This window comes from Pleurodeles waltl, chromosome 10 (assembly GCF_031143425.1).
Source record: "Pleurodeles waltl isolate 20211129_DDA chromosome 10, aPleWal1.hap1.20221129, whole genome shotgun sequence".
NCBI classification, from domain to species: Eukaryota; Metazoa; Chordata; class Amphibia; order Caudata; family Salamandridae; genus Pleurodeles; species Pleurodeles waltl.
This window is the reverse complement of record NC_090449.1, coordinates 542543887-542615975: the sequence shown is the minus strand read 5'-3', so window position 1 is coordinate 542615975 and position 72089 is coordinate 542543887. Positions and strand designations below refer to the sequence as shown.

General features: G+C 46.1%; 1 long non-coding RNA gene across 1 annotated transcript; it reads right to left on the bottom strand.

Annotated features, from left to right (window-relative positions):
- Positions 1 to 27030: 27030 nt before the first annotated feature.
- LOC138260791 (uncharacterized) lies at positions 27031 to 48336 on the bottom strand. Its single transcript, XR_011198991.1, has 3 exons — positions 48027 to 48336; positions 28860 to 29248; positions 27031 to 28132 (listed from the first exon to the last, which is right to left on the bottom strand). It is a non-coding gene; the product is annotated as an uncharacterized lncRNA (long non-coding RNA).
- Positions 48337 to 72089: the final 23753 nt, after the last annotated feature.

Genomic DNA, 72089 nt, shown 5'->3' with positions numbered 1-72089 from the left:
GTTGGGAGGACAGCCCCAGCTGGACCTCCTCGATCTTCCGGGCCCAACGCCCCAGGTCCTACCACCTCTTGTGACAGTGAGCACTCTGCTGGCTGTGGACCCCGAGAGTCCACACCTTCCAGGCGATGGCTCACCATATCTCCTTCTTCTGAAGGATGTTTACCTGTATGGATGCAAGAGACAAATCAAGCGATTACAATCACAGGTTTTTGCCCACATGATTGTGTCACGCAGGTCAGAAACAGCAAGCAAAAAATGGTCAATTTGTCAACACACCACAAGTGTAAAACACAAAAGCGAATAAGTACAGGGACATGACTACACACTTTTGAATCCATCTGTAGACTAACCCACTATCCTGCTCATGGCCTACGGTGACTAAGTAAGCCGACTCACATCAGGTAGCCCATGCTCTAGCAACATGTACAGTGATCTGAGCTGCAATGAAACACTACACACCGCACTGGCTTCTGAAAGGTAAAGTCCTTAGGTCTGACTGGACCAACACATTCATACTCTGTGAGATTGACTCACTGCATACAGTCCCTAGAGGCAACTTCCATAGTACAGACTTCACTCTTATACTTGAGTGACAATGAATGGGCTGGCATGGTAGGTACAGAAAGTGTCTTTTCTGTGCATGTATAGGCATGTGGAATACCAAATGCATAGTTGTGTCACAACAAGGGGGTTGTTGTGGCATGTGCCTGTACCACAGAATACTCCTCTGGACATATGAGGCTACACAACAGAGATGGCATCCAACATACAAACGTATGCATTGTCCAATTTCTGCTATGTAACCAAGCTAGTGAGTCACATGTTATAGCCCCCCTGTAATCTACCCACTGTCTGCACTGTGGGTCAATTTGTGCAATAAGCCTGTACAGGACAAATATGACTTCTGAGAAGGTGTCGACAGAGGTGTGGCAGTAAGGGACCTGCCATGAGTTAAAGACACACATTGACAATGATGCAAAATGCAGTTTTGGATTAGTTCTGGAATGTACCACTGTACTCATTCCTAATCTAGTCAATGGGCTGAGGCATACTCATACTGGCCACATGACAGAACCACGTTCAGTGAGTGGGACAGGGCCACATTTGCATAGCAACAGTGACTCTCCCACAGCCTTGTCTATGTCCCATACAGGGAGATACATTTGACAGGCCCTGGTCTCTGCAGGCTGGGCATACAGATCTTACATGTCACTCACTTTTTCACCACTTCCATGCATGACAGTGCATCATGTGGTCAACATCACTGTGGCTTGTGTGGTAACCTGAAGGGCAGAGTGAGTAAAGATATGCCTTCCAGAAAACAGTTTTGTACGGCCAAATGTGGGTTGGAAGACCTTTGGCACTATACACATTGTTTAGAAGATCCTCAAATGACTCAGAGAAGATGCATACACAGCTCATGCTGTCACACATATACACGTTGTCTAACATTTACGACCATCATAAACAAAGAAATATCTGTGGATGGCAGTTAAGTCTCCTGGCAAACACATGTGCATCCCACACATGGAGGATCTAGGACCCCAAAAAACATCACAAAACCAAAGGTAATGAACACAGCATATAGTACTGGTGACCAATATCTGCACCATGTACATCCTATTGATGCCACACAGACTGCAACAATAGGCACACAAGAAGTCCAACTGGCACACAGGGGCACATTATAGTCTGTGAGGTGAGAAAGGATGGTGTTGTAGAGTCAATGGTGCACGAGTTTCTGACCTGCTCCTCTGGTGAGCCATAGAGCTGTCCATACAGGGAAGGACCTCATTCACAAGCCTCTCCAGCTCCTTTGGAGAGAAGGCAGGAGCCCTATCACCTGCTGGGCATGGTATAGTTGCTCTCAAAGGCAGCACCCAGCAGCTTCAATAGTGGAGGTGTTGCTGGCAGCAGTGCCAGGAGTCAAGTGACTGATTTTGCACACCATGGCGGTCACATCTGCCACGCATGTGATCAGCACCACTGATGGACTCTGCCATTGTGCTGCGACTGTCACAGGCAATACCTTTAGCCTATGGCTGTGTCTACCATGGTTGAAACTGCCTACCATGCAGACGACTTATGCAGGTGGTCAGGTGGATCTTAACGTCCAGTAGAGTAGGTCAGGCATCTGCCATTTGGCAGTCTGAAATACTGTATGTGGCTTCATAAACTGTGTCACACCTACAATATATGTATTGGATCATCACAAACATCTTATTCTGTCTTGTTATGTATGTCCTACTAGTGTGTTGTAGAGCACAGATGGCATATGACAATGGTGCACGGTCCGCCAACTGTATTTTTAGTAGTTGGAAAATACAGTCACATTTCGAGTGGCGATCGTATAGCAGATAGTTGTGTTTCACCCAAATATATGTTTTGAACATGTGTTGGCAACCATGGGACTTACATTGGACCTTGGTGTATTTGCCAGCATGGATGTGTAATGTCTATAGTATCTATCTAGTCAGAAATGCTCTGTCACATGATATTGTTGGCATGCTTCATGTATGTTGCTATGGACACACTGACTAATGTTACAAATCATGTCTTGTCACACATAGGTACCCTGGGAGAGGAATGGTATGACATCCTCCTGTCTACTGTCCACTGTCAGATCTTCAGACCATGGAGGAACACCCCATCATCCAGTTATAAGGCCTGGATAGGCAAACAATAGTAGGCCTATGCCATCAGTTGGAGCAGAATCTGGTGCCAGCTGACAGTAATCCAACCTGCATATCACCCATTGCACAAGTCATGTCAGTATTGCACTTCCTGACCACAGGATCCTTCCAACATACAATGGACCTATCTGCTTGTATGTCCCAATCTATGGTCAGTCTGGTGTTGATGAATTTTGGAACACATTGACAGCTGTATCAGGTTCCCCATACGTGAAGATTTAGCCAATGTGAAGGCACACTTTTATGGCTTTGCCCACCTCCCTCATGTGGTAGGGGCCATTGATAGCACACATATTGGCTTGGTGCAACTGCAGGCCACTGAACAAGTCCATCACAACAGAAAGAACTTCTATCACATCAACGTGCAAGTTTGTCTATTTGGCAGATCTCTACATATCAAATGTGAGTGCCCATTATCCTGGATCAGCCCATTATTCCTTCATAATGCAGAACAGCACCATGCCCCAGCTGATGACACATCTTCGCTCAGAGAGGGCCTCGTTGGTTGGTAAGTCAGGTCTGTCCTGATTGTGTGTGAGCAATGTCAGGTGCTACGATCATGAAGTGAGTGACTCATTGTTGCACTGATGTCCCATTCCTTAACCAGAGACTGAGAATATCCAAGCCATCCTTAATTGTTGACGCCGCAGAGGAATCCAACTATGCCAGGGTAAGTCGGCTTCAATGAGGCCCATGGACGAACAAGGTGGGCAGTGGAACGGGCTTTTGGGCTTCTGAAGGACAGATTTCAGTGTCTTGACGGGACTGGAGGAGCCCTCCTCTACTTTCCTCAGAAAGTGTGTCATATCACTGTGGCATGCTTCATGCTCCAGTGGAATATCCCATACATCCCAGAGGAGGGCAAGCTTGCAGTACCACCGGGTGAGAATCCTGAAATGCCAACTGAGGATGACAGTGATGAAGAGGAAGGAGCTGACTCGTGAGAAGATCTCATCCACAGCTTCTTCTCATGAGTGTAAGTATGTCATATGATGTCATGACTGTGAATCTACAATGAACTGCAATTGTGAGAATGTGTGGAGTTGAGTGATTTGGATACAACTAGGGCACTGATAGTCTGCATTTTGGCACACCCCCCTTGATGATGTTGCTTTGTTTGTGTCAGTTTCCTTGCAATGTACTTTGTTTTCCAGATGCTTGCTATGTTCCATCATCAAGTACTTTATTTGAGCAAATTTGCCATAAAAGCAAAATATGAAACATCAAATAAAACATCAAAATATAACATTTAAGGATAAATATACAGTTAAAAACAAAGTAAAGTGCATGATTGATAAAGTGCAAGGCATAACATCATGCCATCCTCATTCAAAGCCAATAAGAAAGCTCCCTATCTATAGTTCCTGAGTAGTTCCCAGCTCTTACATAGCTGGCGAACTGGGAAGATTTTAGTTTGCATATAACTTCTGTCCGGTTCTGCACATTGCCTGTACATAGCTTGACAGAGAAAGTACTGTGCTCTGCTTGGGGTCAGTTTTTAAAATTCACAGAGGCACAGCAAATTCCCTCACCCCTAAGTTGCGGCAAACAGTTCAAAACCATTTCTATCTTCCCAAATGATATGCAGGGCAAAAAAGAGGATATGCCATTCACTCTCCGTGTTTGGCCTGCACACAGGGCATAGACTCCTTCATACACAGTTGAGCGCCCCCACTTAACTGTAAAATATGCTAATGGAAGTGTGCCATACCTGAATTGCAATTACAGCTTCCTCGCTTGAAGAGGTTATATCTTGCTTAAGAAGCACTCAAACTTAAATTCATCTTTGAGTTAAACAAGTGTGTTAGTGAGGATGCCACATGGGGCATGCAAAAGTGACTGCTGCCCATAGGTTTGCTTGCACTTCACTTTCAAGAGCATTTTACTAATTGAAGAGGCTTCCCAGGGATTAGTCCAAAGGTTATGACAGCCCATCTTTGCCAGGGTATCCTTTACAAATCTAACCCAGGGAATACTTCCTGATCCCGAAGTGCCCAAGACGTCCTTCATCCCCTCCTGATAGGTCGTAAGCTCTTCTGCTGACCAAATGTGCTTCCAAAATAATATAGGTCTGGCAACTACCACCTCTGAGATTTGTCTGACGTCAAGGTCCAACCGAAGTGAGTCAGAGTGGTGCTAGTGGGAAGCCCCGTCAGCTGCAGCAGGAAGCAATTTTCCACAGCTTGCAAATTCCCTATATCCTTGTGTCCCCACACATAAGCTCCATAAAGAGAGAAACCAAATGTCTGCTGTTTGTCAACCTGGAGGACCGGGAACAGTGGATTAAAACAAGACGTATTCCATGCTCTAATCAAAGCCCCTGTAGTCTGCATCAATCTAAGCTTTGGTTTGTATATTATGGCAAGACCAGTCGAGTTGTTCCATTAATGGCAGACCTAAGTACTCACATATTTGAACTTGCTCCAGGGGGATCCCTATCAGCTTTGGCTTTGATCTCCTACTGGAACAAAATGTAAAACCATATATTTAGTTTTGGCCACATTTATTTTGAGTCCCCTCTGGACACAGAAACTAACAAAACAGTCTAAGATCTTCTGGAGCCCCATCAGTGATTTTGATAACAGTAGAGTGTCATCTACAAACGTCAGGGCCGGAGCCTTGATATTTTCCAGGCATGGTGCATCCCTATCACAATCAGTCAGTAAAGATTTTAAGTCATTAAAATATAATGCAAAAATAGTTGGAGCCAGGGCACAACCCTGCCTTACTCATCTACAGACAGGGAAAGTTTCCGTCATCTCATCCTGATTTCCACAACAGATTTGAGCATAGTTTTGGGTATAAAGCCTTATGATGACAGCCAGAAGATCTCCGGGGACCCCCATGTCTGCCAAAACATGCAAAGCATTTCCCTGGGTACCAGATCGAATGCTGAACATAAGTCAACAAAAACAATGTAAAGTCGGCCACCTCCTAGTGTCAAAATTTTCCAGTAGATGAGCTGAAATCGGGATGCCTGTCTACCATACTAATGCATTCCCTGAACCCTGCTGGGAGGGGGGATAATATCATTTTGTCCCCAATCCAGGTTAGCAACCGCTCCAGGATAACTCTAATAAAGAACTTTTGGGAGTAGTCAATGAGACTTATCGGCCTGTAGTTACATGGGTTAATTAATGAACCTTTCTTATAGATTGAGACTATCTCAGCCCCTGCCCAAGTTGGTGGTAATGGAACCCCAAGTAGCATGGTATTCAATAAAATTACAAAATAAGGGGCCTAGATCTCAACCTCCCCCTTATGCAGGTCTCCTGAAAATCTTATCAGGGCCAGGCGCTTTATTAGAAAAAATCTTCGCAGAGCCCGCCTTACCTCTGGTGGTGTGATTAGCATGATTTCCATTTGTGGGTCTTCTCTGCTTGCCCGGACTGAATCTACTTGCACCCTGGAGAGTGCCTCAGTACCTTCAGTAGTATTGGGAATATAAAATATGGAGAAGTAAGCGACCCAAGCAACAGCAGGGTGGCTTATCTCTGCCGGGCAATAACCTTTCTTTGATCCCGTCACACAGAGGTTCCAGAAGGCTTGTTGCTCACACTCCCTAGCTGCTTCGAGTAAGCCTTCCCTTAGCCTTCTATCCCAATCTTTCTTATGATCACTGATGCACCTCTGATATGGCACTCTCTTGTCTTTTATTTCCCCCTTAAATTGAGATTGTATAGCTGCCATGAGTGCTGCCCTAGCAGTCTTACAGGCAATATTCTAGAGGATTTTGTTATAGCCAAGCAAAAATAGCCTCTGAGCTGTGCAAATAAATTATAGTGGATAATGCATACTCATTCTAGCTGGTCACCCTAAATCTCATCCCACTTCAGGGATTGTAGCTGCTCAATACTATGTCCAACATGCCTATATATTCTCTGGAGCTGTTCCTTAGATATAGCCATAGTGGCCCATGCAACAGAATGTTTTTTACTAGAAGTTAGCAGCCTATGATCAAAGGGTTCATCCGTGCTACTCCTCTTGGCCACTGGGAGTTCTATAACAAGGGCCAATGCATTACGGTCACTATCCCCTCAATCAAGTACCATGATGTCTCTTGTATACTGTCAAAGCCTTATGTCTGCCAAGATGTAGTCAATGAGGCTAGTTCCTGGTGTCCTACCATTTTTTGCCTGCAAGCCCTGGTTCAATGTTAGGGAATTAATTTGCAATGCCAGGGTGGACCACTTCTTGATAGGTGGTAACCCCAGCTGGGGTATCAACCACAGCATCCTCGTCTTGAGTTAGGGGAAATGGGCAAGCATCCAGGGGTTGAAACTGACAAATTAATTCTCCACCCACAAGCTTCACTACTGTCCCGGGGTATTGGTCATATGCGCAGTCAGTAACTCAATAATTGGAGAGTAATTTTTAGACCCCCTCAGACCTTAAATAAACATTATAGATGTAAACACATATTGCAGGGAAGGTTAGCAAAACACAAAGAATATCCATAGGGGGGAGCGTTATTTCTTTGACCATGAAGCTCAATATGTTGCTTACTCAGGTGACTAATCCCCTTGAGGGCCTGCCCACAGTGAGTGCCAACTGAATAAAGTTGTTATAACCAGATTGGTGTACATGCCCAGTACACCAAGGCCCAGATTTATAGTTTTAGGTGCAAAACTGCACTGGCGCAGTTTTGCGTCAAAAACTTTACTGCCGGCTTGCGTCATTCTCAGACCCATGCCGGGCATCATTTATTGAATGGTGCAGGCCGGCGTGAGGCCCGGCTAGCGTCTTGAAAAATGACGCTAGCCGGGTGGGGGTGGTGGTAGGGAAGGAGAAGATTTTACCCCAAAAAATGATGCTAGCCTGGTTAGGCAAAAAAATGCCTCTATCCAGACTAGCACCATTTCCTGGCACACAACCATCAAAAACATGACTCCTGTCTTAGGAAAGACAGGAGTCATGCCCACCATCCCAATGACCAGCACAGGGGACACACTGAACATTGAAAGGGGGGCTACGAGTCACAGACTACTTTGGGCCCCAGGAGGTGGCCATTTCAGCTGCACCCACTCACCTGCCAGCAAGCGTTATGAAGCGCCAGGGGGACACCGCAGCGCGGGACGTGCAGAACATTGAAAGGGAGACTACGAGTCCCAGGCTGCTTTGGGCCTCAAAAGGTGGCCATTTCCAGCTCCAGCTGCCCCCACTCACCTGCCAGCAAGCGCTATAAAGGGCCAGGGGGACACCGCAGCGTGGGATGCACTGAACATTGCAAGCTTAGCACCATTATTTAGCCCTGCCTCCCACCTGTGCGTTATTTAGCACTGGGGGATAAATATGGCGCTATGGGGATAGCACCATTTATTGGATGGGACCGTCTACCTTGCATCTCCTTGATGCAAGGTAGGTTCACACATCCAAAAACTGGGGCAAACTCCAATATTTTGATGCTAGACATGTCTAGTGTCAAAATATAAATATGGAGCTAAGTTTGCGCTGAATTTGCGTAAAACATATGACGCAAATTCAGAAGAAAAAGAGTATAACTATGCCCCCAAGTTTCCTGGAAAAGACAAATTGAGTATGTATCTATGAATTTGCCCCATTCTAGTATTTCAATGTTGTTAATTTACCCTGCCATATTCCATGATACTAGTTTCACCTTGTTGATAGAAGATTCATTGTTAGGGTCAGCACAGGGACCCATCAAAAGTGGCACTGCATCTACGTAGCATGCGTAGTTCAGGGATAGGGGCAGCAAACAACTAGGGGGACAAACCCCCCTAGAGGTATTCAATAATAGATCATTACTAGCATGCTGCTCACCCACTGCCTGAATCAGAGTAATGTTTGGATCAAAATGACAGGATCTAGATTGTTGCAACCCTTCATTATTATTTAGCTCTACAGACACTAGTGGCCTAGGGGATGAAATACCCTGCAAGGAGGGTCCCTTCTGCTCACCTAGCCTATAAAGATCCCATCTAGAGGAATTATCATCCAGTTTGCTCCTGCAAGTGACCTTATTTGGTGTACCCCCATCCCCAAGCCAATATTACACCCCTTACAGCAGTAGACTTTGAGATTTTAAGTAAATCCACCCCGTCCAATGCTTCAAAGCGATTGGATGTGGGGATTCCAAAAATGCCTAGTGACTAGGCTGTTTATTAGAGCTCCATGGTGCCCCTATCCAAAAGCTGACTCCTTCTATGAAACAACAATGCCTGCCTCTGGACATTGCCAGGCTTGTAAAAGTATCCCAGGGGAAGCAACTCAATAGAGGTTTCTGAGCTCTGTCCCCCAGCGTGTCAAAGAGTGAGCTCTGCACCAACATAGGAGATCTAAAGTTGATCACAATGCAGTCTCCCTGCCAATCCACAGGTCCCTACCCCAACCAGCTCACCTTACATGTTAGCAGAATATCATTTGCCTTCGTAACTTTAAAATTCTGATGCCAAACCAACCAGTTTAGACATTTGTTGGTTAGTTCTTCCAGGTTCTCCTTGTTGGCCTTGCACAGACAAGGCACTCCTGCTAGTAGTAAAACCTAGGGACAGCTAGCAGGTGGAAGATTTATAACAAGTTGCTTCTGGAAAGGGTCAGGCAACTTAGCCTGAGGTTTGATTGAGCCTACCTCCTCTATCTGGGAATTTGAGGCTCCCTCAAGCCTCAAGGGAACAGAGTCAGCTACTTGCAGATTGTTAGGTGCAATATGACTCTCAACATTGGGTGCATTAAAAGTGCACCGAGTATCACTAGCCTCAAGTTGTCGATCAGTGGATCTATCCCTTATCAAGGGTACAATACAGCATATACTTCTAGTATTGGAAAACCCCTGGGTCAGAACAGCTGGATTCTGTGATTCATTCTGAAGTGATTTCAGATGTGTGTTTTCCTTCTCAATCATTGCTAAGCCAGCAAAAACCAGGGTGAGTTTGTTTACTATGACATCTCCAACCTATAATAAATATTCCTCCATTAACTCATTGACCCATGGTGGAGTGAGCAGGACCTCTTTTCCAGATAAAGTCCCAATGTTTATAGTGTCTATAGCTCCAAGCTGATAATTTCTGCTGGAAATTACTGTTGCCCGGTAGCGCTCTCTCTGCAGTTTGGTTTGCTTGGAAATCCTGTTGCAAACCTTTGGGCATTCTCCAGTAGCTCCTGTGGCTAGGTCGTCAATGCGAGAGCTAGGGGTTTGATCTTGGAGGGCAGTTATGCCCAATTATTAATCTGCTGGAATGGTCCTGCACAGTGGGATGCCATGAAGTCCTTAGTAGTGCCTCCTGGCGCAAAACAGATGTGCCAGCATTGGCGGCCCTTGTCGCTTTGCCTGGTGGTACCGGTAGTCTTTGACAGCCCCAACCCTGCTGCTAGTCCTGGAAATGCATCCCGTTTTGTAGAATGCTGTAAAGCCTTCGGTAGGGCCGCCTGGCACAGATCAGGTGTCGCAATGTTGACGACCCTTGTCGTTTTGACTGCTAGGACTGGTAGTCTTTGACAGCCTCTGCCCTGCTGTGCGTCCTAGAAATGCATCCCGTACAGTGGAAGGCCATGAAGCCTTTAGTAGCACCTCCTGGTGTGAAGTAGATGTGGTGGCATTTGCAGCCCTTGCTGCTTTGACTGCTGGAGTCAGTAGTCTTTGACAGCCTCCACCCTACCGCAAGTCCATGATGAGAGTCTGGTATTCTTCTTTCAGCCACAATTCCCAAAGTTCTTTATCCTCCGGCCCGCATTGGTTTTCAACAGGGGTATCCAGGAACAACTCACTGTGCTTGCTATATGACTTGTGTCATATGTATGGTTTTCAGCCTATACTCCTTCTTTTGTTAGTTGTACAGGGACCTTAACCATGACATCTTTATGTGGGCATTTCGGAGGTGTGACATTGGTAGGTATGTGAAGCTGTTCTGATGTATGGATTGTTCCAGGTAATAAGGTCACGGAGTTTGGGTTTATGAGACCTGTGCCAAGACAGGTTGCACAGTGTTGTGGTGAAATGTCAGAAGTGCCCATTGGACTTCTTCTGTGTGCTGCGGTGGACTTGATTTATCATGTGTGCCATCATTTGGTCATTAAAAATGTAGTCGTAGCTTATGACCAAGACATTTTTCCTTCACATTTGCTAAACACTCTTTTTGTATGACCTGTACTTAGCTGTAGATGTGTTTCATCACGGTAGGCCCCATTGCCTGTGCCACAACATTGACACATGTTTGTGTCATGCCACCAGATGCATGGGCATTAGAATAAGATGGCCCTGTGATCAGGAACGGTTGTACTGCCATCTGCCAATGTGTGTCAGCTGTGTAATTTTTTAATTCATCCATTGTGCAGTTGTCTAATACTTTGCTGACCCGCAAACTGTGGTGTTTGACCACCATTGAATGACCGCCATGAGGAGACCACCACAGCGACTGTGTGATAGTAATATGATCGGTGGTTGGCCATGACAGTTATGGAGCTGGAAGTTGGATCACCTGTATCCAGGCCACTGTGCCACTGGCGGTCTGCCTTTTATGCTTGGTGGACAATGGTCCTGACTGGATAACTCATAATACAGCAGTCTGGGGGATCGCAGATGTGGCGCTTACTTCAGGTCCACCAACATGGTGTTCTGGCAGTTCTACTGCCAAACTCATAATGAGGCACTAAGTCCCCTAATGGATTCCTTTGAAGACTTGGTTTGGCAGACTGCATCGCTATGGACACTGACACCAACCCAAATTCCAAATACCATGGTGAAATGTCTGCGACAGCTCCTTGGCACAGGAAGCTAAAACAAACAGTGCAGTGGAAGGATGGCACAATGCCTTCCAATCCACACCAGGCAGAACTCATACTACAGTTTATATATTTATTGAGGCATTACAAAAAGAGCAAAACTACCAACATCTATGAATGGAGCAATCTGTTACCCCAATTAGCCAACTTGCCTGCAAACTTACCAAACAAAGCATAAGAATGTATGAAACACTACAATGTGAAGTAAAAATCTTCAAAAATAACAAAGGAGTAGATTACTTAAACATAATAGCCGAAAACATGTTATGAAATACATAACAACCAACCAAAGTCCGTAAAATTATGTCAAAAAATATAAACCAAGATAACTTATGTTTTTATCAATAATAAATACAATATTTTATGACATTAGTCACATAATTGAATATAATTTCAAAATTAGAGACTGCTAACCTAGCGGGAAACTCTTAATGGGCACAGCTGAGAGGTAGCCACTATGGCAGCAACCTCCCCGTCGGAAGTTCAGCAGAACGCCTCGTAATGAGGTCCTAAATAATGCTGAACAAAAGGATTTACCTGTTCAGGTAAACAGCAGCCCCTTACCGCAACTTGGCTCCAGGAAAAAATACTAAAAATAACATAACTAAATTACAAAATAGAAGCTAGCAGTAAAAATAAAATGGCTGCTAAATGAAATTATAAAAGACTATCTCCCCATAGAAATGAATGAGATATAATGTAAAAATATTGAATAAATGTATCAAAAATGTAAAAAACATACACATGTAAAACATGGCAGAAAAATGTTGTTTAAAGAGGTTACAAAATATTTATGTATAAATTAAATTATTATATTAAATATATACGATTATTGAATGTGTTCTAAAATATATTGAAAATATGTTGAAAACATGTACACACAAAAATATAATAAATGTTAAATTATTTTAAAAAGTTAATACAAGTGGAAAATATGCAATAAGCATTAGTAATGAAATATAATGTTTTTCTTCTTTTCTTACAAAAAAGTTGAAAAAATATTAATTTATTTATCTATATACATTTTTATTTAAAGGTATAAATACATATGTTATCAAATTTTAAATGTATGCAATATATAGAGCTTGAAAGCATAAATAAAAAGAAAAAGGTATGACATGCTTTTAGTTAATATTAATATTAATAATCCCTACAAACATTCAAATAACTATTTCTGCAGTATTTCTAAACACCAACCTTATTAACAACATAACCCACACTATGGGGCTCATTACGAGTTTGGCAGTCCCAAAGCGGGACCATCAAACTCAGTAAGAGGACAACACCGTCATGGTGGTGGTGCCCCCCCCCACCTTATTGCAAGAGTTCTGATGGTCAGACCTGGCTGACTGGCAGAAATCTTGGAATAGTGTGTTCTTGCCAGTCTGTCCGGCAGGAGTAGTGCTATGAAAATACACAAAGGGGGGGTGTCCAGCACCCTCAGAGTCCGTGCTGTTTACAAAGCAGACAGCGTGCATTCTGATGGTGCTGGGCAGGTGAGCCCCTGCCTTGCCATGGGCACGGGCACGGGCAGTGCAGGGGCTACCCTGCAACCCCTTGCACTTTTTCTCCACCAGCCTTTTCATGATGGTAGTATTGTTGATAAGTACTGGTGATTGTCTCATGCTAGATTAATGTGTGACTGCAGAAGACATCATCCATCCCCAGACTGGATTGCAAGTATCCCCTTAGTGGGGGCAAGATTTGAGGATAATCAAGCCATTATGCATTTTTGTTTGTCACTTTTACTCACATGTGTATATTTCTTCAGTATTTTGCAATGTCTTTTCATGTATGACACACTTATGAGGCCTGTGCCCTCCTCAGTGTAACATGTGCCTCAATTTGACTATACCAGGCTTATAAAAAAATCACTATTTCTGTTTGTGTATTGTTCTTTTTTTACTAGCACTAAGACCAGGTAGGATTCACTCTGGTTCTTCTAGTGAATGGTTTTAACTTTTTACTATTGGGTATTTGCTGGTCTAGGTCTTAGGGATCCTTAGCCCTAACGAATGCCCCCAACTAATTCAGGAGACTTAGAATAGGGCAAAAACATGTTATCAAGAAGATGATAGTCTGAGCCATTTTGCTGTCATTCCATCGTGTAGTTGGTTGCACCAGAATCACCACTAATGAAGGTGAAAACCCAGTCACCATTAGGTGCTTTTAACTTTACCTGGATCCCCCTGTTTTGTCCAAGAAATCATCTTATTTGAGAACTTCCTCCTTCAGATTTACTAGGAGGTCGAGTTTGCACTGGTGTTATTGTCCTCACAGGGTGATGAGTCTGCCTATAATGAAGCATGTCACATTATGTGACTGAGGCTTCCTCTTCCAATAAGATTGGTCTATCTTTTCCTCTTGGGCTTACCCCTATTTAAGCCAAAATCTTGGCAATTTAGGTATCAGTAATTTGTTCAAGAACACTTATAAAAAAAGCATTGTAGAAGGCAACACACCATTATGGCCCTCATTATGACCCTGGCAGTGGGTGATAAAGTGGTGGTAATACCGCCAACAGGCTGGCAGTAAGTACTGCCAAATTATGACCATGGCAGTGATAGCTCTCAAAGACAGCCAATGTACCGTACCAACCACCACGACGGAAACAACAGCCACCACGGCGGTAGCCACCAACAGCCAGGCAGGAGACAAAGTACCAACCACCATGTTTTGACCCTGCAATCTGCCACCTTTTCCAGGGTGGTACCAATGCCAACAAAAGCCTTGCGGAAACAGAGCTCAGAAGTGAAAGGACTCACCATTGGAGACACAGGGAAGAACCACACCGCCATGAAACCCGAACTGCAAGTATTCCCAGTGATCTTCTACGTTATTCTCCACCTGGAACACCAACGCCGACGAAGATGATGACGGGGTGTACAGCCGCCTAGCACACAAGGGACAGAGCGAGAAAAATTAGAGTGACACACAAACACACAATACACACCATTCACACACACCATACACACAACCAGCTGCACATGTACACAAATTGCACAGGACACACAGCAGAATAATACACAGACCATAATGCTGGAGTAACGACAGTGTATTAGCATAGCAAAATCCACCCCACTAACCAAATATATACAAATGTCCGTAAAGGGCCAATGCCCAGTCCAAAGTCATGAGGGCACACAAGGCCACAGGACACATTCCAAGGCCCAAAATGTTTCCTGACACAGCCGGAGACAACACTGCAGGGGCATCATTTTGCAAGTGGGAAGGCACCTCAGGGGGATGGGGGGGGTACCTCAGCCAAATACGGGAACGTCCCTACTGGTCCTGGATGGGGCAACATGCCTATTGCTTTGTCCTGGGGAGTGCAAGGCCACAGTCTTCCAAGTGGGTAACTTGCCCACTGGTTCTGGAGGGGGCAACATGCCCATTGCTTTGTTCTGGGGAGAACAAGGCCACAGTCTCTCAAGTGGGTGACATGCCCACTTGTTCTTGAGTGGGAAAAATGCCCAGGGCTTTGTCCTGAAGAGTGCAAGGCCACAGTCTCTCAAGTGGGTGACTTGCCTACTGGTTCTGGAGGGGGCAACATGCCCATTGCTTTGTCCTGCGGAGTGCAAGGCCACAGTCTCTCAAGTAGGTGACTTGCCCACTGGTTCTGGAGGGGGCAGCATGTCCATTGCTTTGTACTGGGGAGTGCAAGGCCACAGTCTCTGAAGTGGGTGACTTGCCCACTGGTTCTGGAGGGGGCAGCCCACACGGTATTCCCTGGAGGAAGGACTACATGGTGTCCGCTGGCGGTGACGACTGCACTGTGGTGTGGTTGGAGGCAGCTCCTGGGTGGCCCCTGCACTCACTGATGGCTGCATTGTGGTGGTGGTTGGAGGAGTATCCTGGGCAGCCCCTGCACTCACTGATGGCTGCACTGTGGTGGTGGTTGGAGGAGGCTTCTGGGCAGCCCCTGTACTCCCTGATGACTGCACATCCACAGCTGATGGTGGGGGCTCCCTTGACAGCTGGTGGTGGTGGCGGTGTTAGCCTGACAGCTTCTGCTGGTGTAGAGTGCCTCGTCTCCTCCTGTCTATGGGTCGTGGATCTCTTACCCTTTCCGACAGGGGTGGATGGGCTCTTCCCCTCTCTGCCTGGTGGTGCAGGTTTCTTCTCCTTCTTCACAGGTGGTGCAGACTCCTTCCCCTTCTTCACAGTGGGTCAGGCTCCTTCCCCTTCAGCACAGCTGGTCCAGGCCCCTTACCCTTCTTCACAGCTGGTGCAGGCCTCTTCCCTTTCTTCCCAGGTGGTGCTGGCTCCTTCTCCTTCTGTGTTGTAGGTCTCGATTTCTTTACCACCACTAGTAGGTGGTGCTACCACTGTCCCCATGGACTGTTTGGCCGAGGTGCTGGGCTGTGTCCTTGGTACCCTGCCCATACATGCAGGACGGGTAGGGAAGAGGTCAATCTGTGAAAGGAAAAGCTTTTTAGGGGCGTTGGGGCGGGAGGAGGGAGGAGTAATGGGAGTGGAGGATGAGGGAGCGGTTGTTGGAGCTGTATGTCTTCTGGATTTGAGAGCAGGTGCATGGGCTGTATGCTGATGTGAGGTGGATGGCTGTTGGATGTGTGCGTGCTAGCGTTTGTGTCCTTTAGGAGGGGGGGACAGACACGGTGTGAGAGGACACAGGGGACGCGTGCATGGCTGTTGTGGAGGTGTCTGCCAATGAGGTGTTTGTTCTGCTTGGTGTGGTGATGCTGATAGTGGATGTGGATGTAGTGCATGCAGGTGTGAGTGTGGAAGTGACTGGGAGTGAGGTGGAGGAGGAGAAGGAGGGGGAGACAGTGGAGGCAGTGGATGCTGTCGTGTCTACAACTGTATGGTGTTTGTGTGAGTGCCTGTGTGATGAAGTGTAGTGCTTGTGTTTGCCTGTGCCACTCTTGTGTGTTGCCTTGTGTGCATGCTCATCTGTATGTGTGCTTGGGATGGGTTGGGGTTGAGGAGAATGGGACTGGGAAGTGGAAGTTGGAGGGGGACGGTAGAAACAGGGACAATGGCTGCCATCAGAGAGGAGGCCAGAGCCTAAATCGATCTCTGTTGGGCCGCCAATCCACAATGAATGCCCTCCAGGAATGAATTGCATTTCTGCATCTGGGATGCCAGCCCCTGGATGACTTTCAGAATGGTTGACTGCCCTACAGAGATGGATATCAGGAGGTCAATAGCCTCCTCACTCAGGGCAGCAGGGCACGGGCATCTCGCTGAGGGGCTACTGGAAGGGCGGTGCTGGTATAGGCGAGGCGGCTGTACCTGCAGCTGTGGTGGTCACAGAGGTGTCTGCCACCACCAGGGAGCTCCCATCGGAGGAGGTATCAGAGTCTGTGTTTTCCCCTCCAGTCTCTGCCATGGTGCTCCCCTCGCCCTCCGTCCCACCTGTTCCTTCGGCATCGGTGGACTCTGCCTCCAGGGTCATGTGGGATGCAGCTCCCTCTGTCACTGGTGCCCCTGCTCCTCTGCTAGATGATGCTAATGCACACGAGGGGAGGATGACAAAACAAGAAAGGGGGGAGAGAGACAAAGGATACACTGGGTCAATGACTTCACCAACACCACCATTGGTGTACACAGCACCCTCACACACAGGGAACAGGCCTACACACTATGCATTGCATTACCAGTGAAATGGCTAGTCACCAAGGCATGAGGAGGAGCAGACACCACCAACTGCATCACAACTGGGACCCACGCAGCCCTGCCTAGAAGTGACTACTAACAAGCTAGGTTACCTGTATTTGCCATGCAACCATTACCCTTCAGAGGACCCACGCTGCAATGTCTGGCCTGGCCTTAGGGGTACCCATTAACACGCAACCACCTCCCGGATACCTCCCCACCAGCCAAAAATTGTAATGATACCCACTGTACTCACCCCCTTGCGGCTGCTGTGATTCCCTCAAGCGCCCATCCAGCTCAGGGCAGGCCACCGCCAGTATGCAGGCCATCATGGGGGTCAGGGTCCAACGGGCACTCCTTTCTCAGTGGGAGGCCATCCCCAGCTGGGCCTCCACGGTCTTCTGTGCTCAGCGTCTCAGGTCCTCCCACAGTTTCCGACAATGGGTGCTCCGCCTGCCATAGACCCCCATGGTCCTCACCTCCTTGGCAATGGCACACCATATTCCCTTCTTTTGATGGGCAATGACCTGCAGAAGCAATAAAGAAAGGAAAACACCATTAAACTAACAGTCCAGGCTGTCACACACATGGCCCACCATGCCCATTTCCATCACCATTGGCTCACACATTGCCTAGCGTACGAGACATACACCACCAACAGATAATCCCCCCTCACACAATGCCTTCACACACATCCCCATGCACCTATGCCACATGGATCGTTCCCACAGTGTACTCACCTGTTGGTCTGGAGGCCATGCAGCAGTCTGTACTGGGGAAGGACCCCATCCACCAGTTGCTCCAACTCCTCTGAAGTGAAGGCTGGGGCCCTTTCCCCAGTCACATGGGCCATGGTAGGTTCAAGACACAGGTCACAGCAGCACATGCAGAGTAGGTCTTCTCCTGTGGAACATCAGGAAACAAGTGAGGAATGATTGAGAAAATGAAGGCCACGTCCGTGGCGTGTACATCATCTCCGCCGGCATACATCCCCATTGGTCACTGTACCACATAGGGCCCAATATTATCCAATGGGGAATTGCATGTCGGTTCACGACCGCCTACCTCCACGACACACATTGTCGGTGGAATTACCTCACTTCCATCTGTCCCTCCACACAGGACAGGTGGTCGCCATTTCAGGGGGGTGAACAGGTCTATGGATAAATTGCTGTGTCACAGGATAAATAGGCACATACTTTGAAAATTACACTGTCCCAATAAGTGATTGCACGATGTGGACTGCTGTTGTGGTACAGTTGTTCAAATTGTGACAGCCTACTCACTCTTCTGCCCCTTAGATACCTACTGCTGATGAGTAGGAGATGTAGACATACCCCGTGTACAGACCCCTGGTGGACTTAGCTACACTGGAGGACAGGCACATAATTCTCACCTATAGACTGGACAAGGCCACAATCACAGAGCTGTTTACCCAGTTGGAGCCTGACCTGATCTCAGCTATCTGTCATCCAACTGGGATCTTCCATCTTGTGCAGGTTCTATTAGTGCTCCATTTCCTGGCAAAAGGTTCCTTCCAAGTGACAGTGGGCTTGGCAGCAGGAATGTCACAGCCAACGTTCTCAATCATGCTGGCGAGTGTTGTCTGCCCTGGTAAAACACATGTGCAGCTACATTGATTTCCCCCAGGTGGAAGATTTGGCCACAGAAAAGGCTGGATTCTATACAATGGGACATATCCCCAATATTGTTCGTGCGATTGACAGAACACATATTGCGTTTGTCCCCCCAGGCAGAATGAACAGGTGTACAGGAATTGTAAGAGTTTCCACTCCATGAATGTGCAGATGGTGTGCCTGGCGGACTAGTACATCTCCCACCTCAATGCTAAATATCATGGGTCGGTGCATGATGCCTTTGTTCTGAGGAATAGCAGCATCCCAAATGTGATGGGCCAACTACAGAAGCACAGGGTGTGGCTTATAGGTGAGCCTTGGTCCCCACCCAGTGTATGTTAGTGAATGCCTCTGCTGTTAACCAATTAGGATAATGTGTGACTAAATGTTGTCCCTCAATACTTTCAGGTGACTGTGGTTACCCAAACCCATCGTGGCTGCTGACCCCTGTGAGGAATGCCAGGACAAGGGCTGAAGAACGTTATAATGATGCACATGGGTGAACCAGAAGGATCATTGAGAGGACCTTCGGCCTCCTGAAGGCTAGGTTCAGGTGCCTCCATCTGACAGGTGGATTCCTGTGCTACTCACCCGAGAAGGTCTGCCAGATAGTAGTGGCATGCTGCATGTTGCACAACCTGGCCCTCAGATGCCATGTACCGTTTCTGCAGGAGGAGGTGATGGAGATGCCCCTGTGGCAGCAGTGGACCCTGAGGACAGTGAGGATGAGGAGGCAGAGGATGAGGATTCGGGCAACAAAACATTGGTGATCCGTCACTACTTTCAATGACACACAGGTAAGACAGTGCAACTTCACATTTCTATGACTATTGTATTCTGTGTGGCAGTGGCATGCTGGCATTACCCACTTGTTTCCTCTACTTACGGTCACCTATGGATTATCATTTTACAGATGTTGGTGATATGACAACAATGTCCTGATGTGATCACTACAGCCAGCAACAGGTAATTCATTCTATGCTCTCACTATGTATAGTGCATTTGTAATGGATGTAGCTGTTTCAATCAACACAAATTTGCAATACATGAAATACTAGTAGTCGAGTTTTATCCAAGGGTGTTTATTGTAGTGCAAATAAATCGAGGGGAGAGTACAATGGAATGGGGTGATGATGGAGGAAAGTCCAGGGTATGTTCCAGTCTGTTTGTAGCAGAGGTGCAGTGTCCAAGGTGACATAGAAAGGGGATCAATGGCAGTTCAAGGTGGACAAGTTGACTGAGTGGGACAGAAGGAGTACAATCAGGAGAGTCTCATTTTCTGGCGGTGATTTTGGCAAGTATCTCTGGCTTCAGTCTGGGGCACAGGGAACATTTGCGGGGTGGTTCACCTTCTGCAGGGGGAGGGATGCTGGTGGCCTATGGGTCCTGTGGCAGGGCCTCCTGGCCACTAGCGGCAGCCGAAGTGGAGGGCTGTTTAGTTGATTGGCTAGTGGTAGGGGCCCGCTGGTGTGCTGTTCCCTCCCTCATGATGTTGGCCATGTCTGCCAGCACCCCTGCTATGGATATCAGGGTGTTGTTAATGGCCTGCAAGTCTTCCCTGATCCCCTAATACTGTCCCTCCTGCAGTCGCCTGTTCTCCTGCACATTGTCTAGGATCTGGCTTATTATATTCTGGGAATGTTGGTAGGCTCTCGGGATCTCAGAGAGTGCCTCCTGGAGAGTCGGTTCCCTGCTCCTGTCTTCCCCCTGGCACACAGCAGTCCTCCCAGTGTCCCTGTTGGCCTGTGCCTCTGTCCCCTGAAAGGTGTGCCTAATGCCACTGACCCCAGGTCCCTGATTGTCTTGGGGGCGAGGTGTGGCCTGGGGTCCCTGTACAGGTGGGCACACTGCTGATTGACGTGTCCTGGGGAAAGAGGATTGGGTACGCAGGATGGGCGCTGTGGTGTTGGTTCCTGATGGGGAAGGCTCTGTGGTGGTCTCTGAGTGGGCTTGTGTGACCGGCTGACCAGTGGTCCCTGTTGGGCTAGGTAGGTCCTCCAGATACAGAAGTCCAGAGTTACTGTCATCACTGGGGGCCTCTTCTGTTGGGGGACTGGATATAGATGGCAACTCCTCTCCATTGTCATTGGCTGGGGTACCTGTGGGCTTATAAATGATGTATAAAGCTTCAAGTGTGTGACATTTGTACTTCCCTAGCTTCCCCTCTATGGTTGGTGTTGCCCTGTCACGTTTGTTTGTGTATGGTGATGTATTGTGGGATTGTTAATTTCCCTATGCTGTGCATGCTTTAGTGATGGGTGTCCATGCAGGGCTGGGAGGGGTGTCCATGCATTGGTATGGCATGCAGGGCTTGGCATTGGCATTAGTGAGATGTGTAGGTGCAGTGTGTGGGATGGAGCGAAGTGATGGGAGTGAAGATGTGGGTGTGAGATGGCATGCAGGTATAGGGGGGGTGATAGGTAGTAAATATTGACTTACCAGTGTCCAGTCCTCTGGCAACTCCAGCGAGTCCCTCATGATGCAGTATTGCCAGTACCTGCTCCTCCCATGCTGTGAGCTGTGGGGGAGAAGGTGGGGGTCTACTGCCAGTCCTCTGTAAGGCGAGCTGGTGTCTTGCTGCTTTGGAATGTACCTTCCCCCCGTAGGTCGTTCCACCTCTTCCTGATGTCATCCCTTGTTCTTGAATGCTGTCCAACGGCGTTGACCCTGTCCACGATTCTCCGCCATAGCTCCATCTTCCTTGCTATAGATATCTGCAGTACCTGTGCTTCAAAGAGCTGTGGCTCTACCCTGACAATTTCCTCCACCATGACCCTTATATCCTCCTCAGTGAAACGGGGGTGCCTTTGTGGTGCCATGGGTGTTGTGTGTTGATGAGGGTGTGTTGGGTGATGTGGTGTGGTGTGTGATGTGGACTGCCTGAGGGTTGTATGAGTGTAAGTGGTGTGTGTGTCTCGTTGTCTCTGTGCTCTTCTTCTCAGTCTCCTGGTGGCAATTGTTGCTCATAAAGGGTTGTGGGTAATGTGGGTGGGTGTTTTATAGTGGTGTGGGTGTGGTGTGTGTATGTGTGTCAGGTGGGTGTTTTTAGTATTGGCCAATGTAGTGTTGTTTTGTATGTGGGTGTCCATTCTGAGTGCGGTGGTATGTACCGCCAATGGTTCACTGCCCTTGAATGTCTGCCGTTGTGATTCGTGGGTCATAATGTGATGGGTGTTGTTTTGTTGGCGTAACGGTATGGGTTTTGATACCACCACTTTATCACTGACCTGTGGGCTGGAGGATTTGTGTATGTGGCTGTATTCTGTCGGATTTGTGTGTGTGTGTATCATAACATGATGAACGGATATCCGCCAACGCGACGGTATGTTGGCGGCCATAGGCATGGTGGTAAGCAGGATTTATTGCCAGTGTCATGAGGGCCTATGTGTTTTGTATCCCACTATGCTTGACAAGACGTTTTTGTATCAAAATATTTTTTCTGATATTTTGTCTAAATATAAGGATTTATTCTAATATGGGCAACATTATGTGGAAGACATTATGAGGAACTTGTGCCAATTTTTAGCCAACATGTTTGGATGTTTCATGTGTCTTACAGTGATGCAGTGCTATTAGTGCCCAGCATTGTTACAATACTATGATTGCACTATATAGCAGTGTACCAGAAAAGCTGCAGAAATGTATTCTGCAGCTTTGGCAAAAGGTTTCCATTTAGTGAAGCTGTAGAGAACCACTGAAGTGTAGGAGCTACTGTAAAGCTAATATCTATTTTAGGAGTTTGGTGGACGGGAAAGCTTGTCTGCCAAACTCCCAACAAGGTGACCCTCCCTGAAGTTATCAAGCATTTCCCGCTAGGTTGGTGGGTGGGAACCTCAGTTTCCGTCTGCCAACCTAGCGGGAAACAGGCTACAGCATTGTCTCTGGCTCATAATTGAGCCTGCGGCAATGCTGTAGCCCACAGAGTGCACCAGCACCCTCTCAATGTTCGCTGTCTGCAAATCAGACGGTGGACATTGCAATGGTGCTGGGCAGGGGAGCCCATACAATGTCCATGAAAAGTGTATGCACAGTGTAGGGCCCCCCCTGGGGCCTTGTGCACCTGTTTTTCGCCAGCTTTTTCAGGGGGGTGTTACCGCCATGCAAAGGTTGGTGGAGAACAAGGTCACAATTCTCAGGGCAGTGCTGCCTTGGTGGATTAGGATCTCTGCCACCGCCAGGCTGTCGGGATCATTAATCCTGGTGGTGCTGGCAGAACCCTGGTGGTCGGACCACCAGTGTTTTAATGTGACAGTCAGACCGCCGCCACACTCGTATTGAGGCCCTTTGTGTCCGCGCTTATGATGTGCTGCTTCATCATCAAAACAATGCGTTTGTGCATTTTCACAAGGCTTTTCTGACTCAGATCAGGACAGAATATGATATCATTGCATCTAAGGTGGGAATGCATTGCACTGAAAATGTTCTGACACATTACTACATATTTTAACCCTGCATGTAGCTCTGTAAACTTGGTGTTCATCACCAGGTCCCAACACCTAGCATCAATCTCAAGCAATACTTTTCCTCTGCTACACACTGCCTAGTGGATATAACTTACAAGATCCCTAGTGATGATGCTTGGATTGGTGCAATACCATGCACAGTGGACCAAATGAACCTAGTCAATTGAATGCAAAGACTTCAAAAGTAGGCATCAAGAAAAAGTGTAATGTTCCATTGATGCAATGACATAGAACCAGTTCTACAAGGACTTCTCTGGCATCAGGTGGATGCAAGTTCAAGATCCTCTGTGTTATACAAATGCCTGCTTGGGCTAAGAAGTTAGAATACCTCCAAAAATTGGCATCCCACTCTGTCCCATCTAGGAGCTTGCAATTCCCAACTCCACATCCAGCAAACACTTAGGGCCTGATTTAGAGTTTATAATCCAATTAGAGCCTATGGAGATCACCTCGTGATGAAGTAAATATCTGCCAAACTCTGAACCAGGCCCTTAGTCGGTGGACACAGAGTAAAGCATAGGTCCAAAGTGTGGAATGGCTTGAGTCCCTTCCTTCGGACTGACCAAAACCACATGCACTTTGCAACACCTGAAATCTGCCCACTGAAAAACTGATTTTAACCTAACCTGCTATAGATCTTGGGTTGCCACTGAAGAAAGTCAGTGTAATTCCATACTGAAATGGACATAAATACCTCCCCCTTGATGCAAATATTGAAATACTGCACATTCGTTCACAGTACTTTGAAATGACTGGAAAAAGGCTTGCAACATTTGAAAAAACTCCTAAAACAAAAAATACATTGAAAAATGTCCATAAAGAATTCTGAAAACACTGTAAACATTCTCATAAACTACAGTGTATAGGATTCGGTGATGCACAGATTGTAACAAGGAGACCTGTTGGAGTTAGTCTTGCTTGTAATTAAAATTCTCACAGCGAACACTTGATGCTGCTTGGGAGATTTGTTTGCAAATCTGTACTTTATTTCCTCCTATTTTATTTTTTTCTTTCTTTATTTCTTTATTTTGGATTGAATAGCAAAGCCATAAAAGAAAACACATATTAAAACACACAATAAAATCACAAATCAAAATCAACTTTAAAAGGAGTTATACCTAAACAGCCATTCCCTTTAAATGAAACACTCTTAGAAGCCCATCTTAAAATCAATTAATACTTTCAGAAAATCACAATTAACAAAAGCTCTGTTAAAATCTTACTAGTAACATAGAATAAAAACATAACACCCTGGACAACATCCTGACCACAATGACTGATTTTAGATCTAACCTCCCAGCCAAACCTTTAGCCAGATGAATACAAATGATTGAAGACTGCAGCATCTGTAAGTAAATCAAGACGGACTTTGCCTGATAAAAACCTTTCCCTCACAAGAGAGGCAATATATATCGGTGTCTCAAAGTGCAAAAGTGACCACAAAAAAACAAAAAGTGCATAGTATCCTGGGTAGAAAAATTGTCACAGGAGCAGGGGGTAAGCTTATCCCCAACATAACATTTCTGGGGATTCACTAATAACCAATGTAAAAGGTCTAATTTGAACCATGTTAACAAAAAACTGGGATAAGCTGAATTCACAGTACAGATACAAGGTTCCAAACCAAATTCAGATTTTGTTAGAAAATAAGCTCAAACAGTGGTTTTCTGCAGCTCCTTTGCTTCCTAGTCACTTATTTGCACAGACCATAAAGTGTTGTTTTACCCAAGACACGTCTTTCTTTTGGATCTGATCCAGGGTTGCAAAAAAATGAGGACAGCCTACCTTCAACATCGAGCTCCTAATATATGCCAGCCACAGGATATTAAGGACATTATCAAGGGCAAGGCAATCCATAACAATAGCCTGGTTTAGTTTGTGCTCATGATTAGACCAAAGTTTGAACCAACTTATCACTGGGGCAGGGACGAATTTATCTGAGATATAGCTCAGGCCTAGTTCCTCATGGGCAACAAAAGTTGAGACTGATTGGGGGAGACCAAGCAACCTTCTTATAAAGGCCCTCTCTACTCTTTGTGTCTTCCCACAGTCCTTATATCCTGAAAGCCCACATCCATAGGAAGCTACTGCAAGAAGCTGGCAGAATATATCTTCAAAATTGCAGGAACAGGTCTAGTCCCTAACCTGGCAACAAAGTCATAAAGCAAGGTCACAGCACTAGCCATCGCATTTCTCTTGCCTCACTCTGTAAAGCCCAGATTCCTTTCTCATCAAAAATTACACACAGATAAGAGAAGGAGGGGACACACAACACTTCTTGCCCCTCACCAAAGATTGTTCTACAATGCTTACTCCATTTCCCAGTGGCCATTGTATGGGACTTACAGTAGTTTACCTGCATATCCAGGGATGCCATAAATTTGAAAAAGGAATTAAAAAGATGCTGACGGCCCACCACAGTTCTGGCCAGAAAGACGTATCATCGCCATATATCAATGCTGGAATCATCCTAGAACCGACCCGCGGCACATCCTCAGAGGCAGAACTCAGTTCTGAACACATGTTAATGTTTAAAGTAAACAATAAAGGAGGCAGAATACACTCTTTCCTTACCACACTACCAATCTTCCTCTGTGCTGTAACCAGGTGCAGCCCGTCCTTTAGACTGACAGACACTCTTCATGTTCAGGTCAGGAACAGACTCCTGGCTGCCTGAGCTGGATTTTGTTGGGCTGAGGAGGTCACAACTCCTATGGGCATGACCTCCTAAGCTCAGCAAAGGTGCCTCAAGGCCCTTCCCCTGGGTGATGAGGAAAGCGTCACCCACTGACTTTGACCTGGGCGCTTCAGGTTTAAGCCCTGAAGCGCCCAGGCCGAGTGTCAATCAGTGACACTTCGTCACAGAGTGGGGTGGGGTCAGCAGTCTCACTGACCCCATCCCACTCTGTGACGAGGCTGGGACTGCTGCCTTCCCTCCAGTGAGGAAAGGCAGCAGTCCCAACACTCCTGGGACCTCCAAGGCTGAAGGTAAGTGTGTGTGTGTGTGTGTATGTGTGATCTTTTAAAATGAATGTTTGGTGCGTGCATGCATGTTTGAATGTCATGAGTATTGTTAATGGATGTGTGTGCGTGCATATTTGAATGTTATGAGTGTTGTTTATGGATGTGCGTGCGTGTGTGTGTGAAAGAATGAGTGTGTGTGATCTTTTAAAATGAATGTTTGGTGCGTGCGTGCATGTTTGAATGTTATGAGTGTTGTTAAAGGATGTGACTGCGTGTGTGTGTGAAAGAAGGAGTGTGTGTGTGCTTCCCGCCCACCCCCCTCCCTCCTAAAGCTGCTGGCTGCCACTGGCTGTAACCCTCGCCGAAAAATCCTGGCAAAAATCATGCAAGAAATTGAACAGGTTGAGATCCAATCCCATATTAGTAATCGTGAACCAAAACTCATCTCTATTTACCCAATCAAATGCAGTGGACGGGTCCATAAAGGCCAAGTATAATCTTTCATTTTTGTCAACTGTATATTTGCCAATTAAAAGATGCAAGTTGTGACATTGATCCAAAGTCCCTGTACCTTGTCTAAACCCATATTGGAAACATGAAATAATATTCCTGTGCTCTAATCAAAGAGTCATTCTAGCCAAGATGACCCTCCCCAAGACCAATAGTCAATAAGCGGTATTAGTCTATAGCATTTTGGGCCAGATGTAGGTAGGTAAAATTTTGCGAATCGGAAATAGCGACTCCATGCGAATCGGTATTTCCGACTCTCAAAACCAAATGCAAGAAAGACTCACGATACCAAATTGCGAGTCGCAGAGGTGTCGCACCGCATTTTGCGACCTCCACTTTTAGTGAGGTCACAATTTGCGACCTCGCTAAAAGCGAGATCGCAATTTGCGAGAAGGGTGTTGCAAATTGCGACTGACTCGCAAACTGCCTGCAGGTGCACCACAACAGTTGGGAAACCCACTTCCTGGCTCTTGGGGATGACATCAGAACCAGGAAGTCACCAAATAGACCTGGGAGGAGGGAGGACCACACCCATTTCAAACTGCTGAGTCACACCCAGGGGAGAGGAGGTGCAGCAACCATGGAGGAGACAGGCAGTGCTGGCAGAAGGAGGAAAATTAAATTTTCTGACAAGGAGTTGGAGGTGCTTACAGAAGAATGTTGACTGCACCATGATGAACTTTTCTGAAAGGCAGCAATGAGTGTCCCAGACACTCAGAAGAAAAGATTATGGCAGCAGATACAGGAGAAAATCAATGCCATAGGGCTAAGTCACCGCACCCTCGAGGAAATCCGCAAAAGGTGCTATGACCTGCGCTCCAGGACCAAGGAGAGGGTTGCGGAGCGCATGAGGGAGATGAGGTGCACCAGAGGAGGCCCATTCACTGTACCACCACCCAAAGCCCTGGACAGCATGGTGGAGCAGACACTGGAGCCAGAGGCCGTACTGGGCATGTGAGAATTGGACAGTTCAGTGCCTGGGACATAAAAAAGTGAGTACCATGAGATATGCTCTGACACCCATAAATGCAGTATACACACAATCCTAGTACACAGCAGCAGGCACCACCAGACTAGCTCCATTCCAGTCTGGCAACCTCTACAATAGTGCATTATGGGCATTGTAGTACAGTAGTCCACATATAGGCAAATGTTTATTATAAGGCATAAAACAGATGTACGAGACTGACAGTGTATCCCCTATGTCGCACAGGTCTCCCACAAGACACCCCCAGCAGCGAGAAAAGGCAGGGAGAGGAACATAGGCCAGGAGGATGCCGGTGACATGGCAGGGCCCAGCAGAACACCACCAGGGTCCATGGAAGATCCAACGCAGGACATGGGGGCAGCAGAAATAGCACCAGGGCCCAGCCCCACAGAGAGGCGCACAGAGCCACAAGCTTGAGCAGTTCACAGATGCTGGCGCAGAGTTCAGTCGGTGCCCCAGGATGATGTAGGAGAAGCAGAGTTTGCGGGCTTGGAGGCATCACTCATTCAGGGTCAGCGCCTGCAAAACAGACAATTAAGGTCCATCAACAGAAACCTGAATAGGCTGCAGACCACAAGACACATGGGATGGCAAATGTGCACAATCAGTTCCACCACATGAACCATTATCTGGGGAACTTAACACAGGCCATTGAACATTTGGTGACTGAACTTGTGGCAGACAGAGCACAGGCAAGGCGTAGGGAACGTCACACTGCTGCACGCTTTGACAGACTGGCAGCATCTATTGGGCGTCTTGCCACTAATACAACATGCCTGTCAAGGTGTACAGTCAGCCTCCAGGTAGAACTTGGGAATTTCGCAGGGGATGTGGCGCGAGGACTTGGCCACTTTAGCCATGTGGTGGACCTAATGGAGAGCAGGCAGGCTGCAAGGGGCACAGAAGATACCCCGCAGGACAGCGAGGAGGGGTCTACCATAAGTAGTGTTTCTGCCAGCGATTCCCGTGTGCTGCAGAGTAGCAGTGCACGGCAGGGGTCAGGGGACCCACCAGGAATGAGCCATGGTGGCCGCAATAGGAGGAGGGTGTGAGTCACCAAACTGTACTGTGAATAAGGCACATGAATTTAATGTGTCTTAAATGAAAATTGACAATTCAAGACTGTGACAAAGAGCAATATTCCATCTTTTACATAGTTTAGAAATAAAAATGTTTTGTTTGTTTCACTACATAACTGGGCTATGTGTGTCTGACATTAGTGAGTGTGGTGACGGTTGCCACGTACCTGCCAAAGTATTGGGTTGCAATGTGGTTCTGTCTCTGTCTGCCCTCATTTGCAATGCTTCTATCCCCAGGCTGTCGGTGTGGTAGCTCTTGCTCCTCATCCTCCGTGTCTGTGTCTTCAGGGGTGAGATGTAGCCCACGTCTGGTGGCAATGTTGTGCAGAATGGCACAGGCGGCAACTATCTTGCATGCTGTTTCTGGGGCATACTGGAGTGCACCTCCACTTTTGTGGAGGCATCTGAATCTTCCCTTTAACAAGCCAAAGGTCCTCTCCACTACAGTTCTGGTACGCCGATGTGCACTGTTATATCATCTCTCGTTCTGATTGCCAGGTGTGAGGTATGGGGTGAGTATCCATGGTCTCAGGGCATATGCACTGTCACCTGTCACCTGTTTGACAAAAAAGGCAACTTTAGCAGGGCATCAATGGGTTACACAGTGACCTGTATGCATGGCTTCAGGGTGTAGTCAGCAATACCTAATAGATAACCGTCTCCAAAATCCCCACGTTCTAGGCGTTGGTGTATCCCACTGTGCCTGAATATGTATGAGTCATGTGTACTCCCTGGATATTTAGCTACAATGTCAGTAATGACATTATGGGTGTCACATACCACCTGGATGTTTAGTGAGTGGGTACATTTCCTATTGCGGAACACATATTCCAGATTTGCAGGAGGGCAAATTTGTATATGTGTCCCGTCCACACACCCTATTTCATAATTCTGTAAAAGTCAAACTTGGTGCTGTTAATTTCTGCCTCATTCCTGGGTAGGTATATATATCTGGACATGTGTGTGTGAGTAGGGCATCTAGGAAACATCTGAAGAATCGTGAGAGTGCACTTTGGGATACCCCACCTGCCACTGCAATCACCACCTAATAGCTACCCGAGGCCAAGAGGTGCAGTGAGCATAGAACTTGCACGTGTAGGGATGGTGCTGCCGCACATTGTCTGTCTTTCAAGCTGAGGATTCAGTAGTTCAATTAATTCTAAGATTGCAGCACTGCTCAGTCTATATTTGTCACATATCTCCTCCTCAGTTTGTTGAAATAGTGTCTGCCTGGCTCGGTATATCCTCTCCTGTCTCTGCCTCCTCCTCCTCCTCTGCTGGGTGGCCTGGACTCTCCTCCTCCATGTTATCACATACAGTTCAACCATTTTGAGTCACCCAGATGCCTTCTAGGTCTCCTTTTCTACTTTGGTCCTGGTTACCACCTGCTCTGAATCAGTGGTAATCTGGATGTGCAAAATGGGCTTTTTGTGACTAGTCGCAATTTGCGACTCGCTTTTGCATATGGTTTGCGACTCGCAATTTGCGACTTCCTATTTGCGGGTCGCAAAATCAGGTCGCAATTTTTGCGAGTCGGTAATGGGTTGCATCGCTATTTGCATTTCGGGAATGGGATTTTTGCATCCCATTTCGGATTTTGCGATGTCGCAAATAGCGAATCGGGCCATTTGCGACTCGCAAAGTTGCTACATCTGGCTCTTTGGATCTAACCTATCCCCTTTCTTAAACACGGGGATCATGATGGAACATCGCCAGGACAAGGGAGGACTCTGTCGCCATGCTGCTTTGAAAACGGAGGTAAGAACTTTATTTTACTTGTTAAAAGATGTTCGCCGCATTATTCATTGGCTGTGAAACACTATAGCATGCCGCACAGGAATGCAATTACTAAGGTTTTACAAAACTATTTTTTGATGCACACCCGCTGTAATTAAAGGAAGGTTTATGGTAACAACAGCTCTCATACATCACCTTCATTTCATTTTGTTTTTTCTAATTAGGATGGTAAATGTACTGTATTCTGAAATGGTATGCAGTTATTTTTCATGAAAATTTGTAAAGACGTGAATGGGATTATACAAATGAGTCAAAACCAGGCACTTTTTATAAATCCATGAATGTAGTCTTGCACTATTCCCCTTGTGACTATTTCTCCTAGGTCCATGTTAATCTGTATTCCTGGTTCTTTGTTCATACAGGCCCTCTGTGCATTTCTCAACTGATGAACGTTGTTGGCATACTGTTATCTGTGTTGACATTTGCTTAACAAACACTGACAGAACCAATCTCAGAACTTCATTGGTGGTAGCAGTGAAAGCTTCACTCTCACAACAAACAGGCACTGCAAATGCAGCGGTTTATGCTTCCTCATACACAGTGAGTAGGTACGGCATAGAATTCAGAAGTCAATATCCCTTCACCAAGGGGACAGCAACAACAGAGTTGGCAAAACAGCATAACAAATTTGTACAGAGGGCATAGGAGATGTTGATGTAGTAAGGGTGCAAAATTACATCACACCAAGAGAAGAGGCACGGCTCCTAAAGCAGCAGTATGCACGTCTCTCAAACTCACAGGGCTAGCACAGCAAAACAACCAGAAGTGCAAGCTTGCTTCATAAACAAAAAAAGACACAGCCTGGACAGCAGCAGTGCAATCCCCTCTCTCACACACAGAATAATATGCTCTTAATGAAGGTACTCCCTACTGAGATGCAGCACAGGGGCCACTTTACCATAAGACAAGAAGTTGATGATGAAGATTAGTGCCAGTTTCTCTTGCACACAATTCAGGTACAGAATAGAGACCAGAGGCCATATTTATCAAGGTTTTGTGTTACCCTTGTGCCACATAGGAGGATGCAAGGGCAACTCAAAACCTTAATAAGATTTAGTAAGCCACCTTGTGTGGCCCTGTGTGGCTTCATAAATGTAGAGTAACACAAGGCAGCCCAAATTGCTGCCTCGCCTTACTCTGCAGCAGAGCAGCTTGCCATGGGTGGCGGCTGAGTGTTCCCATGCTACCACCCATGCATTCTGACACATTTCCAGATTTACCAACTCTGATAGACCTGAATTGTACAACTCCCATCGAGAGGTGCAACAAGTAGAAATGTCTTTATTTCTTCTCGTTGTTTAAGTGTGCTGCATTCTGCAGCACACTCATAAAGAGGTAAATGATTCTGAGGATTGCTTTCCTTCCTGTACAAAATCAATCCTACCTACAATCCAGTACCCTTGTACCATGGTTCAATTGTGCCTTAGTTTATGCTAGGCAGCAGTTTTTGTGCCAGCGCAGGCAGAGAGCAGAAATGTGCCATTTAACGTTAAATATGTTGCATTCCTGCCCTTGCACACAGTGTAGCGAGGTGGCTTGCTGTGTTGTGTTGCATGAAATAATGATACATATGGGACCTGAAGTACAACCTTACCTTACACATATTACAATTATAACGTAGGAAGCTGCAGCACAACCTTACCTCACTGTGAAAGAGCAAGTACAGCACATACATACAATAAAATGTTACCCAAAACAGGTAAAGCATGGCTAGCCTAGCACCAATGGAAGGCGCACCCCAAAAATATCAAGTACATAATGGAAGCAGCAGTTCAAAATATCCTTCCATTGCAGACGCCAACACTGCAAAATTCAATCACACAAAACATAGGCTATACCAGAACAAACATACTCACAGACACAGAACAAGTACAATAAAGCACAGCAGAGATTGAAGTAAAGCTAAGGTGCAGATTTTGCAAAGTTATTTATTTATGTTGTTAGAAATGGGGTCTTTGGTTGGCAGTCAGGTTACCCCCTGTCCAAGCAAGGACCCTCACTCTAATCAGGGTAAAAGAGAATCACCCTCAGCTAACCCCCGCTCACCCCCTTGGTAGCTTGGCACGAGCAGGCAGGCTTAACTTCAGAGTGCTAGGTGTAAAGTATTTGTACCAATACACAGAGTGACTTAATGAAAACACTACGAAATGACACAACACAGGTTTAGAAAAAAAGAAAATATTTATCTAAACAAATCAAGACCAAAACACAAAAATCCACAATACACAAGTCAAGATATCACTTAAAAACCAAAAAGAGTCTTAATGTAGTTTTAAACACAACGTTAACGCTGTTACCGTGAAAATGTACCTGGGCGCGTCAAAAATAACCCTGCATGGGCAAGTGTGTGTCAAAAAGGGCTTGCGATGCGTCGATATCACTCACGAGCGAGACCTTGCGTCGTTTCTCTTTCCGTCGGGACGGCGTGCATCATTTCTTCTCTCTACAGGAGAGCGATGCGTCAATCCAATCAGCACTCTTGGGTCCAGACAGGCCTTGCTTCGTTTTTACACACCCAGTGATGTTTGCGCTGGAAATCCTGCCGCACGATGATTCTAAAACCACGCAGCGTGGGCTGCCATCTCACGAGTCTCCATCAGCGATGCTGCACATCGTTTCTCCAGCCGCGTGTGTCGATCTCCCAGCCGCACTACAGGCGAGCATCGATTTCAGCTGTGAAGCCGGAGGTGCGTCGATTTTTCAGCCACATCTTGGAGTTGAGTCGATCTTTTCCCCGCATGGCGGTCTGTGCATGGATTTTTCACTCTTGTCCTGCCAGCTTCTCCCTATCAGGGCCCCAGGATCTGGATGGGCACCACTTGGCAGAGTAGGAGTTTCAGCAGAGGCTCCAGGTGTCGGCAGAGAGAAGTCTTTGCTGTCCCTGAGACTTCAAACAACAGGAGGCAAGCTCTAAATGAAGCCCTTGGAGAGTTCTTTACAAGAAGGAAGGCACACAAAGTCCAGTCTTTGTCCTCTAGCACAGGCAGAAGCAGCAACTGCAAGATAGCTCCACAAAGCACAGTCAGAGGCAGGGCAGCTCTTCTTCCTCAGCTCTTCAGCTCTTGTCCAGGCAGAGATTCCTCTTGGTTTCCAGAAGTGTTCTAAAGTCTGTGGTTTTGGGTGCCCTTCTTATACACATTTTGCCCTTTAAAGTATGTTAGAAATGGGGTTTCTGGTTGGCTAGGGTATGCACCTCAGCCAGGCAGAACTTACCCACTCTAGACAGGGCAAGGGAGTTACACGTCCAAAATAACCCCTGCTCACCCCATTTTTTAGCTTGGCACGAGCAGTCAGGCTTATCCCAGAGGCAATGTGTAAAACATTTGCACAACACACACAACACATGTGATGCAATATCCCCACCACAAAGGAAACACAATACCAGATTATATGAAAATATACTGTAATGTACACAACGCAATTATTAGACCAAACATCACATATCAGTACTATCCTGCTACCTTAGCAGTTGTCAGAACGTTACACATTAGTTACTCTGCAAATTAGCAGTAGTCACACATAACACACAGGTTACTCAGTATTCTGCAACATAAGCGGTAGTCAGGAAACACGTTATTACACCAAAGCACTTGTCGTAAGAATATCATAAAATGCCCATTGTAGGAACAATAGAAAACATATGGCAAGTTAGAAAAACATATTAGCAAGCATGTCCATAAAAGGAACATTTGCATATGTACACAAAAACATCATAAAACAGGTAGGCAACACATAATAATTCACCAAGTCTTTAGAAAGAACTTTAGATTATATATATTGACCCCTTTTAGGGAGTACCTGTTTTGATGATAAAGGCACCTCCAGTGCCTGAGAAATGAAGAAGGTGAAAAGTGGGGACCCCTGGCGCTCCTGTGCGCAAAACGGGGGCCTCCTGTGAGCACTTTGGACCGAGAGGTGTGGCACACACCCTCTCAGTATTCCTGACAGGCCCCTCCTGGGACCTGTGATCACTGGGGCCCCCCGGGCCTCAACCGGCCCTCAGGAAGGGGGGGCCAACGTCCACGCGACAAGGGGAGAAGGAAGGGGGCACCATGCACCCCCTCTGATTTTGTAACGGGCCCCTCCAGTGGCAGGTGATCTCTTAGAGTCTCCCCTGGGCCTGTCCTGGCCCTTGGCAGCGGGGGAGACAATAAATATTAATACTGGCCCGCAGGGGGCCACACAAGGAAGCTGGCGGCGCGGGGGGAACCTCCAGTGGGGTTCCCACCCCGCCCGGGGCCTTCTTCAGCACATCCGGAGTGTCGGAGGAGCAGGGGGAGTCTCTGGTGAGGCTTCCCTTCCCCCTTCCTCGTCGGAAAGAATCACACGGGGTCTGGGGGTGAGGGAGGCTCCGATGAGGCTTCCTTCCCTGCCCACGGCTCCAGTAGCACTCCGTGGCAAGTCCGGCCTTAGGAAAGGAGGCAGGCACCAAAGTCGGTGCCTGTCAGTGCCCCGGGGGCGCTCTATGGAGCGCGCTTCACCCCGGGGGCACAAGAGGAGCGAAGGTGCTCCAAGTTTGGCAAGAAATGGATTCTTCTGGTGCCCCGGGGGCACAACGCAGCGCACTCACTCGTGCTCGGTACAACAACTTCTCCCGGGCTGCGGCGGTGATTTCTTTGTCAGCAGAGTGCTTTCAAGCGCCAGAACGGATGCAAGAAGAAGCGCTCCTCTTGTGCACAGCGCTATTTTAGCAAAGCACCCTCCAGGCGCTATAAAGTAAAATAAGGAGCAATCCTCGCACTGTCGATGGATGCAGGGGTCAGGGGCCACAGCACCCTGCCCCTGGGGAGTAAAGTTCCAGAAAAAGGTCCACAGGTGAAGGGGCCCAGCAACAGCCCAGCACAAAAGAGGGTGCAGCAAGTGGCAAGTCCTTTACAGTGACTGAGCAGGTCACAGGTCAGCACAGCAGCAGCAGTCCATGGCGGTCCCTGGTGAGTCCTTCCAGCATTTCTGTGTCCAGTTCCAAGGTGTTCCAAGAGTCTCCAAATTGTGGGGAAAATTCCCCTCTACTTATACTCAGTCCTTACAATGTTTTGCAATGGTAGGGAGAGGAGGTTCCAGCCAGTTACAACTGGTTCTGGGAGTGCCCCCTCTCTCCTTTCAGCACAGGCTCCAAACATCAGTGGGGGATTAACGACCCTATTGTGTGAGGCCAGGGCACGGTCTTTACAAATGTAGGTGTGCCCCGCCTCTCCCTTCTCTCAGCCCAGGAAGACTATTCAGTATGCAGATGCACCTCTATGACACCTCCACCCTCCCTGTGTTCAGGCTGTCTGAAAAGTATGCACAAACCCCAACTGTCACTTTGCCCAGACGTGGATTGGAGTCAAGCTGGAAAACACCAGTGTCATAAGCACTTTCTGTGATAGTAATACAAAATACACCCACACCAGTAAGCAGCATTTATGATCACCATCACAACCATACCAAACACGCCTACGCTACTCCTCATAAATCCGACAATACCCCTTACACAGAAGGCAGGGCATTTCTAATGCAATCCTATGAGAAGGCAGCACTCACAGCAGTGAGACACCAAGTTAGGCTGTTTGTCACTACCAGGACAGGCCACACAATCTGGCACATGTCCTGCCTTTGTACATACATGGCACCCTGCCCATAGGGCTAGCTAGGGCGTACCTTAGGGGTGCCTTACATGTAGTAAAAGGGGAGTTCTGGGCCTGGCAAGTAAATTTAGATGCCAGGTCCCTGTGGCAGAAAACTGCACACACAGACCGTGCGCTAGCAGGCCTGAGACAGGTTTAAAAGTCTACTTCAGTGGGTGGCGCAAGCAGCGCTGCAGGTCCACTAGTAGTATTTTATCTACAGGCCCTGGGTATAGAGATAGCACTGTATAAGGGACTTATAGGTAAATTAAATATGTCAATTAGGTATAAGCCAATCATACCAACTTTAGATGGGAGAGCACCTGCACTTTAGCACTGGTCAGCAGTGATAAAGTGCTCAGAGTCCTAGATCCAACAGCGAGAGGTCAGAAAAACCAGGAGGAAGGAGGCAAAAAGGCTGGGGATGACCCTGCATAAGGCAAATAGTCCAACACCTTCTTATACACATTTTGCCCCTTGAAGTAGGCTTACTTCAAAGCAAAGTCTCTCTTGTTTGTGAAATCCAGCCTTGCCCAGGCCAGGCTCCAGACACACACCAGCAGGTTGGAGACTGCACTGTATGAGGGCAGGCCCAGCCCTTTCAGGTGTGAGCGACCACTCCTCCTCTCCTTCCTAACTCAGATGGCTCATCAGAAAATGCAGACTACACCCCAGCTCCCTTTGTGTCACTGTCTATTATGAGGTGCAACCAGCCCAAATGTCAAACTGACCCAGACAGGGAATCCACAAACAGGCAGAGTCACAGAAATGGTTTAAGCAAGAAAATGCTCACTTTCTAAAAGTGGCATTTTCAAACACAGTCTTAAAATCAGCTTTACTAAAAGATGTATTTTAGAATGTAAGCTCAGAGACCCCAAACTCCACATGTCTATCCGCTCCCAAAGGGAACCCACACTTCAATCATATTTAAAAGCGAGCCCCCATGTTAACCTAAGAGAAGGATAGGCCTTGCAACAGTGAAAGCCGAATTTAGCAGTATTTCATTGTTAGGACATATAAAACACATTACTATATGTCCTACCTTAACCATTCACTGCACCCCGCCCATGGGGCTACCTAGGGCCTACCTTAGGGGTGTCTTACATGTAAGAAAAGAGAAGGTTTAGGCCTGGCAAGTGGGTACTGCAGGCCCACTAGTAGCATTTGATTTCCAGGCCCTGGGCACCTGTAGTGCACTTTACAAGGGACTTACTAGCAAGTCAAATATGCCAATCATGGATAAACCAATTACCTAAACATTTTGTATAGGAGCGCTTGCACTTTAGCACTGGTTAGCAGTGGTAAAGAGCTCAGAGAAACAAAAACAGCAAAAACAGAGTCCAGCACACATCAACAACCTGGGAAACAGAGGCAAAAAGTTAAGGGAGATCATGCCAAGGATGAAAAGTCTTACAATGTTTTTTATGTATAGCACAAACTCAACTTTAAAGTTTTGGAGTGTTTTATATGAACACCAGTTCATTTCACAAGAAGAAAATCATTTTTTAGACATGAGGAGATTAAGGGCCTGATTACAACATTGGCGATCAGAGGACCCCCATTGCTGCGGTGGCAGTGGGACTGCTGCAGTCGCGGCAGGCCAACCACGACATTATGAGGTTGGTGGGCATACTCACCAACCTAACTCCATTCCTGCCAGAATCTTCAATCACGACGGGATGATGGCGAGTGCAGGTTGTAATCAGAAGGGTGGCGCTGCGTTCAGCACCACCCTGCTGATTACAACCTTGTTCTCCACCAGCCTTTTCATGGCGGTACCACCACCATGAAAAGGCTGGTGAAGAACAGGTGCACAGGTCTCCCTGCACCACCATCCTCGAAATGTGCACTGTCTGCTGTGCAGACAGTTTACATTTCGAGGATGCAGGTGCCACCTGCATGCTGCAGCATTGCCACCAGCTCAATTGTGAGCTGGTGGCAATGCTGCCACCAGCAGTCAGCCCTGTGGGAAAGTCTTAATGGGGCCAGCAGGGAGGTCGCCAACATGGCGGTGACAACTCCATCAGGAGTTTGGCAGATGGGTGTTCCCGTCCGCCAAACTCATATTAATGCCCTAAGTGATTTACCCAGAATCAAAGGATGTTGAGCTGAAGCAGACACTCAAGCCTAATTCCCCAGTTCAACAGATGATAGCTCTGGCCTTTACACCACATCCTTTCAAAAGAACAAAGCCAGACAGAGCATGTAACAGGTCTCCTACACCATTGTACGGGCTTCCTGGCTGGGCCTTTCTTTGGCTGCCAGTGGTGACTCCCTGCCTCATCCCCATTGTGAGGACACATCGTTTGTCAGAAGATTTGGGGAAGACATTCTGTCCTCAAACCGTGTTGATGAACGATATTAAAATGGGACCTTAATGCACCCCTGGTGATATTTCAGTTATGTCACCATAGTTTGCGTCATTTACGGCATTTTGTGCAACGCTTTTTATGTAAAATTCCTGGATACTGCACAGTTCCTTTCAGATTTCGAGCCGCTCTTGTTCAAAGCACTTCTGTTTTTTAAGCTTTTTATTGCACTTCAAAGTGTTTTTTTTACATCCAAATTGGCACGAGGAGGTAATTTGCACTAAATGTAGCGCAAAATTCCGATTTGGTTTTTGCTTGTTTTTTTCTGTAATTTTGAATAATTACGCAAAACGCAATTTAAAAGAAATCACACACCAGTACTTTAAGCTCTTCAGCTCCTTTTCCAGTATGGCCTCTGCACTTCCTCTGATAAGAGGATTATTTGCATTAGGGACAATGGGACCGCCTTTATGACAGTAATGTGCACTGCGGGCACTCTTTTTCAGTGGGACTGAGATGTGATGGCATTCCCAAGTCAAAAAGGAAGATCTTCCTGGAGTCATTTTGAAGTCATCTGATGACTTCACCTGGACTATTCCTGTAATTATCCAGTCAAGTCATCCCAAACCATCCTGAAGTATGCCTATGGGGCGAAATATTTAAATGAGATGACTCCAGTGTCATCACAGTAACTACTTCAGGATGGCCTTCTGATTACTCCCTTGGAAAATGTGTGATTATCTTTAACAACTACAGGATGACTCCATAACACCCAGGGGATGAGAGCAGATTACTTCATGATGAGTCCATGACAACTAGGGGATCAGTGCAGATTACTTCATGATGACTCCATGACAACAATAGGATGACAGCAGATTATTCCATGATGATTCCATGACAACTTTGGGATGGAGTTAGATTACTCCATGAGGATTCCATGATTATTTCAGGATTTGTTTGAATTACTTCACAGTGACTTTATGACCACTTCTGGATGTCACTTTATTACTTTACTGTAGCGCCGCAAGTACTTTTTAATAGGTTACTACTACATGATTCCATGATGATTGCTTCACTGTCACTTTCTGTGATGGATAGGTCTCCTTCTCATAGTAGTTCCTGTAGATTTGAATAGCACTGAAGTGTACAATTAAGAAAAAAGAGGCCCTCAATTAGTGTATATCAGACATCTGCTAGACACAATGTTGTGGTAATACTACAAAACTAGTAACATATTACAGCAACTACTAACTGATTACCGTGAATGTAGAAATAAATTGTGAATAACATAAAAATTAAATTTTCATACATCATTCCCAATTTAAAGGGATTCACTGGAGCTTTCAATGATGTTTAGTATCATCTTTTGAAACTATCATCTTAATTTCACAGATGTGTAGAGCAGCACTGAGGAGCTATGGATGAGAGGCTGTTGCTAAGTATTGTGAGTGGACTTCATATGAGTTGCGCGTTGGGTAAGAAGGCAATATACTCAATGCGGTAGGTTGACAGTAGAGAGTTTTACTGTGAATGGCTTGGGTATGTATGGGCTTGCATGTATATGGTGTTGTGTGGGTGAATGGTACAACGTGACCAGCTGAGGAAAACGGTCTTTACAGTGGCTGTTTGGTGTGAATGTTGTTACATTGTTATGGTGAAAGAAAAGTGTGAATAAGTAATATCAATAGTAGTCTGAGAGTAGAGGGTATTCTAATTATTTCTTGGCAAGTTGTCATGAGAATGGTTTATTAAGTTGTGCTGTGCATCGCATTGTATTGGGATAGCACAAATGGTAAGTATATAGCTTACGGGGCTTCAGGTGATTGAGCTCTAAGTGAGTGTGGGCGATGGCCCGTGGGTTATTAGTGACAGTGTTACACGTGTTGCAGTTAGTAATGCATATAAATCAAAGTTGACAAATGGTATAATTCTTGTTGTGACAGAGTAAGAATGGGTATTAAGTGTAAGTGGATGTTTAACTATGCAGCTATACAGTGAAATAGAATATTAATGTAGAAAGTGTATGTCGATAGCAGAGGATGACTACAGAGAGGAGATATTAACATATGTAGGGGGGGAAAAGCATGGGGCTGTGGGTGTACAAGTGTCATGCTAAGTAAATATGTCAAGAGTTGAGTCCTGCTTGTAGATGATAGAACAGTGCAGCACTGGACAGAAGAGTAAGAATATAGGGCCTCATTATTAGTTTGGCGTGCGGCCTCTTCCCACCATCAGGCCGCCTGTGCGGCCTGAACCCCACCAGCCCTATTAGGAGTTCACCGCAAGGCCGGTGGGCGGAAACAGATTTTCGGCCGGCCAGCCCTGCAGTGAACAGGGCCTTAACATTGCAGCCTGCTCCTAATGGACCCAGCTGCAATGTGGCGGGTGCAGCAGCACCCGTCGCACATTCCACTGCCTGTTAATCGGGCAGTGGAATGCGCGACGGGGCTGTGCATGGGGACCCCAGACTGCCCATGCCAAGTGCATGGGCAGTGCAGGGGCCCCCAGCGTCCCCTCTCAACCCAGGGTCCCCCACTCCGCAAGCCTTTCCATGGCAGTGTAAACCGTCATAGACAGGCTGGCGGATGGGGACTCTTAATCCACATGACAGCACTTCTTGCAGCACTGCCCTGGTGGATGACAACTGCCAGGACTGCCAGGCTGCAGGCAACCTGGCGGTGTCAGCGGTTGGACCGTGGCAGCTCCTCCACTGTCATAATGTCACAGTCGGACTGCCACTTTAGAGGTGGTCTGACTGTGACCCTTGTGGTCTGGTGACCGCCAGGGTCATAATGAGGCCCTAAGTGTGTGAAATGCTTTGTGCAGAGCAGATTTGGATAGGAGATGTGAAGAGTGCATGTAAAGAGCCCAGGGCATAGTGGATGCAAAGAGTGGATAAGGAGAGCTTCTAAGAAGAACATAATCTGAGGTGGGAGCCAGCAGCTGTACAGCAGTTTCAAGAGATAAATAGCTACCTTGGAAGCTATAGATGAGCAGAAGTGGAGTGTCACTGGATGTTTAGTGGAAATGGAAAGCTCATATTGTGAAAAACAAGGGGATGTAGAGGATTAATTTAAAGGCTTGAAAGTTCACAAAGAGGGAACTTAAATGGTATTACTAGCATTTGTAATGGGGAGAGGGAATGAAAGTGGCTGGGAGTCGGTGAGTACAGTAGTTAGCAGATAAGGTGGTGCAGAGATGAATTTAGTGGAATAAGAGGAGAGGTGGTGTTTGGGGTGGCTCGTCGAGAACAGATTACAGGGTTCAGAGTGGATATGAAACTTGGGAGAGTGGATGCAGAAGGCTTAGCGTGGATGTGTAAGGTGAACAACAGATATAGATGGTGGATACAGTGGGTGAACAATGAGTATACACTAATAGTGCCAGTGCTGGGTAGAATACACGTGTGGATAGTGGAGATCAAACATACAAACAAAAAGTGAATGTGGGGAGAGAATGTGCAGAGTGTAGCATGCATGTGGTGGAGAGATATTTGGAGATGCCTGATGGAGAGTGGATGATCAGGTGTACCTGATGGAGAGTGTATGAGCAGGTGTGAAAGCTGATATACAGAGTGTAGTGAGGGAGTGTGATGTGCAGATATGAACAGTGGCAGTTGAACATGGAAAGAAGACGAGGTCTGTAGAGTGCAAATGGATTGCCTTATAAATGGATGTAGAGTCTGTACAGCTGATATAGAGAGAAGGATGTGACCCATGGACAGTAGATATAGAAGGAAGAGAGTACATGTGCAGAGCAGAGACAGCATGAGGAGGGTGACATGGGAACTATTGGGTGGAGAGAAGATAAATGGTGAAGATAGGAAGTAATGGGTGGAAAGAAAACAAGGAGGCTAGAAAACTTATTTGAAAGGTAAAGAGTATGTACAGGGTGGCGAGCACAATTGGAGGTTGGAGAGAGCATGTGCAGAGTACTATACAAGAGCAGATGTAGGGGCTGAATGTGCTGGGTGAAGAGTGTATGTGGCAGGCAAAGCGTTTATGTATGACAAGGGTGGAAAGCCAATGTAGGACAAAGATAAACAGTGTGGTTGTAGGAAGTAGAGGGCCAACAGCCTATGTTTTGCACTGAGAGAAGATATGGTGTGCAGAGAGAGGATGAGGAAAATAGATCATGCACATGGCGAGCCAATGTACATGATGGACAGCAGAGGCGGGGCTTGGGCAATGGACAGAGTGGGGTTACAGTGGATGTGTAGAATGGAGAACACATTTAGAGGGTGGAAATAGAAAGTTAGGATAGCGGAGAGCTGATATACAGTGTGGTAAGTGGGTTTGGAAAGTGGAGGTGGACAGAGAGACAGGACTCGTATCGCAGGTGTATAGGGTGGACAGAGATGGTAAAGCCTACATTGTATGGATAATGGTTATGAAGAATGCATATGATACATATTGGATTTATAGGATGGAGAGTGCATCTTATAAATGGAGAGCAAATGGACAGGATGGAAAGGGCATGTGCAGGTTGTAAAGTGCATGTAGATTGTTTAGAGTTCATGTACAGGGCAGAAAGTTGTTGTACAGAGTAGAGAGCTAAAGTTGACAAGAGAGCAAATGTTAACTTGAGGAACGTGGTGAACATATACACAGGTTGGCATGCAGGTGTTGGAGGGAAGCCTGCACTGCATGTGTTTTATGGGATGTGAAGAACACGAGTGTGGACAATAGAGAGTGGATATACAGCTTGTGCATGGTTAGGGTAGAGAGTGCATCTTGTGGATGGAGAGCAGACAAAAGGTGTATAATTAATGTGAAATTTATGGAGTTTATGTATATTTGAAGAGTTGATGTGGAGCACATATGTACAGGGTAGAGAGCGGATGTACCCAGTGGACAGCAATTGTGAACAGTGTAGTGCACATGTATCGTAGATATGAGTAGAGAGGAAATTACTGCCTGGACTGTGCACTTGGAGGGAAACTGTGTCGGGTGGTGCACACATGGAGTGTAATTGTAGACTTAGTATACAGAGAACCTATATGGAGGATTGACAGCTTTTCCAGGAAGCAGATATAGAGGGTGGAGAAAGAATGCAGAGGAAAAAGTGGATATAGTACACAGACAGGAATTTGTGATGTGCAGACAGCATAGAGAAAATGCAAAGAGTGGATGTGGAAATCAGAGGTATATGGTCTACAGTGCAGGTGAGACTTGGAAGGGAACAATGGATGTACACTGGGAGGAGCATATGGGAAATTCAGATCACACTTGAAAGGTGAAATCAGCACAGGGTGAAGTGGATGATCAACGCTAAAAGCAAGTATACAGGATGATGACGGAACGGAGAGTGGATGTGCAATGGAAATAGAATGCGAGAGACAGTAGAGTGTGAAATCGTGGATTACAGAGGCGAGAGAGGAGCTACAACATGCACAGCTGATGTGTTGAGGTGGATTGATGAACTGATATTGATTGTGGGTGAGCACCATGAATATACAGGGTTGCGGGTTCTTGTGCAGGGAGGAGAACCCATTTGGCGAAGGATTGAAGCCGTACAGGTTGTAAAGCACAAGTGGAGTTTGAAGAATCATATACTTTGGAAGGTGAATGTGTGGAATGTATGTGCGGGGTAGACAGCTGATTAGCAGGGTGGAGAGTGTGTGTGCAAGTTGACAGTGCATTAGGGCCAAGCAACATTTTGCTTACTCCAACTTAATCATGTGTAATTTCAAACATTTCAAGTTGTTATGCAAAATGCCCAAGATTAAGTCATTGCTCGTCATTCCATAGTTGAGATTTTGTTTGGGTAAAAATCCTGTTGTGAGAGCATTGGAACAACACAAACAGAAAGCGAGAGACTGTTGTTCACTTTGAATGCAATGACCCACTCATTTATTAGCACCAAATGTGTCCCCACATCGAACAAACATTGGCAAAGCCAATAGGTCCTGCCTATGCAAGAGCTTTTGACTCTGCTTATGTGTTGTGTTTTATCCATGTTATATAGCAGCATTGCTGCTGTACAACATGGCTAAATGTTAGTGGAATAAAGGAGATTGCTGCAGAGTGGAGGGGCGTGTTGTAGAGAACAGTGTCGTGGAATGGCGAACAGTGTCATGGAATGGCATAGGGTGTTGTGAAGTGGCATAGAGGGAGAAGAGCGGAAGGGTGAAGATTGGAGCACTATAGAGTATCATACAGCAGTGTTTCCCAAACTGTGGGTTGCGAGCCGATTTTTGGTGGGTTGCCACAGTCTATGCAATAAAAAGGCTATGTCTTCTGCTACTTATTTTGTAATACAATGGCTGCTACTTAAAAACTGCTCTCAGAGTCAGAGAAAGAAAAATAAAGTCATTATATGACAATCTTCCTGGGCAGTGGCTTAACGAACTGAAGAGGCCTCCCTTGCAAAGAAAATGGAGGGCCCCGTCGGAGCTCACTCAGGAGCTCTCAGGCCAGGGTGCTGTGCTGAGGTGACCCTCTGGAGATCAGGGACAACCCGCCCCACAGGGACTGCGGGGGCCTTTGTTACACCACTGCTCTTGGGGTACATAAAGTGTGAAAGGGAAGCTGGAGGATGTCCTTTTTACCTAACACACAACAGGTAAATATCTGTCAATGAAATGTACACATTCACCAGTTAGGGAAGCAAACTGTAGCACTTTTTTGGTAATTCTGTAGTGTGATAGAAACAAAGATTTTATTGGATCAGAACAAATTAAGACACTACTTGGTGATGCACAAATAAATAATCCCTGAACTTGATTTCCACACATCATTTGTGTGCAATATAGTGTCACCTGTAAAACTGTATGCTTGTGCACATTTAGTGACCATTTCAATGGAAAATGTGCTGCCTGCAAATAATGTGCTGCCACACGATGCATTAGTTTCATTCATTAAAAAAAAAAAAAAAAATGCCCTCCTCATGTTCATTAAAGCTAGGTGGGTCACGGACGTTGCTGTATTAAAAAGCTGGTTGTGGTTCTAAAAAGACTGGGAACCAGTGTTGTAGAATACAGTGGAGTGCCGTGGAGTGGCCTAGAGGGAGTTGTGTAGAGCGGAGTACAGTGTTGTGGTGTAGACTGAAATAGATTGTCAGAGTGGAGTGAGAGTGTCGTAGAGGGGAGTAGAGTGCTGTGGAATGGCATAGCGTGTCTAAGAGTGGAGTGGCTTAGAGGGAGTTGAGTAGAGTGGCATACAGTAGAGTAGATTGTTGTAGAGCGCAGTGGCATAGAGTGGTGTGGCATATAGTGGAGTAGTTTATCAGTAGAGTGGAGTAAAGAGTGGCATAGAGGTAGTTATGTAGTGTCAGAGTGGAGCAGAATGTCGTGGAGTGGTGTAGAATAGGGTGGAGTGAGTGAGTGGAGGGCGTAGTGTATAGTGGAGTAAAGTGTCAGATTGGAATGTCAGAGTAGAGGGCTGTAGCGAAGTGTAGAGGAGTGAAGACAAGGGGCATGTCATATAGTGTCAGAGTGAAGCACCATAGAGTGGTGTGGCTTGTCATGGATCAGAAGGGATTGGAGTGGAGTGGCATGTAGTAGAGTGGGGCTGTAGAGTGAAGTGGTGTAGAGTATGTATGGTGTGGTGCACTGGGTTTACAGACACCACATTTTGAATTGAAATGACAATTACATTTTCTCTGGCCCACAATTTTAGTGATTAAAAGTATACAGTGCAGAAACAATAATGTGTGGGAATGTCATCTCCTAGTGTACTGATTTGTTCAGATCATAATAAAATATGTTTCCACCACAATTCAGAATTACAAAACATGTGCTTCATTAGTGTTTTCGTAATTCTGATATGTTCTGAAATATTTGCACAGTTCATTTACAGACAGTAAAGATGTTCCAGGATGTATTGATATGAAAGGATGTGGTGTGCAGACACAGGATAGAACAAGGAGATGCAGAAAGCACATTCACATGGCAGAAAGTGAATGTGGGACTTGTAGAGTGGATGCAAAGGGCTTAGAAAAGGTGTGTAAGGTGGAGAACAGATGAAGATTGAGGATACATAGGTTGGAAAAATGGGAGTGGAGAGTGGATACTGCACATGGATAGTGGCATATGTTCCATATGCCCCAAAGCATACAAAGGCTGCTTGGCCTCTTTTTAGTTAGCGGAATTCAGCCATATTCAGAGGGCATCAGTACCCTCAAACCCTGGTGCCATTGCACCTGCTGCACTAGTAAAAGTTATGCCTTTTCACAAAGTGCACAAGAAAGGTGTATGAGCACCTGCGTATTGAGTGCTCAGTATAGATCACAAGTGGGAGTGAGGGGGCATATATTAATGGTGGAAAGGAATGGTGGACTGCTGCAGAAGGTGGAAAAGGTATGAAGAGGGAAAGATGTGAAGCTCCGGCAATGGACAAATAAGGTTGAAAGAGAAAGAACAAGATAGAGAGCCAAAGTACAGAATGGGGAGATTGACTGGTCAACTCTAGGGAACAGATGTAGACAATGGAGTGCCAAGGTAAAAAGGGAAGGGCAGATGTTGAGTTTACACATATTTGTGAAGTGGGTGGAAATGGATGTAGAGTTGGTATGGACCATGGATAGTTATAGTTTACAGTTCATTCTCAAAGTGGAGAGAGATTGTGACGAGTGGGTCTACTGGGTTAAGAGCCTTTGGAGGGGGTGGAAAGCATCTGGGAAGTAGAGCACATCTGGATGCAGTGAACACGTGGAGGATGACAATCAGATTTAAAGGGTGTTGTTGAGGGTGGAGAGTGGCTACATGCGGTGGACAGCACTTAAGTTATGTGCAATGGGAAGAGAGCAGGCGAAGGGCTGAGAAGAAAATAAAGGGTAAAGAGTGGGAGAAGAGGGTGGCAAGGATTTGTAGAGGGTGAAGGGCACATGTGCAATATAGAGAGGATTGCTGATGTGGAAAGCAATGTACACGGTAGAGATCAGATTTGGAGAGTGGAGGTGGCGGATAAAAGGTTAGAAAGTGGATTTACACGAAGTACAAGGCACATAATGCAGGTGGTGAGTAGACAGAGCATGCAGACAGTAGGCAGGTGCCCAGAGGATGTTCAGTTTGTAGAGCAGACAGACGCAGGGTCAAACTGAAAAGAAAATAGGCCTCAGCACTAAAATTAAATTGGGCCCGTCAGTGAATCAGATAGGTAAAAACGCCAAAAGTTTCAAATCTGGGCAGTTCTGAACGTGTATAAACATTTGTGTAGGTGCTTCGCAAGGTATGGGACGTGCTTTTGTTTGTGCTTGCTGCAGGAAATATTGTGGTACAGGAAAAGCAACAGTAAAAAGTGGCCCACGAAAACAACAAACTTTGTCCACAAACAACCAAAAAAACTGCCGCGCATAGTGACCTATCAGACCAGCTGTTGTGGAATGCTGAGGCCAGTCCAACCCTGAGCAAACTTGAAAGAAAGCATGTAAAGGACGAAGACTAGCTGGAAAAATGGAGCAGGGGGATAGGATGAAGAAAGCAAGCTGAAGTGCTGAACTTGAGTGTAGAGGTGTAAAACAATGCATAAAAACGATAAAAAGAGTATTTACTGCTCGAGTCTGAGAGCGAAAAGAGAATGACTATTTCTCAGACAGAATGGAAACACACAAAAAAGCTCAAGACTGAGAGAGGTATCCTCGCGGTCACGTACTTTAAGTGTGAACCTGATCAATCGCTCACCTTGGGGGAAGGGGGTGCCGTGCCTCACTTGCCTTTCTTTTTCCTGCAATCTTGACTACCCTCATCCCCTTCCTGCCAGAGCGCTGCACTCGTTTTAATACCATGCACCTTCCTTTGGTTGTATCTACAAGTATTAAAGAAAGAACAGGTTCTTTGGCTAGTGCTGCTCGGAAGGATCGGCATTTCCCTTTGTTTGAGCAACACAAAAAACGCACACGCACAAGCCATGGGGGAAGAACCGGATTGCAGAGCTGGACCCAGCAATCCCCTTGCTGATTGGCCGAAATGGCCTGGAGGCGGGCAAAGGTCAGAAAGGTTTGTTGGGGGAAAAGCCTTTTGAAATTGTCAATAAACTTTATTGAAAACTCAAGACAAGCTAGAAGACAACGCTACAGTTCTAAAACAGAGCAAGAATAATGCACATATTTAAACGAATATTCAGTTATACTGTTAAAGTCTGTAAAATAGACAGTACCCTAATGACAGAGAAAGGGTTTTTGGTATAATAATTAATGGTTAAAAGAAAGTTATAAAAACAATATTGAGCTGAAAATCTATCATGAACTCTCATTTGGAAGATCTGTTAATTCACTGCTGTGAGGTAAAGTTTAATTAAAAGGTGACACATTTTGCTTTTCAAAAGCTTTGCGACTTTCGGTGCATTGTTATGTTATCGTATTAGAGGTGCCACAGGTATGTGAATATAAATATACATACAGGCAGGACAACTGGAATTACGAGAGGATGTGGCATAACTCCCTCAGCTGCTGACTTTAGAGCTGGGGAATGAGATTCGAGTCTCATGTTGGCTCATCATAATGTGATTCTTAGCAAATCACTTAATCTTCCTGTACGTACCCAAAAAACGCATGTGTAGTGTAACTGGTGCCCATGTAAAGCACTCCAATACCTTTGAGTCCTGCTATGTCAAACTCCCAAAATAACATGCAGTTCTGCAGCTACTGCATTTTTTCGCCTAATTATGGATTTTCCGCACTTGCCAAGCAATCCATCATCTGTTGCATAATCTACAGATTTAAACAAAAAATGTTGTTTTTAGCTAAAACAGATAAAAAATGTGTTAAAGATGTGGCAACGTGTTCGTGCATTGTGCAAAGCTCTTTGCTAGGGTTAACTGGTCATGTTTGAGGTGCTTAGGTTTGTATTTGGTTTAAATTGGTATTAATGTAGTGAGATATTTGCCCCAACAGTATAGCCTTGTGTACAAATTACAAACTAATAAAGTAATACTATACAAACATGAACCTCATTGAGTTGCATAATTTGCCTTTTATTGATGCATAATTTAGTCGACCCCACTAAATGTTTTGGTGCTACCCTGTCACATAATTTAAGTAGCCATGCATAATGGTAGGATAGTCAATTGGGTTAATGTGCCTAAAGCAGAAAAATGCATTCAAAATGCAGACTGTGGGTTTGAATTCTGGAATAAACTGGCTCTGTACTTCATCCTTCTTGGGTCGATAAAGAACATTCTTTGATTTGTGTACTAATCACAACTGTGACTTATAGTGCCATAACAATGCCATACTATGATAAAAGGTACCACATTACATGCTTAGTTGAAATGCACCAGAAGACTTGTGTTTCTACATTGGATAGGAAAAGGAATATGTGGGCTGCAAGATACCCGGTGGTTTCTGCTCCAGACACTCAATCCACATAGGTATTGTAACAGGGTCAGATTGTGCCTATAACATGCAAATATATCTCTGCAGTGACTTTACTGACCCATAGATGGTGATTGGTAACTCACATTTGCAGATAACACATTTCTAAAGGCACCCCTCAAACCATTTATATCTCTTGCTTAGGTTGGAGGGCGGCATGTAGGTTAAAACAGATATCTACAGAATATGTAATCAACCTTTGTGCAACTGAAGCATGTGAATGCAGGGTATGCACAGATGAATTCAGTAGCCACTCAACACTCTAAGCTATTTGTTGAGATGAATTTATTCCAATTGTGCTAAATCACATGATCAGAACTTGTAATTGTAAACTGTGAGATCGCATAGATTTCAACAGCACATTTTATTTTGCACAATTTTAAAACAGCTCTGATATTGTGGCATAGCCAGTGTGTCATTGGCTCGGGTGCAAGGATGGAAATACATCCAGACCCTGTTTAAACTGCAAAGTACAGCAATAATGAGTGTTCTGTGGGCCCCTCTGGGTTCGGTGCTACTGCACCCATTGCACCAATGGAAGCTATGCTCCTGCTGCGGTATCAAAATTATCTTATTTGAAAAGTATCTCCAGGCATTTCTAAAATAAGTAAGCAGAACTTTTATTTTTCTAACCAACATGATCAAAACGCAGTATTGATGGGAGGGGAGTTTTGACTGTGTAGCCAATCCTGACATAGAGAGATCGAATCCCCCGCTTGGGAGTTCACAGGTCTGTAGAATTGATGATGCGTTTCGAGCATGGAAAGCCGAGTGGGGCTTGGTGGACTTGTGGCGTTGCCTCTACCCGCACACCAGAGAGTATTCCTTCTTTTCAAACATGCATGACTTACATATCCGATTAGACACATTTCTCTGTACCCCAGAGACACATGACCAGGTTCGGGAAGTGGACTACCTATGGAGGATGATATCTGACCACAATCCTGTCCTTCTTCAGCTGACCTGGGTGAGAACCAAGCCACGTATACAGACTTGGCGGCTCAAGCCAGCATCACTAGAAGACCCAGTCTTCTGGGAACAGATAGGGGGGTCACATTAGACAATACTTTGCAGAGAATGAGGCCAGTGCGTCTTCTCCCCAGATCCCATAGATGCATTTAAAGTAGTGATACGAGGAAGTTGTATAGCAGAATCGGTAGGGATCCGGAGGACCCTACTAGGGGAAGTCATGGCTGCGGAGAGTGAGTTCCGAACACTTAAAAAATGGCAGCCGGGTCACCCTGAGCTGCAAAGGGAGATGAGTGGGGCAAGGCAGAGAGTAGCAGAAAACTATATGATAAGAGTGCATGCCGAAGGGGTCAAAACGGGCACACTTCTGGCTTAGCTGGCTAATCCTTTGAAGAGGGGGACGCCCATTATGGAAATGAATACCTTAACAGGGCAGAGGGTATTCCGGAAATTTGGCTTGCTATCAGGACTACTGGTGAATTGGCAAAAATCACAACTATACCCACTGTCAGCAAACAATGACCCACCAGAGGACATAGGACATTTTCCCTGGGAACCTAGGTGCATGACCTACCTGGGAGTCAAAATCTATCACAATAGGGCTGATCTTCTAGAGGGTAACGTAGGCAAAGTCACTAGAGCGCTGAAAACTAGTCTGGACTTTTGGAAGACACTTCGTTTAATGGTGGCAGGGAGAATAGCACTCCTCAAGATGATGGCCCTGCCGAGACTCCTATACTACTTTGCGGTCCTGCCTCTTTGGACCCAACTGCAGTTTCAGGGAGCTAGACTTCCTGATCACTGCGTTCATTTGGGGACCTGGAAGGCGCCGAGTGGCCCTCGCCACCATGAAAAGACCAAGGACGGAGGGGGGACTGGCAGTCCCAGACTATGAGGCGTACTATTTTGCGGCTCAGCTACAATGGCTGACCCAATAGATAGCGGTGTGCAGACTGGTGAATAGTAATTTGGCTTCAACTGTCCCACATCTTCATCAATTGGTGGAAACGCTATTAAAGTTCATCCGACCCACCCACATAGAAACCCCTGAGGTCCAAGTCATACACAAATGCTGGAAGAGATGTCTCCAAAAACTGATACGAGTATACCTTACTCTCCTGACATGCCAATGGCTTGGCTGCTACGGGTGCCCTACCATTTATATTGGGGGGGGTCACATCCTGGTTAGACACAGGGGCTACACGGCTGGGGGACTTGTACAGAGATGGCGAGCTTCTCCCCTTTGAGGTGTTCCAGCAGGATTATGACCTCCCACAAGGCCACATCCTGCTACATCATTCTATTACCCTCACCATCCAAAAGCATTGGCACATGGGGCGAATGGAACTGCGGCCTCATAGCAGCAGCATCTCCATAGTAACGTCAGAAGGTACCTTCACTGCAGTAACCTGTCTATTCAGGGCTATCCAAGTGGGAGCATTGAGCTCCCTGGAGGCTCTGCAAACAAAGTGGGAGATGGAGTTGGGGATCCTAATACCAGAGAAGTCCTGGGGACAGATATTAGAGAGAGCGCCAAAGTTATCTACAAACACCTGATTTAAACCAATACACTTCTACATACTACATAGGGCCTACCTCACCCCTAGGCAGCTCCGTGAACACTTTCAAGTAGTAGATGCTAAGTGCCGACCAAGCTTTGGAGCGCTTGGTGGAGGACCTGAGGGATAAGGATCGGTTGACCCTAAGTGACCCCACAGGGACCCTGCCAGTTGCCGCCAGCCAGGGGTAGAATCCCCCACCGGAAGCAAGAAATAAATAGCTTGCTAGAAAAGCTAAATCAGTAAGTCTGCCGACCTAGTACTCGCCTAGAACACCTAAAGATAAATACACACACACACTTACTGATCGCACTCGAGAAAGATACAGGTCAGATAAGGGGCAGCAGCACAGGGTTGGAGGGGAAGGTGACGGGGGATTTGGTACAAGCTGCTTAGAAGCACTCTATATATGTATGTATGTCGATATACTGAAAGTACCAATAAAATCTGTTTACAAACAAAAAAGAGGACATGCAAGTGGTAGGCTCACTAACTGGGGGAAGCTGGCCCAGAAGCTGAGTTCACCAGTGAAGCTCATAATAGAAATCTTTTTTTTTGATTCCTCAAAAGGATTTAGCAGTTTTAAACTTTAAAATAAGAAGTGACATTGACAGCCAATAGGTGAAGGTTACTACATAGCACAAAACAAAAAGCATTATATGCCTTTTCATACTATATGCCACCTAAATCTAATGGCCCTCCATATAATTCTCAATGTACATCGTTATTGTTAATATATATTGGTAATTTAACACAGGGTACTTACTTTTATCCATTATAGAATCAATTTAAAAGTAGAAAAGAAGTCAATAAAAATGTTAACTTGTGGCTGGCCTTTCTTAGGTTCTCCAAGAACATTGTATGCTTATTTGCATGTAAAGGAAAATTTCTGACATTGCTAAATGGTGTTCATTGTTCACTAATCAACAAATAGTTGTGAAATTAAGAGTAAAGCTTAATGCTTCTAACCAATATAAAACCAAAACAGAGAAAGGCTATTAAAATAATGAATAAGTCCTCCTCAAATCACTAGGGCCAGTTTAATCCTGTTAGTGCCTATGAAGTAATCTGATAGTTATCTTTAAATCATCTTCAAATCATCAGAAACAACTCATCTTGAGAAGTAATCAAGTGCTCATCCTCTTATCATCAGGAACAATCACATCTTGTGGAGTCATCAGATATGCATTCTTAAATCATCCTGAAGTCATCAAGCAAAGTTACACCTTGTGAAGTCATCAGATACTCATTTTCAAGTCATCCACAAATCATCAGGCTCATGTTTTCAAACTCTGCTGATGACTTCAAGAGCTTGATGATGTCTGATGATGTGAAAATGACTTCTACAGTAGTTGGATGATCATCCAATGACTCTGGAATGGCTTCTAAAGTAATCCTGTTTGACCTGGGTTAAGCTGCTCCATGCCCTGTATCCCTTTTCACACCACTATTACTAACCCCCCGGAACTGTAAAGCACCACTATACAGCTCTGTGCCAATATGCAGAAAGTGAATGCACATTCTTAGTTTATAAACTTTCTCAGTACAATGCAACACTCACATGTTCCCTCTCTCACTGTAAGAGAAATTCTGGATATATCTCCTATCTAGTTTGTTCTTTCCTGGGTGTTTCCTCATTGCCTCTGCCAACTACTTCCCCTGTAGCAGGAAACCAGACAAGATAAACATATATATTTTTTTCATTTCCAGGCTTCCTTATTTTAATGGGAATACAAAGATCAAAGAGTGACTAAAGTTCAAAAGTTTATGCATTAATTCATAATGTATTGTTTCTGGCTAGGTACACCCTTTACAATAAAGTACATTCACAAATCTACAAACTGCTTGGTATGTGAAACCATCCCTTTGACACACAGCAGTAGCTTAGACACTGTCAAACTAATAAAAGAAAACAGCTGTTTTTCCTGACAAACAACCTCATTTAAAGGTTGGTAGATGGGGTACTTTGCCACTAATGTGGCTGAGTAACCAGTTCACTGACCTCATTATAGTGTCCTGCTGGACACGTTCTAGTGTTTGGCCAGCCTCTCTGCTGAGGGCTGGCCTCCCACATACACCCCACTCCCACCCAACACAGGCGGCACCGGTCCTGTGACCCTGCCAATAAAAAGGGCCAGGCGCACGTGCCCAAGCCAGTTCCAGATACCAAGAAACTGTGTCCGTGTTGCCTCTCTCTTAGTAGCATGGGGGCCTAGGGCCCCAACACTACATTGGCGACGAGGGTGGGATCCCACGTGGCAAGGAGCATCTTCTGCGATGTGCTGGGGGGAGTAGAAGGCCGTCGCAGTCCCAGCCCTGCCAGCGCACGACCTGGGGGCTATCCTGCCGCCCTTCTACACAAAAGTGGCGGCGCCATGACGACCGCACCCCCATGAGCGGTGTGCCAACAAACAAAAAAACAGTACGCGAACAGCGCGCCCGCAGAACTGCCAGTACGGCTGAGGTCGCCATAATTAAGGTGCGAGGTGAGAAATCACCCCCTGTCCTGCAACGCGGGCCGCAGCGTGTGGGAAGGCTGCTGCGGCCACATCGAGGGAGACTCGACGGTGCTTTCATGCACCGGAAAACAAAGAAAATGCCCAGGGCCGCCCCCCCTCTTAAAGATAGTGCCAATAGCGCGCTACCTGCAGCGTGCATGAAAGAAGCTGCGGCCGCGAGAGAAGTACCTGGTGCGATCGGGCACCAGGAATAAAGAAAACAACCGGGCGCCGTTTTCCCCTTTTCATTTTAGTTCATGGTGCTGTCAAGCACCAAGAGAAAATGCCAAGAGTTTCCCGCTTTTAAAGGATAATAATGCCAGAAGAGAGCGTGCCAGCAGTGTGCACGAAAGAGGGGGCAAATGGTGCTGTCACGCACCGAGAGGTGAGAAGAAAAAGTGCAGCGGGGGAGGCCCTGCCCCCACCTTCAAGGAGGTGAACAATACTGAAACAAGACTGCCGCGTGGTCAGGGGCTTCCACACACCACAAAACACAGATGAAAATATGCCCGGGGCCGCCCCCCCTTCCCTGCAGCACTGTGATGGTGCTCGGAGGCACCAGGAAAAAAAGACACCCCCGGCAGCGTAAGTGAAGCTCATGCGCAGGAGAGCAAATGGTGCTGTTTGAGCACCGAACAAGATGTGCCCAGGGCTGCCCCCACCCCAAAAATGCTGGCAAAATGGCCCGCAGCACAAAGGAAGGCTGCCGCGGCCAAAACGAAACCGAAAGTACACCGGTGCACACACGCACCGAAAACTTGAAACACAAGTGGCATGACACGCACCGGAAGTAATTTCAAACAACAGGGTGCAGACATGCACCAAAGCACCAGGTGCCCAGGGCCGCACCCCCACCTCCAAGAAATGAATAAAGAAGTGAGGTGCTTACACGCACCCACAGAGAACAGTGCCCGGAGCCCCCAAACACCCCACTGAAAACTTCGTAGTGTCTGACAGCCTCTTTCAACGAGGCTAAAAGAAGAAAAAAATAAATAAACCTTTTGGGAAAAAAAAGAAGACAGAAAATTGGAAAAGAAAGGAAAAGACACTTACCTGCAGCTTCTACAGCCCCCTCCAGAGCCCCCTCCAGCCTGGATCCTCTCCGTGTCTGTCTCCAACAAACGAGGCACAAGAGGAAGAAAGAGTGTCTTTCAAGCATGAAAGGGCACTACTGACATCCAGTGGCCAAAGGTGGCACTGCACCCTATTTCTGTTTTAACCCCTTAGCTGCTGGGCCTTTTCCCCCCCAGTGCTGAGCCCTTTTTTGGCTATTTGGGGTAGTTCGCGCTTAGGGCTTCATAACTTTTTGTCCACATAAGCTAACCACGCCAAATTTGCGTCCTTTTTTTCCAACATCCTAGGGATTCTAATGGTACCCAGAGTTTGTGGTTTACCCTGGAGGAGACCAAGAAAATAGCCAAAATACAGTGAAAATTTAGTTTTTTCCCAAAAAATGGGAAAAAAGGGCCGCCGAAGAAGGCTTGTGGTTTTTTCCCTGAAAATGCCATCAACAAAGGGTTTCTGGTGCTGAAATCACTATCTTCCCACCTTTCAGGAACGGGCAGACTTGAATCAGAAAACCACATTTTCCAACACAAATTTGGCATTTTACTGGGACATACCCCATTTTTACTATTTTTGGTGCTTTCAACCTCCTTCCAGTTAGTGACAGGAATGGGTGTGAAACCAATGCTGGATCCCGGAAAGCTAAACATTTCTGAAAACTAGACAAAATTCTGAATTCAGCAAGGGGTCATTTGTGTAGATCCTACAAGGTTTTCCTACAGAAAATAACAGCTGAAATAAAAAAATATTGAAATTGAGCTGAAAACAACAGCCATTTTTCTTTATGTTTTACTCTGTAACTTTTTCCTGCGATGTCAGATTTCTGAAAGCAATATACCGTTTTGTCTGCTGGACTCTTCTGGTTGCGGGGATATAAAGGGCTTATAGGTTCATCAAGAACCCTAGGTACCCAGAGCCAATAAATGAGGTGCACCCTGCAGTTGGTTTTCATTCTATACTGGGTATACAGCAATTCATTTGCTGAAATATGAGGAGTGAAAAAGAGGTATCAAGAAAACCTTTGCATTTCCAAAATGGGATCAAGATAAGGTTTTGAGGAGCAGTGGTTATTTGCACATCTTTGAATTCCGAGGTGCCCATACTAGCATGTGAATTGCAGGGCATTTCTCAAATAGACGTCTTTTTTACACACTCTCTTATATTTGGAAGGAAAAAATGTAGAGAAAGATAAGGGGCAATAATACTTGTTTTGCTATTCTATGTTCCCCCAAGTCTCCCGATAAAAATGATACCTCACTTGTGTGGGTAGGCCTAGCGCCCGCGACAGGAAATGCCCCAAAACACAACGTGGACACATCCCATTTTTTCACAAAATACAGAGCTGTTTTTTTGCAAAGTGCCTACCTGTAGATTATGGCCTCTAGCTCAGCCGGCACATAGGGAAACCTACCAAACCTGTACATTTTTGAAAACTAGAGACCTAGGGGAATCCAAGATGGGGTGACTCGCGGGGCTCTGACCAGGTTCTGTTACCCAGAATCCTTTGCAAACCTCAAAAAGTGGCTAAAAAAACAAGTTTTCCTCACATTTCGGTGACAGAAAGTTCTGGAATCTGAGAGGAGCCTCAAATTTCCTTCCACCCAGCGTCCCCCCAAGTCTCCCGATAAAAATGATACCTCACTTGTGTGGGTAGGCCTAGCGCCCGCGACAGGAAATGCCCCAAAACACAACGTGGACACATCACAGAAAACAGAGCTGTTTTTTGCAAAGTGCCTACCTGTAGATTTTGGCTTCTAGCTCAGCCGGCACCTAGGGAAACCTACCAAACCTGTACATTTTTGAAAACTAGAGACCTAGGGGAATCCAAGATGGGGTGACTCGCGGGGCTCTGACCAGGTTCTGTTACCCAGAATCCTTTGCAAACCTCAAAAAGTGGCTAAAAAAACAAGTTTTCCTCACATTTCGGTGACAGAAAGTTCTGGAATCGGAGAGGAGCCTCAAATTTCCTTACACCCAGCGTCCCCCCAAGTCTCCCGATAAAAATGATACCTCACTTGTGTGGGTAGGCCTAGCGGCCGCGACAGGAAATGCCCCAAAACACAACGTGGACACATCACAGAAAACAGAGCTGTTTTTTGCAAAGTGCCTACCTGTAGATTTTGGCCTCTAGCTCAGCCGGCACCTAGGGAAACCTACCAAACCTGTACATTTTTGAAAACTAGAGACCTAGGGGAATCCAAGATGGGGTGACTCGCGGGGCTCTGACCAGGTTCTGTTACCCAGAATCCTTTGCAAACCTCAAAAAGTGGCTAAAAAAACAAGTTTTCCTCACATTTCGGTGACAGAAAGTTCTAGAATCTGAGAGGAGCCTCAAATTTCCTTCCACCCAGCGTCCCCCCAAGTCAACCGATAAAAATGATACCTCACTTGTGTGGGTAGGCCTAGCGCCCGCGACAGGAAATGCCCCAAAACACAACGTGGACACATCACAGAAAACAGAGCTGTTTTTTGCAAAGTGCGTACCTGTAGATTTTGGCCTCTAGCTCAGCCGGCACCTAGGGAAACCTACCAAACCTGTACATTTTTGAAAACTAGAGACCTAGGGGAATCCAAGATGGGGTGACTCGCGGGGCTCTGACCAGGTTCTGTTACCCAGAATCCTTTGCAAACCTCAAAAAGTGGCTAAAAAAACAAGTTTTCCTCACATTTCGGTGACAGAACGTTCTGGAATCTGAGAGGAGCCTCAAATTTCCTTCCACCCAGCGTCCCCCCAAGTCTCCCGATAAAAATGATACCTCACTTGTGTGGGTAGGCCTAGCGCCCGCGACAGGAAATGCCCCAAAACACAACGTGGACACATCACAGAAAACAGAGCTGTTTTTTGCAAAGTGCCTACCTGTAGATTTTGGCCTCTAGCTCAGCCGGCACCTAGGGAAACCTACCAAACCTGTGCATTTCTGAAAACTAGAGACCTAGGGGAATCCAAGGAGGGGTGACTTGCGGGGCTCGGACCAGGTTCTGTTACCCAGAATCCTTTGCAAACCTCAAAAAGTGGCTAAAAAAACAAGTTTTCCTCACATTTCGGTGACAGAAAGTTCTGGAATCTGAGAGGAGCCACAAATTTCCTTCCACCCAGCGTTCCCCCAAGCCTCCCGATAAAAATGATACCTCACTTGTGTGGTTAGGCCTGGTGCCTGCGACAGGAATAGATCACACAACGGTCAATGTTGGTCCTTACGTGAGGCAGCTGTTGACCCTGGGGTGATCCATTCCTGACACAGACACTAGGTGTAGGCACTCAAGTGGGGTAGTGTTTTTATCAGGACAGGTGAGGAGTCACTGGGTGGTAGGAATATTGTGGATCCCAGCATATTCCTGTAGTTTGTGTGACAGAAATGCGAGAAAAATTGATTTTTTTTTCAACATTTCAGCTTTGCAGGCTATTCTGGGTAAGAAAACTTTGGGGAGCACAGCTGCGATCGGGGGCCAGAAACAGTTTGAGAAGGCCTCGTAAGAAAGGGGAGAGTCTCCCATTTCTTACGAGGCCTTTTCAAAGTGTTTCCTGGCCCCCCGATCGCAGCTGTGCTGCGATCGGGGGGCCAGGAAACCTGAAAGTGTTTCCTGGCCCCCGATCGCAGCACAGCTGCGACCGGGGGCCAGGAAACACTTTCAGGAAGGCCTCGTAAGAAAGGGGAGTGTCTCCCCTTTCTTACGAGGCCTTCCTCAAAGTGTTTCCTGGCCCCCGATCGCAGCTGTGCTGCGATCGTGGGCCAGGAAACACTTTCAGGAAGGCCTCGTAAGAAAGGGGAGACACTCCCCTTTCTTACGAGGCCTTCCCGAACGTGGGAAAGGCCGTTTTCCCCATCAAAGCAGGAAGCGGCCGCAAGGCTGCGTCCTGCTTTGATGGGGAAAACACCTTTGCAACGTCAGCGCGCCGCGAGGCGCGCTGACGTCACAAAGGGGCGGGTGGGGGGGCGGGGGGAGACACGGAAGTTTCCGTGTCTCCCGGGGGGGGTTTAAATAAAAAAAAAAAATTATTGATACCCTTCTTGGTGTCGGCCACTGGTCGTGACCCGCACCAGGGAGGGTGTGTGGGCGTCGGCCAGTGGCCGACGCCCGCAACGAAGAGGTTAAAGGAAAACAAGCTTGGATGAAGGCAGTTTACAGCAGCACCTTCAGAAAGTGACTGCTCCACAACAAGAGTGCGGCCGTGGACAGAAACGGCGCAGAAGACAGAAATGGCGAGGAAGAAGGAAGCGACGCGGACGACGCTGAAAAGGGAAGGAGAAGACTGCAGCTGTCCCAGCCAAGCTACAACGGCGAGAAATGGACGCAAGTGCCACGTGAGGCACGCGGAGAGCGCACATGGACTGCGCAGCCCCTGCCACCCGTCCGCCACCACCGCCGAAAGCACGCCACATGCCCCAGCAGTGATGGACATCACCCCAGGACAAGAAAGGGACATGACCGGCAATATCAAAGGACACCCAGAAAAAAGAGACTATGTCACGTGTGCAGAGAGCTGCACCAGAGAACGTGAAGACACGGAAAAACTCCCACAAAATTGGAGAGAGCACCTGAGAGCGTGGCGTAACGCATGGGACAAGAGGCCGTGCCAGCCGGCCTTTCTGCAACGCAAGATGGCCACAGTTGGCCCATCCTACAGGAGGTCATCAGAAGCGGCCAACCCTGCAAAGCACACCCAAGTTCAAGCAAAACCCAGCGCCAAGAAAGCACTGCCTTAAGGCGCAAGCACTGCGCCCTCAAGTGAAGAGGAGGCGGAAAAGAAAGTGACCCTCCGTCACTGCCCTGCAACGGGCCAAAGACTAACCAAGGAGTGTCCTCCCCCACACTGCCTCAAGACGGAGTCAGCAGCAACTCACAACAGGCAAGAGGAGAGTCGCACACCCTGAGTGGCACGACGCCACCACTGCAACACTGGGATGAGCCCCTAGTCCTTCAACAGGACAGGACCTTCGAAAGGTCCACACAAAAGGAAGACAAGTGGCTAGATGCCACAACAAAGGAGAAGAAAGCGTGGCGCAGCACCACGCTATGAAGAAGGAAGAAAGGAGATTGTGTGACATCATATGTCACACTGCAACACCTGACGACCACAGAAGAACAAGAACAGAAGATCAACAGGGTGGAGAGATGGAGGACTCCCACAACAAAGGAAGAGTGCACCCACAGACAAGACAGCCACTGGGGTGCGATGACGTCACTGGAGACAGCTCGACGGGAGTGCCAAATGTAAGACGCCATGTGCGAACCACGTACTTACCCCACACGTCAAAGGTGACCATCCAAGCCACCTGTCACCGGCTGCTTGAAGCAGATGGCACCACTGCTAGCTAGCATCTGCACATGAGCAAAAGAAAGACTGCACTCTCTGTGACGAAGTTACTCCAATCACCCTTACTCCAGCAACATCACTTGTCGTCCAGGTCTCCAAACGGCAAACATCATCATTGCCATGTGCATCACAGTATCCATCAAAGGAGCAGTTAAACAACCAGAATGGAGTCCTACACCTCTGCTTTAATGCTTTGAAGAACTAGTCAACCAATGACCAACTGCTCGCCCTATCGGTATCCTGCTCTCGGTGACAAGAGCAAGTCGTGACCCAGATCCATCTACCCCTGTAATTGCACGAGCGACTAGGCAGTGGCTCCTAGGAGGTTTTGCAGCTGCCCTATGTGGCACACAAGCAGCCCCAGCGCAGACCACAATCAGTCCCGTGACAACCCAGACAAGGGGCCTCTCAAGCTTGAGAGAGGACTGGACATTGCCCCACCGATCAAGTCAAAGAGACAAACAGGGCTGTGCAATGGAGACTCCCAACAGGTCACAGCACACCAAGACTGTCTTCAGTGAATTAATATGACACCAACTAGACACCCTCCTGGCAACGTGATAGACAATTGCCCTGAGACCGTCTGAAAGCCCGCATGCACCTGATCCATGTTGGCAAGCGCCCTGACCACAGAACAGTCACCCTTGTGGTTGCACAAATGATTTGACCATGGCTCCTGTCGGAGAGCCTGCAGTGGCCGGCAGATAGCTCACACGCAGCCCAGCACAGCCCATGCCAATCCTGTGGCAAACCCATCGAAAAGGCCTCGAGGAAGTTCCATAGTGAAGAGTCCACAAACGAGAGGTGGTCTGGAAGCAGCTCTGCCATCAGAGTGTCAGGATGTACAAAGGTTTCAGAGGAGGACTTCACGCCATCATAGATGTCATCCGTCTTCGAGGGATTGGCCTTCGTGAAGCCAGGATGTCTCGGCAAGCAGATTCACAGTGGACTCCACCAACGCTCTTGATGCACCCATCTCGAATGACGCACCCAATTCGAATGACGCACCCTATTCAAATGATATGCCCGATTCAAACAAATTGAACTGTAAACACCACCAGCCTCGCCACGAGTGCCCACAGGACCGAACCACAGTGCATCAGTGGACACAACCAACCATCTGACTGTCAGAGTCCAGACTTCTTCCACACAGTGTTCGTGCCCGGCTGTGACCGGTTAAATCATGAACTCGTGCAGAAGGATCCGTGTGTTCCCAGCTGCAGCTGCCCACTGCAATCCTGCGGCCTGCCTTCTCGAGGCCGAGAGACTGATGGTGGTGTTTTTGTTACTGTGTTTTTCTCTTGCAGGTTGGACTTTGTTTTTGTTCCTCAAAGTTTTGGAGGAATGTAGTGTCCTGCTGGACACGTTCTAGTGTTTGGCCAGCCTCTCTGCTGAGGGCTGGCCTCCCACATACACCCCACACCCACCCAACACAGGCGTCACCGGTCAGGTGACCCTGCCAATAAAAAGGGCTGGGCGCACGTGCCCAAGCCAGTTCCAGATACCAAGAAACTGTGTCCGTGTCGTCTCTCTCTTAGTAGCATGGGGGCCTAGGGCCCCAACACTACACTCATAATCCCTCTGCACTATTTAAAGTTGGGGGAATTGCCATGTTTCAGCCACCAGAGCCTCTGCTGGCTCGGCCAGCGAAATCATTTGACTGATGCCCGACTGACATTGGGTCGCCAGTCAAAGCCGCTCAGTCAACTGATGTAGCAAAACCTTTGGGGGTCCTCGTGATATGTTCTGTCTGGGGCACCGATGTTCGATCGCACTACCATCGGTCTGCTTTCAAGCACTTCATATGCTTTTGGTATCATTGCTTTACAGAATGGAGCTGTAGAGGCTCAAAAAAGAAGAAATGCTTCGTGACATGGAGATATCCCATGTCACAATTGTTTAAATATAAACTAGATCAAAAGATGAAAGTGAGTAAAAGTGGTGCCGTGGTGATATTAAAAATATAATTTTAAATGCACCATGTTACTGGTGATTCCACCTTTTTCAGTCCCAACTGTCCGAGCTTGCCTCTAATCTTTAGCTCTGATCCTTTTATAATATTTTCTGCTTTGAACATATGACCCAATCTGCCATTCTTCCAGCAGTTCTGTCCATCGACACCACATTTATGCCTCCCACTCCCTGTTACAACTGTCCTTTACCCCTTTCATTGTTATTGCTACCTTCCCTTGTTTTGTACTCTCACCCATTCTGGTCTCCTATATCTCCCTTTTCTCCTCCTAACTCCACTCTGTCTCCCAGTTTCATCCAATTCTCGGAGTTTCCCCTTCGCACTCATATTTATGTTTCTTGCTCTTATGGATCTGTTATGTTTCCACACATCTCAGTTACTTGTTTTTTTAAACTGTTGTTTTTTCCTCTCTTTTTTCTGAGTTTCCTTGCACCCCAAACTCTTGTTAGCGCACTCTAGCTATACCTTACACACACACACACTAAGGCCCATATTTATACTTTTTGACGCAAAAAAACTCTTAGCAAAGACAGGAGTCATGCCCCCTTGCCCACTGGCCATGCCCAGGGGACTTCTGTCATTGGGCATAGTGGCATGTAGGGGGGCACAAATCAGGCCCCCCTATGCCACAAAAATAAATAAAAAAAACACTTACCTGAACTTACCTTAATGTCCCTGGGATGGGTCCCTCCAGCCTTGGGTGTCCTCCTGGGGTGGGCAAGGGTGACAGGGGGTGTCCCTGGGGGCATGGGAGGGCACCTCTGGGCTCCTTCAGAGCCCACAGGTCCCTTAACGCCTGCCTTTTGCAGGCGCTAAAAAACGGCGCAAAAGCGGCCGTACGTCATTTTTTTTGACCCGCCCACTCCTGGGCGTGAATTTTGCCCGGGAGTATAAATCCGACGCACATGCCTCGGAGTCGATTTTTTAGACGGGAACGCCTACCTTGCATATAATTAACGCAAAGTAGGTGTCCACGCTAAAAAATGACGCTAACTCCATGGACTTTGGCGCTAGACGCGTCTAATGCCAAAGTATAAATATGGAGTTAGTTTTGAGTCGAAATTGCGTCAAAAAAAATGACGCAATTCCGGCGCAAACGGAGTATAAATATGCCCCTTATTCTCCATCCCTGATCCATACATGACCCTTGTAATTTGCTGTGTGATGGGCAAAACTACCTGAGAGCTAGGTATGACCTATATATGTACCCCAAGTTAAATTAAACAAATACAAATGTGTCTCCACTATCTGAAGGGCCAACTGCTTTGCCGACCTTCTCAGCTTAGCACCCAGTAAACCCCTATCAGAAACCACAAATCAATTTTTTTTTTAAACGAAATTTGTTAAGCCAAATGCAAGCAAAGCGTATCCCACAGAATATTTGATTAACATCTCAATAATCTCCTCTGAGGACACATTAACTAACTGATTTTCAGGAATGTACTGAAAATATTCCTCTTCGTTCAATGGTTCAGAGCGCAAAAAAGTGCTAATTAACCCCACTTACCATCAGCAAGTGACTGGGTACCACTGGTTTATACATTCATTGCTACTTCCAAAAATATGTTTACTTCTGAGACTGCTTCATCCTGCGCCCTAGTGTTCTCAAATGGCTGTAAAAAATGTGTGAAGCTCAGATACTCCTTATTGAAAATGAAGAAAATACCTACATAAATACATACAACAAATGATCCTACATTAATTGATGTGATTAGTGTACAGAGTAAATCAAGTAGGAAGTTAAGCATTGAAGAAATTGGCCTAGTAGTAAAGGCCATGCATCCCTCATTCAGACTTCAACAACACAGTACAGTCCCTTGTCTTCACATATCTAGAAGGAATGTTGTCCTTGTACGCCATCCCAAATTCTGTACTGCTCCTCTCAGAATTATAGTCTAGTCCGATGCTGGGCATTTTTACCAGTACCAAAATGTTGGAACACATCACCATTCTGAAACAATTCCATGGCTTCCCTTTAAAATGAGGATAAACTGCTAAATAAATCCACAATACCTTCCTACTTTGAAGATATGTAACAACTCACAAGTGGGTAGCATAATAAAAGGAAGAAAAACTAACTAATAGCAAAATCCGTCAATCACCAAAAAGGGAAAATATCAAAAACTGGGCTTCTCATTCCGTGCTTCAAGACTATGGAATTCTTTTGCTTACTTCTTCAGATCTACTGATTTCTACTGCTCTACCGTAGATACCTGAAAACTCACATTTTTGACTGCAACTTACTGACTAATGCCTACCTACTGAATCTCCTTTTCAAGATTTCTCCATCATCCTTCAATATATTTTATTTTATTTTTAAAATCTTTTATGTTAGCCTCCGATAAGTTATGTGTAAAGTTCTATATGCATTATGTTATCCTAGCTATCCTATCTATTACACATTTGGTGGTGGTAATTTGGCTGATTACGCGAGATGTAGATCAAGAGGCTTAAAAATCTAGGAAATGCTTAGCTGGACAAACACTATTTAGAGAATGGCTATGCGGTGTGTGTACTTTCTTACCATGATCGGGTAAGGAGCAAACATTTCTTCATGTTTTAAATTTCCTGACTATTATATATGAGATGGCCAGAGGTGTCCAATATCCAGAACGTATTGTCAGAAAGAGATCCCAGGAGCTGTATTACATTATTGCTGGACAAATTTAGTCTAATCTGGATTTTCATTTTGAGATTGCATACGAAGAGAAGTATAATGCTGCGATAAGGGATCAAAACAGTGAATGTGTTTGTTTAATGAGTTAGTATTTAGGGCTGCATAGTCTGTCAAGTCTTAACAGTCTACTACAGTTACAGATTTTAATTTTGTTCTGAGCCATTTATGTGTGACAATATACTTATTAAAGGTACACATCATGGGTCCTTGTACAATTTATGGAAATTCAATGATATGAAGGTGACTGGGGGCAACTCTGCTGTTTGGACTTTACATATTGTCAGGTAGGGTGTGGTTTACTACAGGGGCTATGTAGCGCTCTAAATGACAGAAAGCTCAGAGACCCTAGCCATTAGCACTCAAGTTCCACAGTACTGAGCAGAAAGAGGGTGGGATCACTTACGAATCCTGGCCTCCATGGGCAGGAATTGGCGAGTAGATCATGAGAGCATGGAACAAGACTGAATTTAGTAGTTTGCGCTTAGGACTTTATAACTTTTTGTCCACATAAGCTATCCATGCTAAATTTGTGTCCTTTTTTTTCAACCTCCTGAGGATTCTAAAGGTACCCACAGTTTTTTGGTTCCCTGGAGGAGACCAAAAAATTAGCCAAAATACAGCTAAAATTTCGGGGGGGTTTTCAGAAAAATTTGAAAAAAGGGCTGAATAAGAAAGGATGTTTTTTTTTCAGGTGTCCATAAAACATTTTTCATATATATATATTTTTTAACATTGCAACAGATAAGGAAGCTATACGGCGGGCTGCTGCAGAACAGTTGTTTGATGATATCATTTCAAAAGGGAGTGAGTACAATGAAGGAGCTGAGTTGAGTTCTGGAAGGATCTATAGAAGTCAAAAATCATTATGTGCTATGCTGTGGAAGCACTCCAAGAAGGAGCAATCTAAGTGGTGGGAAGCAGTCACATTACAAAATATATTGAGACTGGACGAATTCCAAGAGGTTTAAGAATTTTTATAGCTCCCAATGTGGACAATCCAGACCCGGAAATGGTTAGGGAATGGATGGAAAATAAACATTAGTGCAGTAGTAATATGCTAAAAATACTAGTAAAATATGCATGGAAGGAATGTGAAAAATTAAATATAGAAATTGAAAAACCTACGGTCGGACCGCCGGGATCCGGATGGCGGTAGGGGGGGTCGCGGGGCCCCTGGGGGCCCCTGCAGTGCCCATGCCACTGGCATGGGCATTGCAGGGGCCCCCGTAAGAGGGCCCCTACATGTATTTCACTGTCTGCTGCGCAGACAGTGAAATACGCGACGGGTGCAACTGCACCCGTCGCACAGCTTCCACTCCGCCGGCTCGATTCCGAGCCGGCTTCATCGTGGAAGCCTCTTTCCCGCTGGGCTGGCGGGCGGTCTGAAGGCGACCGCCCGCCAGCCCAGCGGGAAAGTCAGAATTACCGCCGCGGTCTTTCGACCGCGGAACGGTAATCTGACGGCGGGACTTTGGCGGGCGGCCTCCGCCGCCCGCCAAGGTCAGACTGAGGGCCTATGTTTGATTCCGAAGACATAATTCCAGAGAGTGCTTATGTTTCTAGTCAATGTGTAACATTTCATTAAGAGATTCATTGAGAAGTTGTATTAATCATTCTTAACTTAATTTCTTCCCAGGCAACCAGACGTCTTGAGGCCTAGTTATTTAGTCCATGCTTAAGTTATCCATGGTTACAGTATGACAATGCTTAAAATCATAGTCTAGTAAAAGTTTAATGAGACATAATCCTGATACTGTGTGTGTTAAACCTTTTGTTTCCTACAGGTCTCCTTCCCAGCTGTTCCCTACCTAATCCCCTTTTCCCCACTTGGACTCTCTTAGAATCTGTGACATTCTAATCAGAGTATTGGAGCTGTCTTGTGGTGGACATGTTGGGAACGTGCGCAGACCCCGAGGATCTGGTGACTCTGACACATTTAATATGAGTCTTTTCTAAATATTGCTTTTCCCAAAATATAGCTGTCAATTAATGATATTTTTCTTCTTCGTTATATTGTATTTTATAGATGAGTTATCGGAAAAGCAGAAGAACTATTATATCACAAAAGATATTGGTGAAGTATTATGAATGATCTTCTGGTTCAGTAATAGATTTATTTTTACACGTTTATATGTATTGTAAAGAAATATTATTGATTATGATGTAATGAAATAAGATAACTTGAAAGAAAGAAAAAGATTTAAAAAAAAGATTAATGATTCTTAAATGAGGATGTTGGGAAACACACATTTAATTTGATAAAACATATTTGTTTAAGATGACCGCCTTATTTGCAATAATGAATGTAGTCCGTTTTTTTATGTCATTGGTATTAGGAAACAATATATGGAAATAGAAGTAGGAATAAGGATTATTCGTGAACAAGGCAGCGAGGACTGCCGAAACGCGTTGAGTTTTTTTCTGTTTGCCAAATAAAGTGTGTGGCAGAGACCTTTGTCCGTAAGTGGGAACTCGCACGTTTATTTTTAAGGGTTCCGCAACCCTTGTCTTTGCTGCCTGTGAGAGGGCGGCGAGTTACGCGGCTTTTTATTGGTTGGTAAGGAATATATATATATATATATATATATATATATATATATATATATATATATATATATATATATATATATAACCAAGAAAACACCCGACCTATCGGGGCTCAATTGTGTCCGTCTTGATATGGGATCGGGAATCCCATAAAATATTTCTAAGTTTTCTCACCCAGTCGGACAAAAAATCAAGACACCAGACGAACAGGTCAAAATATATTAAAGAAAGTGAAAATGTTCTTCCTCCCAACGCGTTTCAGCCGTATATGTAATTGTAAAGAGATCACTTTTATATGTGGGTGTGGTTTCCCTGGGGTCCGATCACAGCCCCCAGGGAAACCACACATGCATTGACAAAAGTGATCTCTCTCTCTCTATGTATATATACAGATATACATATCAATATATGGATATATCCATCTATATAGATATATGTCTGCTCACGGGTGACCCCTTGTCAATTTCATTTTTTTTTTTAAGAAGTTTAAAATTTGTAAATTATTTTTTAACCCCTGGGTGGGTGCGATTATGCCCCCCCAGGGGTACACTAGCATTTCTTTTTTTAAAAATATAGTCCCTGGGGGCGGCCCGTTTTCAGAGGGGGCCAAACCCCCTAAGTGAATTCCCTGGTGTCTAGTGGGGTTTCCTGGCCCTAGATCGCAGAGCGGCTGCGACCCAGGGCCAGGAAACCGTTTCAGGAAGGCCTTGTTTGATAGGGGGGTGAATCTCCCCTTTCAAACGAGGCCTCCTCGAATAGTGGGGAGGCCCGTTAGGGCCCATTTTCTCCACAGGAGCAGGCCTTACCTCCGCTTCCTGCTCCGGTGGGGAAAACAAATTGTGACATCAGCGCGCATCGCTGTGCGCTGATGTCACAAAGCGGCGGGTGGGGTGCGGGGGGAGAAACGGAAGCTCTTCCGTGTCTCCCAAGGGGAATTTAAATTTGAAAACAATCCTCTGGTGCAACTCACTGGAGGATTTTTCAAACCCCTTTCTGGTGTCAGCCACTGGTCGTGACCCGCACCAATGGGGTTAAACAACACTTCTGATGGTAATGGAAAACATGCTGGACAATAGACACCATTAATGTGATAGACTTTGTCATGTCTGACATTGAAAGTAGTAATCTCAAGCAGTTGTAAACACAATATAACATTAAAACCAGAATCACTGGCTTGCAAGCATGTAGTGTTTATGTATAGGTCAAACTTTTTAAAGTTCACAAAGCTAAGATTGTGCACAGAATCTGGAAGCCAAAAACCAATCATGACTTATATGTAGCTTGAATACAGTCGAAGAAGTTGGCAAACCTGTGTTCATGGAGATACTGATACGAATCAGAAATGCCTCCTTACCAAAATATGCTACGTTGTTGCAAAATGGTATTCATAAGCCTATATGTTTGTGATCATTAGAGGGACAGTATTTTGGAATTCAGACGTACTTTGGGATACGGGGGGCATGTCCACCTCAGAGGTCACAATTGGCACGGTAGAAACAGGGGAATGATGGCTGATAATCCTTGAGGTCAGTTCATTCCTTTTTATTTTCTAATTAAACAAACCATACACATATTAAATGTTTTTTATTTTGTCATAATGCTAGGAAAAAATATAATTTTTCTACACATCTCTGCAAAACTGTTATGGGTCACATATTTAAGGCATGGTATGCCACTGCGCATTCTATTCATCATTTTATTCACATAACACAAGCCACCAAGGTATACAATTGGATCATCAAGATGTAATTAATTCAGTTATTTCCCATTCATCCTAATCATGATCTATCATAAAAAGGTTAACATCCCTTCTCATTCCTAATTCCAAATTAATATTTGCATAAGTAGCTCAACCTGAAACAGAGTCAGATGGTAGACAGATGGTGGACAGCATAGCCTTCAAAAAGCAAGGGTAATCATGATTTTGTGGTATTAATTGCCATTTCATGAATCTGTTGACAGTATCTCTGTAGCTCAGGACAGCTTCAAAACATATGTGCTAAGTCACCACTGCCCTGCTGAAGTCTGGAGCAGATTTCTGTTGAAATTGGATAAAGTAGAGATGTAGAATTCTATAAAGTGGCTAGCATTCATTTTGAAAGATTTTGCATATCCTAATGATGAAATATTGTATTTGAGACATTATAAAGGGCACTGTGAGCGAGAGAAGCCTTCTGAGCCCATTACTGTTATGTCTGGCATTCCAACATCATGTAGCATACACCCACAATGTGGACTTGCCTGGATCTACTAAGAGAGCCAGCTTCAGCACGGATGATGCCTGTTGCGACAATCTTCTTTGATGCCCCCCATCACCTTCTTCTTGACAGATTCCTCACTATCACACTCCAACAATGTCCACCCACAGCCCCTCTTTGAAATGCATTTCATTTGTTTTTTAGCACTACTCATACCATTATGGGGGTGTCCGAGCCCCCACCATGGCACACACATTATACAGAGACAATGATTCATACTTTTATAAATCAGTTTATGGAAACTGTCACATTAGACAATGAGGACTACAAGGTGCAGGAATCACATGTCACCCATACTAGTTGGCAGTATAGTTTAACATTGTTTGGTATGGCACAAAATCTGGCTTGAATCCAGTGGCACAGTGAGCAAGGGACCCACGTCTGGGCATACCCTTCCCATTTACGGCAACCTTAGCAACAAAAAAGGATGATGGAAGGAGTGTTGAAACTTTTCAAACACTTACCCCCAGTCACAATTCAACCTAGCCTGGCTTATGAAGGCTGATACCCTGAAACCAGTCCCAGGATGCTTGATTCCGTTCCAGGGAGAACCTGGCTTAGCAGTTCGGACTGGACTGTTCCCATGAGAAACAGGGTCAAGACTGTACGGCATATGGCTGGGTCCAAACTGGGGTGGCATGGTGAGCAAAAGAACAATAGATTAAACCCATATCTGTGACTGGGGGTAAGTGTTTGCATTGTTCACCACTCCGTCCATCATCCTTTTGTGTTGCTAAAGTTGTCCTAAGAGGGAAGGGTATGCCCAGACGTGGGTCCCGTGCTCTCTGTGCCACTGGGTTCAAGTTAGCCTGGCTAATGAAGAGTGATATTCTGAAACTGGTCACAGGATGCTTGTTTCCAGTCCAGGGAGGACCTGGCTTGGAAGTTGGGGCTGGCCTGTTCCCATTAGGAACAGGGTCAAAACTGATTTGTGTATGGATGGGTCCAAACTGGGGTGGCATAGTGACCAAAAGAATGATGGATTAAACCCAGATCTGTGACTGGGAGGGAGTGCTTGCTTTGTTCAGCACTCCGCCCATCATCCTTTTGTGTTGCTGAATCAGAGTAATAACACAATATACCAATGCCCATTACACAGTGAGGATGAAGCGAATGATGATTGGGTGAGCAAGAGTTGGGGTGAGGAAGAATATGTGTTAGCAGCTTCATTAGAAGTAGCTCAGAAAGGTCCATATATGAAAGGAAAAGTTAAAAGTCACAAAAGGCTCTCCTTACAACCGTGGCGGATGGTGCAAAAAGGGTTATTACTGCCCCATTATGACATTGGCGGTTTGGCATACGCAAAACCGCCAATGTCCCGCACTGTCCGCCAATACAGTAACGACCGCCAGGCTGGAGACAACGGTCTCCAGCCCGGTTGCCGGCACTAGTCCACTGGCAGTATCAGGACCCCTCATACCGCCATGGATTTTGTGGGGTTTTCAAATGCCACGAAATCCATGGTGGAATGCACCATCAGTGCCAGGAAATTCGTTCCTTGGCACTAATT